The sequence below is a fragment of the Eptesicus fuscus genome, chromosome 4 (genome assembly GCF_027574615.1).
Source record: "Eptesicus fuscus isolate TK198812 chromosome 4, DD_ASM_mEF_20220401, whole genome shotgun sequence".
Classification (NCBI taxonomy): domain Eukaryota; kingdom Metazoa; phylum Chordata; class Mammalia; order Chiroptera; family Vespertilionidae; genus Eptesicus; species Eptesicus fuscus.
This window is the reverse complement of record NC_072476.1, coordinates 6,687,896-6,756,815: the sequence shown is the minus strand read 5'-3', so window position 1 is coordinate 6,756,815 and position 68,920 is coordinate 6,687,896. Positions and strand designations below refer to the sequence as shown.

General features: G+C 53.7%; 2 protein-coding genes and 1 pseudogene across 4 annotated transcripts in view; 2 read left to right on the top strand and 1 right to left on the bottom strand.

The window, feature by feature from the left end:
- Positions 1–29,644, top strand: part of ITGAM (integrin subunit alpha M) — a 44,956-nt gene extending 15,312 nt beyond the window's left edge. The window contains exons 6-30 of one of the 3 annotated variants that reach the window (XM_054714451.1): positions 612–742; positions 1,168–1,313; positions 2,422–2,575; positions 3,810–3,960; positions 7,566–7,639; positions 9,987–10,116; positions 10,347–10,489; positions 17,849–17,989; positions 18,081–18,290; positions 20,706–20,836; positions 20,915–21,078; positions 22,824–22,906; positions 23,017–23,148; positions 23,307–23,380; positions 23,595–23,736; positions 23,835–23,954; positions 24,635–24,714; positions 25,477–25,560; positions 25,891–25,966; positions 26,713–26,820; positions 27,008–27,091; positions 27,213–27,329; positions 27,451–27,552; positions 27,793–27,903; positions 28,572–29,644. In XM_054714451.1, coding sequence (XP_054570426.1) covers positions 612–742; positions 1,168–1,313; positions 2,422–2,575; positions 3,810–3,960; positions 7,566–7,639; positions 9,987–10,116; positions 10,347–10,489; positions 17,849–17,989; positions 18,081–18,290; positions 20,706–20,836; positions 20,915–21,078; positions 22,824–22,906; positions 23,017–23,148; positions 23,307–23,380; positions 23,595–23,736; positions 23,835–23,954; positions 24,635–24,714; positions 25,477–25,560; positions 25,891–25,966; positions 26,713–26,820; positions 27,008–27,091; positions 27,213–27,329; positions 27,451–27,552; positions 27,793–27,903; positions 28,572–28,643 — 2,960 coding nt within the window. In that variant the 3' untranslated portion in view covers positions 28,644–29,644. Of the gene's footprint in view, positions 1–611; positions 743–1,167; positions 1,314–2,421; positions 2,576–3,809; positions 3,961–7,565; positions 7,640–9,986; positions 10,117–10,346; positions 10,490–17,848; positions 17,990–18,080; positions 18,291–20,705; positions 20,837–20,914; positions 21,079–22,751; positions 22,907–23,016; positions 23,149–23,306; positions 23,381–23,594; positions 23,737–23,834; positions 23,955–24,634; positions 24,715–25,476; positions 25,561–25,890; positions 25,967–26,712; positions 26,821–27,007; positions 27,092–27,212; positions 27,330–27,450; positions 27,553–27,792; positions 27,904–28,571 lie in introns of all 3 variants that reach the window. The other 2 variants (XM_008152779.3, XM_054714452.1) reach the window with 2 other exon arrangements.
- On the bottom strand, positions 6,623–7,157 carry LOC114226823 (chromobox protein homolog 3-like; annotated as a pseudogene).
- Positions 29,645–47,134: 17,490 nt separating the features above from the next.
- Positions 47,135–68,540, top strand: ITGAX (integrin subunit alpha X). The gene is made up of 30 exons (XM_054714453.1): positions 47,135–47,239; positions 47,799–47,901; positions 48,739–48,842; positions 49,147–49,217; positions 49,394–49,508; positions 52,013–52,143; positions 52,969–53,114; positions 53,340–53,493; positions 53,817–53,967; positions 54,398–54,471; positions 54,846–54,975; positions 55,094–55,236; positions 55,405–55,545; positions 55,649–55,858; positions 57,757–57,887; positions 58,006–58,163; positions 58,269–58,423; positions 59,125–59,256; positions 59,341–59,414; positions 59,630–59,771; positions 61,706–61,822; positions 61,906–61,985; positions 62,072–62,155; positions 66,136–66,214; positions 66,311–66,418; positions 66,525–66,608; positions 66,814–66,927; positions 67,068–67,169; positions 67,433–67,543; positions 68,359–68,540. Exons 1-30 carry the CDS (start codon positions 47,203–47,205, stop codon positions 68,455–68,457), a joined length of 3,480 nt encoding a protein of 1,159 aa, XP_054570428.1. The 5' UTR covers positions 47,135–47,202; the 3' UTR covers positions 68,458–68,540.
- The last annotated feature ends 380 nt before the right edge of the window (positions 68,541–68,920 follow it).

Here is a 68,920-nt window from a genome sequence, read left to right as displayed (position 1 = left end):
GGTCATCAGAAAAATCACAATTAAGTGTTGAGACTTTGAAAGCCATTTTATGTGTGAAATATAATTTAACAAATTCTTGTGAAAAATTTCATGACCTTTTAAACCACGACAGCAATCTACTAAAAAAAATTCACTCAAATGAGAAATATGCCAAAGAATAAAATAATACTATACATAATTTTTTATTTATTATATTTGTAAATTGTACTTTGAAATTTTAAAAAATGTATTACAATACTATTTTTGAGTTCTATGAAAATTTTTGTTGCTCCATATAGACCAAATTTTTAATCAAGAACTGCACCCCGCGGGCTCCGTCCCCCGGCAATGGTGTCCCGCTTTACCAATGTTAAAATCTGGTCACCTTACCCTACTGGGCAATCAAGCCTACAACCAGGGCATGTGCCCTGATTGGGAATCAAACCAGTGACCTCTTGGTTCATGGGTTGATGCTCAACCAGCGAGCAACACGGGCGGGGCTGTCCATGTTTCTATTTACCTGGGAGATGGGCTGACTGGTTACCTCTGAGCCTCAGGGTTCAGCAGCTAACCTACAGGTAGCACCTGAAGCTGGAGTGCTTAATCACTCCGCACTCTTTCCCGTGGTCCAGAGTGCCCCCAGCAGGAGAGCGACATCGCCTTCTTGATTGATGGCTCTGGCAGCATCAACCAAAATGACTTTCTTCGGATGAAGGATTTCGTCTCAACTGTGATGAATCAGTTCACAAAGTCCAAAACCTTGGTGAGGACCAATGGGGAGGTTAGGGAACAGCCCATGCAAGGCTGCAAGGACACAGCAACCAGGCCACGCTTTCCTCTCCTCCCTCAACTGCAGACTTTGACAAATGGTCAGTCGATCATGGTTTTCTGTCATGAGTCTCCTTCTTGCTCTGTCTGGCTGAAGCCTCAGTATTCCTCCAACTCTCTGTAAAGTGGGCAGCTCTGACTGTTTGATAGGGGTTGGCATGGGAGATGAGACCCCCGTGTCGTCTCTGACTGAGTTCTAGTACTGAGAGCTGATGGCAGGTGTCTTTCCTGGTGGGGCAGAAAGAGGGGGGCAGTGTAGAATTTGGAGACCAGAGTGCTTTAAGATTTCTGCAGGGCTTTCTGGGAGATGGCTGCGGGGGTGGCATCTTCCTCAGTGTAATGCCAGGTCCCTGTCCCCAGTTCTCTCTGATGCAGTACTCTGACGAGTTCCGGACGCATTTCACCTTCCAAGATTTCAAGGCTAACCCAGACCCGAGGCTACTGGTGAGGCCAATCGAACAGCTGAAAGGGTGGACGCACACGGCCACGGGAATCCGCAAAGTGGTGTAAGCTCTTTTTGCTTAGGATGTGAGAAGGGGGTGACCCTTTTAGCTGGGTTTTGAAGGATGAGGGGAGAGGCAGGGAGGGGGTCAAGGGTATTTCTGGTTGAGGGGACAGCATGCTAAGGTGTGGAGGAGAGACTATTCATGACAAAACAAGTTGTGGGTAAAGGTGGGAGTGAAGGGGGAAGTGAGAGGAAGGCTGGAGGGAGGCTGGAGAGATCAGTTGAGGCCAGAGGGGACCCACGGAAGGTTTGAAACAGTGGAGACACGGACCCATCACTATTTGGAACTTTCACTCTGATTTCTGTGAGTGTGAGTGTGTGTGTGTGTATGTGTATGTGTATGTGTATGTGTATGTGTATGTATGTGAGTATGTGTGTGTATGTGTGTAATAGTGTGTATGTGTGAGAGTGTATGTGAATGTGTGTATATGTATGTGGGTGTATGTGAGTGTGTGTGAGAGTGTGTGTATGTGTGTGTGTGTGAGAGTGTGTATGTATGTGTGTGAGTGTGTGAGTGTGTGTGAGTGTGTGTGTGTGAGAGTGTGTGTATGTGTATGTGTGTGTGTGTGAGTGTGTGAGAATGTATGTGTGAGTATGTGTGTGTATGTGAATGTGTGTGTGTGTGTGTGTGAGTGTGTGAGTGTGTGTGTGTGTGTGTGAGTGTGTGTGTGTGTATGTGTGTGTGTGTGAGTGTGTGTGTGTGTGTGTGTGTGTGTGAGTGTGTGTGTGTGAGTGTGTGTGTGTGAGTGTGTGTGTGTGTAGAGGCAAAGGTGGGGGTGGGACAAAAGTGCAGGAGATAAGCTTATTAAATAAGCAATTAAGCTTATTAAATATATATGTGTATATATATACCTTTTAATTTAAAAGGAATAATACTCAGTTAAAAAACTCACCCTCTGCAAAAGCATGGAGAAGCAGTGACGGCGTCTTCCCGCCACTCCTCTCCCCTCTCCTGCTGCCTTCACCCCAGCGTTCGGCTCAGGGGAGCCCCAGCCCGCCCTAGACCGGGTGCAGCTGAGTCTCACCAGCAACTGCTGATGGCTGACCCCTCTCAGCATCCAGCCTATCTCCGCTGCTTGAACTTGACTTTCCCTCCTCTCCCCGCACAGAAGAGAACTGTTTGACAGCAAAAGTGGAGCCCGGAAGAATGCCCTTAAGATCCTCGTTGTCATCACAGACGGAAAGAAGTATGGTGATCCCTTGGGGTACGAGAATGTCATCGCGGAGGCGGACAGGGAGGGCATCATTCGCTACGTCATTGGGGTAGGAAATGTGGCTCCCCGGCTTGATGCCTCTGTGGAGGCTTTCTGCTTAGATACACCCTCCTGCAATGAGCAAATCCTATCTAATAAAAGGGTAATATGCAAATTAACCATCACTCTGTCACAAAGATGGTGGCACCCATAGCCACAAGATGGCGGTGCCCAGTCCTCTCAGTCCCACCAGAGTCCCCCAGTCTGGGGGGGGGGGTGGAGGGGAGGGTGGCCGCTGAGAGCGGGCAGCATGAATGGCCTGGTGGAATGCTTGCTTTGTCACCACGGTGACGAGGCAAGCGTTCCGCGCCTGGCCGCAGATGGGCCTCTGGGCCGCGGAGAGCCTCTGGGCAGCGGGCGCAGAGCGGCCAGGCCCCGCAGAGAGCTATTGGCACACGAATTCGTGCGCAGGGCTACTAGTACGAATAAAATGGAAGTGGCGACAGTCACGGCTAACCCCTATGTGGTGTATCAGTGAACCATCGTCACAACGATGCTGTGTCAGAAACTCACCCAAACCCAGTGGGCTGAGACATGAGGGAGCCTGGGGTCCGCTGGGCAGTTTTTCTGGCCTCAGCCGGGCTCCCTCGCACGCGCAGCCCCGCTGACCATGGATGGGCGCTCTCCTGCGTCCTCTGCTGGACGGGAGCGGCAGGGCAGCAGTAACCAGGCTCTGCTCCACCTCACCCTCCAGTGGCCTGGCCTGGCCTGTCCTCCTGGCGAGGGCAGAGGAACAAAGAGCCAGTGGAGATGTTGCTAGCACTGTTTCAAGCCTCTGTTTGCCTCACACTTGATAACATGCATGTGGCTGACCAAAGAGAAATGAGCAGGCAGGTCACTTGGCCAGGAGCAGGAGGCACAGCAGTGCTTTGGGGAAATGGCTTGGGTTGAGGAATGGGTAAAGGGTCGGGATCACCAGCGTCTTCAAACTACCACAGAGCCTTGTGTGACCGGAAAGGGCGCACGGCGTGGCAAGTGCCAACGCCTTCATAAAAGGAAAAGGCGCCCCTTCCTCGGGGGAAGGCCAGCCCCCACAGGAGGCGGCGCAGCTCACAGACCCAGGCGGGGTTCAGTCCCAGCTGCCCCCCGACATAGAGGACAACCGCTCTCCTCTACTTGGCAGCCTGGCCCGGGGGCCTCTGGAGCTCCCTCTTGCGACACACATGGTTTCAGATGCTTTTCCTGCAGAATGCTCTTTGCCGGAATGTTCTTGGCCTGATCCGGCCTCTGTTCCTTGGTAACAGGTGGGCAGTGCCTTCGACAACAGGAAGTCCCGCGAAGAGCTGGAGACCATCGCGTCCAAGCCGTCTCACGACCACGTGTTCCAGGTGACCAACTTTGAAGCGCTGAAGACCATTCAGAACCAGCTCCAGGAGAAGATCTTTGCGATTGAGGGTGAGCTCAGGTTCCGTGTTTCTGGAACAGCCCCCGAGGCAGCCCTGCGCCCTGAAACACGCATTCCTCTTCAGAAACTAGACCCTCCTAACCTTTGGTATCCTGACCCTCAGCATCAGCTCTCTCCCCGCTTCCTCCATTTCCAGCAACTCTGGCTCCACTTGGTCAGTGCCTTTGGAATAGAAGGATCTAGACTTTTCCCCCCTCTAATTTTGCCACTCTTGGCCACAGGCTGAACATTTGGAGGGTAAGGGAGCCCACCCTCCCACAGTATTTTTCTAAAAATGTGGATATTGCCAACATTTGTCTGTTTGGCTCACTGCTGCTTCCCCAGTGCCTGGTGCATAGAGGGTGCTTGATAAAAGTTTTATGAATAAAAGAATTTAAAGTTGGGGGAAGGTTCACATACAATTTGGATTTATGGCTACTCTTGAAAAGCTGGAATATTATACTCCTACAGGACCACAATCCCACTTGGCAAAAGGTGGCTGGAGCCAAAGAGCCACCATCCCTTTAAAAGGGGCGGGGCATATGCTTTTTCGTTTAACATGGCTCTCACCTGAGCCTCTCTTTGGCCACCAAAGCGCGCGCGCGCGCGTGTGTGTGTGTGTGTGTGTGTGTGTGTGTGTGTGTGTGTGTTTTACAGGAATATAATACTATTTATTGACCACTCTTTACCAGTACTTACAATAAAGTCAACAGCATACAGTTGGGTAACACTGTTTACTACAAAGTGACTGTTTTTCCTGGTTTCTGCTGAACCAGTACCCCAGATGCTGAGACAGAGCTACGTGTAAGGGATGAGTCGGGCTAAAGAGAAAACAGGTGGGTCAAGAGTTTAGATGACAACAGCTTGTTCGCCACCTGTTTCAGCAGGTCCTCAATGGCCAAGGTCTCTAACTACCTGATTAGGTTTCCATGAACAAAGTCTTACATAGTCCCTGAGTCAGGACACTGCAGTCAACATGGCACAGGGATTTCAACTTCAGGTAAAGGCACGGCTCCTGAGGAAGTGGCTTTAAGTAAGCCTGCTGGCCTCATTAACCCACTAGTTTTCCCATTTGGGTGGGAGTTTGTGGGTAGTGATGAAACTTTCCTTTCAGGGGTTTTTCAAATAAACTTGCATTTATGATTGTACATATAGATAGAGATTCTGATATGGCTGCTCTTAAGTGGTCCGATTTAAACTGTTTACATTGTATTTAAACTAGAGGCCCTGTGCACAAAATTCGTACACTCAGGGAAGGGAGTCCTTTAGCCCATCCTGTGCCCTCTCACAGTCCAGGAGTCCTTGGGGGATGTCCAACTGACGGCTTAGGCCCACTACCCGTGCTGCTGCGGAGGCGGGAGAGGCTCCTGCCACCAACGTTGCACTTGTCAGCTGTGAACCCAGCTTCTGGCTGAGCAGCGCTCCCCCTGTGGGAGTGCACTGACCACCAGGGGGCAGCTCCTGCATTGAGCGTCTGCCCCCTGGTGGTCAGCATGCATCATAGCGACCAATCGTTCTGCTGTTTGTTCGATTTGCATATTAGCCTTTTATTATATAGGATTGCCCAGTTAATTACCAATTATCTACTTAATTCTGGAGGGTAAAGCCTCAGGGGAAATTTCAGTGGCTTGGCAGTGATTTATATCTTAGGCAACTCAGAAACACACACTTATCTGTGGCTGTGGATGCTGTGCTTGTTTTGGTGAATGTTTAAGAAAAAGAAAGAAACAAAAAACACTTACATATGTGTTTTATGTATATACACCAAACCACCCAAATAAACAGAAAACCCGCAATGATCCTTAGGTATAAGTGAGTTTAACACAGGTTCTGACTGAATTATGACAGTGGGGATTTCCCCCAACATTTAGAAAAGCTTCTTTAATGCAGAGGGAGAAATACACCATGATATCCAGTGTTCTTTTCTGATAAAGGAAGCGACTACAGAGAGTCTTTGTCCAAAGTGCCTCTGCCACAGATGCAACCGCCCAGCCACTCCCCCAGTGCTCCTTCAAAACAGACATCAAACTTGATTTTCATTAGAATGTAGTTATTTCTTATGCTAACAAATAAAAAACCCAAGACCCAGATTAATCTGTAACTATAACTAACCATGACTAAACTATAGCTATAACTATAACCATAACCATAACTAAACTATAACCATATCCATAACTATAACTATAACTATAACTATAACTATGACTATGACTATGACTATGACTATGACTATGACTATGACTATGACTATGACTATGACTATAACCATAACCATAACCATAACCATACCATAACTAAACTATAACCATACCCATACCCATACCCATACCCATAACTAAACTATAACTATATGCCCTAGCTGGTTTGGTTCACTGGATAGAGCGTCAACCTGGGGACTGACGGGTCCTGGGTTCGATTCCAGTCAAGGGCATGTACCTTGGTTGTGGGCACATCCCCAGTGGGGGCTGTGCAGGAGGCAGCTGATCAATGCTTCTCTCTCATCGATGTTTCTAACTCTCTATCCCTCTCCCTTCCTCTCTGTAAAAAATCAATAAAAATATATTTAAACTATAACTATAACCAGAACCAGAACTAAACCAGAACCAGAACCAGAACCATAACATACCATAACCAAACTATAACTACTATAACTATATATGGAAAGCAATGCAATTATTGGACTTGATCTTTTGGACAAGAATGCCAAGTTAGACTCTCCTCATCTGAAGCAATGACAATTGGAGGACACTTCCTATTTGCCTCTTTTGCCAGCGCCACATCCGCGACGTCTGCATCCTCTGTCTCATGAGAAACATTGACTCCCACCGTCTGCGGCACCGAGTGGTCCTTCAGGATCACACCTCTGCCAGCCACGTGGCTTAGCAGCAGCAGCTCTTCTCATTGATTTACTGTCATCAGAGTCACTGCAGATAAAGATTTTCTTTTTGTACCAACTTTTTCTTTACCAGCTTTTTGAGAATGAAGAAATGCTTCCCTGAGCTCTGGACCTTCCAAACGCCCTTCAGGTTCCCAAGCATCGTCAGCCTATGAGTCCCTCTGGTGCGAGGGAATGACCACTGACCGTTTGTTCAGCGTCAGTCCAGTGCTTTTCCCACTACAAATTCTTCAGGTTCTGCCTCTTCAACTTTTTACTCTTTCATTTTGTTTTGTTCCCATTTTTTTGCAATGTAGTTTTATTGGAGACCATTTTTTTTATTGCAGACTTTGATAGTTATTCTCCACCTCAGAGCTGCTCTGGGCCCTGCCCACCTGCAGTCCAGCCCCATCCTAAGGGAGGGGTGGGGACTGGCTACCACAGCATTTGAATTTCCAGCCCGTGTTCCAGGCTCTTCTGCCTTCTTTTAATATATATATATTGATTGATTGATTGATTTCAAAGAGGAAGGAAGAGGGAGAGATAGGCACATCAATGATGAGACTCATTGATCAGCTGCCTCCTGCACGCCCACTCCTGGGGATTCAACCTGTAACCTGGGCATGTGCTCTGACCAGGAAACGAACAGTGACCTCCTGGTTCGTGTCGATGCTCAACCACGGAGCCACGCCAGCCGGGCTCTTCTGCCTTCTCTAACGTGGGAAGTTCTCCTCCTCACAGGTACTCAGACAGGAAGTACCAGCTCCTTCGAGTATGAGATGTCTCAGGAAGGCTTCAGTGCTTCCATAACCTCCGTAAGTGCCCTCCGTTACATGGTGGGGTGGTAAGAAGAAGGGGGCTTGCCGAAACCGGTTTGGCTCAGTGGATAGAGCGTCAGCCTGCGGACTCAAGGGTCCCAGGTTCGATTCCGGTCAAGGGCATGTACCTTGGTTGCGGGCACATCCCCAGTGGGGGGTGTGCAGGAGGCAGCTGATCGATGTTTCTCTCTCATCGATGTTTCTAACTCTCTATCCCTCTCTCTTCCTCTCTGTAAAAAATCAATAAAATATATTTAAAAAAAAAAAAAAAAAAAGAAGAAGGGGGCGAAGAGGCAAAGGGGTTGGGGGCTCTTCTCCGCGATGGGTATGTTTTGGGAAGCAGCTCTTTGATGACCAGCAGAGGTCCTTTCTCACTTCTTTGTCAACCCTGTTCGGTGTGCAACGAAATGAGTCTGTGTGTGTGTGTGCACTGGGAAACGGAATGACCACCACAGTGAGCCTAGTTAACATCTGTCAGCTCACATAGTTACAATTTTTTTTTCTTGGAATGAGAACTTTCAAGATTTATTCTCTTAGCAACATGCAAATATACAATGCGGTATTATTCTATGGTCGCCATGCTGTACATCACATCCCAGGACTTATTTGTTTTATAACTGGAAGTTTGTACCTTTTGATCACCTTTATCCATTTTGCCCACTCCCCATCCCTTGCCTTTGGCAACCATCAATTTGTTCTCTGTATCTATGAGTAGTTCTTTAGATTCTATATATAAGTGAGATAATATAATGTTTGTCTTTCTCTGTCTTTGTTTACATAATGCCCTCCAGGTCCATCCATGTTGTCGCAAATTACAGGATTTCATTCTTTAAAAAAAATTCTTTTTTTTCTTTATTGATTAAGGTATTACATATGTGTTCTTATCCCCCCCCCCATTTCTCCCCATACCCCACTCATGCCTTCAACCCCTGGTGACTGTGTCCATAGGTTAGGCTTAAATGCATTCATACAAGTCCTTTGATCTCTCCCCCTTCCCCCCACCTTCCCCTACCTTCCCTCTGAGGTTTGATGGTCTGATTGATGCTTCTCTGTCTCTTCCTTCTTTTTTATGGCTGAGAAATATTCCATTGTATCTATCACATTTTCTTTATCATCCGTTCACTGATAGACACTTCGTTTGCTTCTAGGTCTCGGCTGTTGCACATAATGCTGCAGCAAACACGGGGTGCGCTATCTTTTTGAATTAGTGTTTTTGTTTCCTTCAGATAAATACCTAGAGTGAAATTCCTGGTTTGTATAGTAATTCTTTTTTTAATTTTTTGAAAAAATTCCATACTGTTTTTCATTGTGGTTGCACCAATTTACGTTCCCACAACAGTGCACATCCTCACCAACACTTGTGGTTTTTTTTTACCTTTTTGATGACAGCTATTCTCACAGGTGTGAGGTGATATCTCACTGTGGTTTTGATTTTGCTGAGTGATGTTGAGCACTTTTCATGTACCTCTTGGCTATCTGTATGTCTTCTTTGGAAAAATGTCTCTTCAGATCCTCTACTTACTTTTAAATCACTTTTGTTCTCTTGCTATTGAGTTGTATGAGTCTTTATCTATTTTGGATATATTAACCCGTTGTCAGACATGATTGAAATATATATCTTCTCCCAGCCTATTGGTTGCCTTTTTCATTTTATTGATGGTTTCCTTGGTTGTGCACAGCTTTTGATGTAGTCCCACTAGTTTGTTTTTGCTTTTGTTGCCGTTGCTTTTGGTGTCAAATCCAAAAACAACAACAACAACAACAACAAACCATCACTAAGACTGATGTGAAGGAGCTTCCCGCCTCTCTTTACTTCTCGGAGTTTTATGATCTCAGGTCTAATGTTCAAATAGTTAACTCATTTGGAGTTGATTTTTGTGTGTGATGTAAGACAGTGGTCCAGGTTCATTCTTTTGAATGTGGCTGTCCAGTTTCCCCTACCCCATTAGTTGAAGGAACTGTCCTTTCCCCATTGTATGTTCTTGGCTTCTTTGTTGTAAATTAGTTGACCACATATGCATGGACTTATTTCTGGCTCTCTATTCTGTTTCATTGGTCTCTGTGTCTGTTTTTATGTCAATACCATACTTTTTGATTACTATAGCTTTGCAATATAGTTTGAAATCAGGAAGTGTAGTGCCTCTAGCTTTGTTCTTTCTCAAAATTGTTTTAGTTATTTAGGTGTGGTGTGTGTGTGTGTGTGTGTGTGTGTGTGTGTGTGTGTGTGATTCCATACAAATTTTAGGGTTGTTTGTTCTATTTCTATGGAAAATACCATTGCAATTTTGATATGGATTGCACTGACGCTATAGATTGTTCAATCCCGTTCTATTCTCTTTCCCAGAATGGCCCCTTGCTGGGTGCTGTGGGGAGCTTTGACTGGTCTGGTGGAGCCTTTCTGCATATGTCAGAGGATAAAGTCGCCTTCATCAACATGACCAGGATAAATTCAGACATGAACGATGCTTACTTGGGTAAGTGGGGAGGACAGGGTCATGATGTGGTACAACTCAACCTGATGTGGTTGGATCTCTCATAGGCCCTTGGGATAGGTTTAAAGACAGAAATTTCAAATTTTTATTTTAATTATGTTAACAAAGAGAAATACAGTGCGGGGTCTAGTTACCCCAACCTATCAAGTGTGGGCCTGCGAGAGGGGGCAGGGTCTACAAGAAAACACACTTCGCTTGGGTATCACCTTTAGGTTATGCTGCCGAAGTCGTCTCGTGGGGCCAGGTGCAAACCCTGGCCTTGGGGGCTCCTCGATATCAGCACACTGGCCTGGTGGCCATGTTCAGACAGAGCGCTGGTGCCTGGGAGGTCAACGCGATGATCGAGGGCAGCCAGGTGAGTGCAAAGCATGTGGGCCATGAATGTGCACATAGAGGCACCTGGGGACGAAGAGATTCCAGGGTGGCATCGCCAGGTGCCATGTGTGGCAGAGGCTTATAAAGGCACCTCAGAGGGCCTTGGGATGGAGACTCCCAGGATCAGCTTTGCATTTGAGAATACTCTCCCAACAAGCCTACCTAATAATAGACAAATATGCAAATTGACCATACCTCCAACACACCCACAAGCCATGCCCACCATCCAATCAGAGTGAGTATGCAAATTAACCCAACCAAGATGGCTACAGCCACAGAGAGCAAGGTTTCCTAGGTAACAGATGAAGCCAAGCTTTCTGCCTGCCCTTGCCAGGCCTAAGCCTCCACTCAAGCTACAAAGTTTCAATTATAGAAGGTAAACAAATTCAAACAGAATGGCGGCAGAATGGAGCTTGAGAGAGCAGGCCAGGATTGCTCCCGGCAACAGGGGAAGCAAAGCTTTCCACACACCCTGGCCAGGCCCACCCACTTAAGGCAACAAAGTTTCAATTATAACCCCAACAGAAAAGGCTGCCGGCCACGGAGGGAGCCCCAGGCTTGGCTCCGCTCCAGGCTACAAAGTTTCAATTGTAGAAGGAAAATAAATTCCAGATTCCAGGGCCTCTGCTTGGGTTGCCAGGGGGCGTGGCCTGCCTGCAAACCACCACAGGCCCCTCACTCAGGCTGCCCCACGCTCCAAGGGAAACCCCACCTGATCTGGGACACCCTTCAGGGCAAACCAGCTGGCCCCCACCCCTGTACAAGGCCTCTATCCTATTTAATAAAAGAGTACTATGCAGATTGATCATCACTGCAACACACAATATAGCTGCCCCCATGTGGTCAAAGATCCTGCCCTCATGTGGACACAAGATGGCCACCACAAGATGGCCAGCAGGAGAGGGCAGTTGGGAGGCACCCAGCCTGCAAGGGAGGGCAGTTGGAGGTGATCAACCCTGCAGGAGAGGGCAGTTAGGAGTGACCAGGCTGGCAGAGGAGGAAGTTGGGGGCAAACAGGCTGGCAGCAGAGTGGTTAGGGGGTGATCAGGTTGGCAGGCAGAAGCGGTTAGGGGCAATCAGGAAGACAGGCAGGCAAGCAGTTGGGAGCCAGCAGTCCTGTATTGTGAGAGGGATGTCCGACTGCCCGTTTAGGCCCGATCCCACTGGTTGGGATCGGGCCTAAACGGGCAGTCGGACATCCCTCGAGGGGTCCCAGATTGGAGAGGGTACAGGCTGGGCTGAGGGACAACCCCCCTCTGTGCACGAATTTCGTGCACCGGGCCTCTAGTTCATATATAAGAGCCTAAGCGACCTTCCGACCATTTGGCTGTCCAACCTGTACCTATGATGTGCACTGACCACCAGGGGGCAGATGCTCAACACAGGAGCAGAAACCACAGGCATGGAGACATGGAGCAGACTGATGAATCTCAGAGGGAAGGGGGAGGAGGGAGGGGGAGAAGAGATTAACCAAAGACCTTACATGCATACTGGAGGCCCAGTGCACAGATTCATTCATGGTTGGGGCCCCTTGGCCTGGCCTGTGCCCTCTCGCAATCCGGGACCCCTTGGGGGATGTCGGAGAGCTGGTTTCGGCCTGATCCCCGCAGGCCAGGCTGAGGGACCCCACTGGTGCATGAATCCGTGCACTGGGCCTCTAGTAAATAATCACATTGACCTGTACAGAGCTCTCTATGAGTTTTCCTATATATGAGCTGGTATTTGACAGTACATAATCAATATAAGCATATTAGTTATTAAAGCATTGAAATAATTCTATATCTGTCAGTAAATAGCTATTTCCCCACGGTGGCCCCTACCTTGCAAAATGGTCCCTTCCCCAGTACTCCTTTTTTTATTTTTAATCCTCACTCACTAATATTTTCCCATTGATTTTTAGAGAAAGTGGAAGAGAGAGGGAAAGATAGAGAAATATTGATGTGAGAGAAACACATCGATTGGCTGCCTCCTGCACGCGCCCCGACCAGGCCCGGGGCCGGGGTGAAGCCTGCAACCGAGGTCCGTGCCCTTGACCGGAATCACACCCAGGACCCTTGGTCCGCAGGCCAGTGCTCTATCCACTGAGCCACACCAGCTAGGGCCCCAGTACTCTTTGAACTTCCCCAGCAGGGCACCTCAGGGGACCTACTCCAGCTAAGTCCCTGCTCAGAGCCTGAGCAGTCCTAACAGTTCCCTATTCTAAATATTACCCCTGCAAAAGCAGTGTGGTTGCATCTTATGTGGCGTGTGAGGCAAAAATCTTTAGTCAAAACCATCCTTGCAAATTCCTGAAATAGGACTGTATCCATGATCCTATTCCTGCAGTTCTGTGTGTATTCCTTTAATTTTCATCTGTGGTTCTCTTTGGTCTGCAATTAATGCATCACGTGTGGATGAAACCAGTTTGCTCTGTACCAGAACGATTTTGTCATAATTCTTTGTCAATAGCCAAATTCTTCATATGCTCTTTAAAGGTTTTACCGACACATATTGACCATGGGTGGCGCCAGAGCCTGACACACAGAAGGGCTAGGGTAGGGGAGAATGTGTGGGGATTCCAGGAAGTCAAGGGTGGGTGTGTTGCTACTTCTCTCTTGTGTGTGTGTGGTGCAGAATCATGTGGGGAAGGGCCAGCTGGTAAACTTCCCCACCACATGCAAATGTTAAACATGCAAATTACAGCCGAGGGTGAACAATACTTAACTGGAACAGTCAAATGGGAGCAAATGGGAGGGGCACCCACACAAGAGCGTTAGGGAAGGCTTCCCGAAGGCAGTGCGTAAGGGGAAGAACTAGAGACGTGAAGAGTGAGGAAAGAAAACGGTCAGAAGGAGGAAGTGTGAGTTTGGAGTGTGTATGGGGAGGGGCAGGAGGTGGGAGAAAACACTGAGGAGGAGGGGAGGAAACAGATTCATCTCAGGTTTACCCGCTCCCTCCATTTTTACTGCTACTGCCTGGTCCAGGCCATCATCATCTTTTCTGTAGATCCAGCTATAACTGTCCTACTGGTCCCCCAAAGTCCCATGTTGCCTCCCTCTAATCCATTGAGGGAGGGTGAGCTTACTAAGTGAGAAACTATTTATCAGTCTTCAGCTTAAGACCCTTTGTTGACTACAGACCAATATCCAATAAATATTTTTAAATTTTCAACAAAATACAGTTGACTCTTGAACTATATGTGTTTGAACTGCATAGATCTACTTTATCTCCCCCCTCCCGATAAATAGCATATGGGGAAAATTTTTGGAGATTTGTAACAGTTTGAAAAATTCACAAACTGTATAGCCTCAGAATATTGAAAAAACGAAGAAAAAGGTGTGTTATGAATGCATACAATATAAAACATATACATAATATGTATTAATCAACTATTTACGTTATTGGTAAGGCTTTTGGTCGACAGTCAGCTATTAGTAGTTAAGTTTGCTATTAGTAGTTAAGATTTCATTTACATGAGAAGGGATAGGTCAAAACCCTTTCATTGTTCAAGGGTCAACTATATCAGCAAATTGAATTCAGCAACCTCCAAAAAGGGTAATAATACATCATGACCAAGTCTGGTTTACCCCAGGAGTGTAGGGCTTGTTCAACAATGATGCAGAAATGAACAAACTGATTCTAAAGTTCAAATGGAAGTGCAAGGGACCCAGAATAGCCAAAATAATCTTGAAAAAGAAGAACGAAGATCTCACTTTTATGTGGAATCTAATGAACAAAATAGATCCAGAGACATGGAAACGTGCAACAGACTGAAGATCCTCAGAGGGAAGGGGGTGAAGGAGGGAAGAGATCAACCAAGGAACTTATAGGCCCAGTGCATGAAATTCGGGCACTTGGTGGGGGTCCCTCAGCCTGGCCTGCCCCCTCTCGCAGCCCGGGACCCCTTGCTCACTGCTCGGCTCACCGCTCCTTAGCACTGCTGTGGAGGCTGGAGAGGCTACCGCCATTGCTGCTGTACTTGCCAGCTGTGAGCCTGGCTTCCAGAGGAGTGGTGTTCCCCCTGTGGGAGCACACTGACCACCAGGGGGCAGCTCCTGCGTTGAGTGTCTGCCCCCTGGTGGTCAGTGTGCATCATAGTAACTGGTTGTTCTGCCTTTCAGTTGATTTGCATATTAGGCTTTCATTATATAGGATAGGCAAAGTCCATGGACATAGACACTAGGGGGTGAAGACCAGGGTAAGGGATGGAGGTGGGAGGAGGGGTCAGTGGGGAAACAGGGGACATCTGTAACACTTTCAACAATAAAGATAAATTAAAAAATAAAAAGGAGAGAAAGAAGAATGAAATTGGAGGACTCACACTTTCCAATTTCAAAACTTTTTTTAAAAATCCTCACCCAAGGAAATTTTTCTCCATTTACTTTTAGAGAGAGTGGTTGCAGGGCCAGGGATTGAGCCCAAAACCGAGGGCTCATTCTCTCGACCAAAATTGCACCCAAGATCCTTCAGTTCATGGGGATGATGCTCCAACTACTGCTCAGGGAAAAGCGTAACTACTGTTGACTGAAAAATATCAGCTAGGTATTTTGTCATCAAAAAGGACTTATTCCTGAAAAAGGAAGGGCTGCAACCCAGTGCATGCAGACATGGCAAGCCACGTGCACACTCTGGCCTGCGTGCCAAGACCAGGGGTATTTATAGAAGGGAAAGGGAAGTTAAGGGACGGGGAGATCAGAACCTTAGCGCCTTATTATAAATAGTACTTCCAGTAGGGTCCTCCCGATTACATAGAGTGTGATAACTGTCATAAGCCCTAGCTCCTCCCATAGATCCTCCCGACCAATTATATTTGCTTCAAGTTTCAGTTAGTCTTATGCACTACCAGCTACAATAATCAAGACAGTATGGTACTGGCATAAGGATAGACCTATAGATCAGTGGAATAGAACTGAGAGTACAGAATTAAACCCATATGTCTATGGTCAATTAATTTCTGACAAAGATACCAAGTTCATTCAATGGAGAAAATAATTTTTTCAACAAATGATGCTGTGATAAATGGATATCTGCATGAAAGAGAATAAATTTGGATGTCCTACTTCACAATATACAAAAATTAACTCAAAATGGATCAGAGACCTAAAGGTAAGAACTAAAGCTATAAACCTCTTAGAAGGAGCTATAGGTGAATTTTTGCAATCATAGATTTGTCAACGATTTCTTAAATATGATTCCACAAGCATAAGAAACCAAAGAAAAAATAGACAAATTGTAGTTCATCAAATTAAAAACTCTTGAGCATCAATACACTATAAAGAAAATGAAAAGAATGGGAGAAACTATTTATAAATAATATATTTGATAAAGTTCTGGTATTTAGAAAATAGAGAGTGGGGCGAAAATTGGGTTACAGTTGTGAAACACAGAGTTTACTCTTGTATTGTTATTTATTAATTATTGCATTATTTTCCATACAAATAACTGTAAACCTACTTTTGCCCCAACCTGTATAAAGAACCCTTACAACTCAACAATAAAGGACAAATAATCTAATTTTCAAACGGGCAAAGATTTGAATAGACATTTCTCCAGAGAAGGCATCAATCATTGATGTTTCTATCTTTCTCTCTCTTTTCCTCTCTGAAATAAATAAAAATATATTTTTTAAAAAGCTATCATGACAAAAAGGCAATCAATGTAATTCACCATACAAATGGCCAACAGGTACACGAGAAGATGTTCAATATAAACAGTCGTTAGGGAAATGCAAATTAAAAACACAATAGAGATTTCACTAGAATGGCTATTCATTGATTATCATTTTTAATTTTTTAATTATAGTTGACATGCAATATTATATTAGTTTCACATGTGCACCCCAGTGATTAGACATTTTATAACTTAGTGATCATCCTGATAACTCTTGTACCCATCTGACACCATACATAGTTATTAGAATATTATTGACTATATCCCCTATGTTGTACTTTACATCTCCATGACTGTTCTATAACAACCAAATTTTACTTGGCTCATGAATACATACACAAAATGTGGCATATACATACAATGAAATACTATTTAGTCATAGCCCAGCTGGTGTGACTCAGTGGCTGAGCATAGACCTATGAACCAGGAGGTCATGATTCAATTCCCAGTCAGGGCACATGCCCAGATTGCAGGCTCGATCCCCAGTGTGGGGCCTGCAAGAGGCAGCCTATCAATGACTCTTTCATCATTGATGTTTCTATCTCTCTTTCCCTCTCCCTTCCTCTCTGAAATCAATAAAAATATATTTAAAGAACTTTATGCTAAGTGAAAACAGTCAGTTACAAAGAGCCACATACGGTATGATTCCATTCATCTGAAATGTCCATATTAGACAGATCCATAAAGCCAGAAAATACACTAGTAGTTGCCAGGGGAGAGAAGGAGTGGAGGAATCAGGAATGACTGCTAACAGAAATAAGATTTCTTTTCAGGGTGATGGAAATGTTCTGGAATTAGTGGTGATGATTATAGAACATTGTGAATATACTAAAACCCACTAAGTGTTACAGTTAAAAATGGTAAATTTTATGTTTGTAAATTTTATCTCAATTAGTTCAGCCAGTGTTGCTCAGTGGTTGAGCACCTATGAACCAGGAGGTCACGGGTGCATTCCCAGTCAGTGCACGTGACCTGGTTGCAGGCTCAATCCCCAGTCGGGGCATACAGGAGGCAGCCAATCAATGATTCTAATCATTGATGTTTCTATCTTTCTCTCTCTTTTCCTCTCTGAAATAAATAAAAATATATTTTTTAAAAAGCTATCATGACAAAAAGGCAATCAATGTAATTCACCATAACAATAGACTAGAAGAGAAAAAAAAAACATAGTATTAATAGATACAGAATTTTTATTTTACAAAATACATCCTTTCATTATGTTTACTTCTCAGCAAACTAGGAACCAAAGGTAACATCTTCAACCTGAATAAGAGCATTTATACAAAAAAAATTATAGCTGGCATCATATTTAAAAGTAAGAGAACATTTATCTCTTAAAATTGGAAAGCAAGCAAGAATATCCACTTTCACCAGTCTTAGTCAACCTCATACTATAAGGTGTAGCCAGCGCAATAAGGCAAGAAAAAGTCCGGGGGGTGGGAGTGTGTGGGGGAGAAAGCATACAGAGTGGAAAGGGAAAAAATAAGATTGTCTCTATTTGCAGATGACATGATTGTTTGCCAGATTGTTATGCGTTCAGAGATCATCATAATCTGGCCACTCAGTGTAGAGAGTAGAGAGGCGCACATCCTCTCCTAAGCCGTTGGCCAGCCCAGCAGGCACGGTTTCTCTTCACAAGGAGAAACCCCCCACTCTGCTTTAGGTGTGACCCTGGCCTCATCTCTTTCAGATTGGCTCCTACTTCGGGGCCTCCCTCTGCTCCGTGGACGTGAACAGAGATGGCAGCTCCGACCTGGTCCTCATCGGGGCTCCCCATTACTACGAGCCGACCCGGGGGGGCCGGGTGTCTGTGTGCCCCTTGCCCCGGGGGGTGAGTGGCTGAGGAGCCCTGGCTGGGTGGGGCCTGGGTGTGGGGTGGAGGGGTTGCCCGGGGTGGGACTGGCGCTGTTTCTGTTCTGCAGAGGGCCAGGTGGCAGTGCCAGGCCATCCTCCGTGGGGAGCAGGGCCACCCCTGGGGCCGCTTTGGGGCAGCCCTGACCGCGCTGGGGGACGTGAATGGAGACAAGCTGACGGACGTGGCCATCGGAGCCCCGGGGGAGCAGGAGAACCGAGGTGCTGTGTACCTGTTCCATGGGACCTCGGGGCTGGGCATCAGCCCCTCCCACAGCCAGGTGAGGCCCCTCACTGTCTCCATCGTGGCAGTAGACTCTGCAGATGCGTCCCTTTCTTGTTCAGTGTTCCCACAGCTGCCAGATTAGTTCTCCCATTACTCCTTTCAGAACCTTTGAAAACAGTAACGCACTGCACCGAAACCTCCAACTCCTCAGCTCTGGATTCGTTCTCACCCAGCCCCAGGAGGCCACGGGGCACACGCACGCCCTGTGCGGGTGAGGGTGAGGCTTCGAGCATGGATGGCAGGCTGGACTGCGGCCCTGTCTTCCTCTCGGCAGGCAGCTGGCAGTCCTGCTTTAGGCGGAAAGCCGCCCGCTCCGAAGACCTTCCCACTGGCCGCCTCCCAGAACCGCGTCACGCAGGGCCCCTCTCTCAGGAAATTCAGAAAAAAATTCAAATTTACAAGCAAAGTTGAAAGACTTGTACAGTGAACACTCATGTATTTACCCACATTCTACGATGAGCATTTTACTAGACTTGCTTGACCGCATAGCCATTCTCTCTCTAGTCCCTCTCATTTTTCAGTGCATTTCAAAGTAAGTTGCAACATCAGTCCACGTCACCTGTAAACATTTCAGCATGCATATCGTTAACTAGAATTCAACATTTGCTTACTGTTACTCTTAAGATCAAATTTACGAACAGGAAATGTTGCCTCTTTAGCCAGTCAATGACTATTGAGTGCATGCACCTGCTGTAACCCATCCTCCTAAGATGCAGAGCATCATCATCCCCAGAGAGTTCCCTCCTGCCCCTTCCGGTCAGTTTCTGACCCCACCCCCTCTGTTGCCGAGGAAACCACAGTTCTGACTACTGTGGACCACGGGTCCGCTCCGCCCACTAGACTTTCGTAGGCCCCAGTGTCTGCTCAGGCTCTTTACTGCCTGGGGCTAAGCGCCTCCTCAGCCCGTGTCAGGGACCCTCTCTCCACGGTGTGAGCAGCAGGTTATGCCTCTTTTCATTGGCGCCTGTGTAAATGGAGTTTGCAGGCTCTGGTTTGACTTTATTTTTATGACAAAAGCTTTACATGCTTGTACAAATTTATAAATCGAAGGTAAGCAGTGAAACCCCTTACTTCCCTCCCCTTACCTGCACCCTAACTCACCCCACAGAGAAAATCAAGGGAAAGGGGAGGGTACTTTATAGGCTTGCACACGTGCACGCCTACCCCACAGACTTTGGAGTGAAAAACAAATGCAAAAAGGACCACCCTAGCCTGGTGTGGGATGGTTTGCATTTTTACTTGCTTTTCCCTATGACCCGGGCAGGGATGCTCGGTGTTCAGATAGGCCAATAGGCTGTGGATTTCCCAATCTCCACAGGACACACCATTACTAAACAAAACTTCATCCCAACAGAGTACAATACATTTTCCTCAAAAAAAAAAAAAAAAATTTGAGGTATAATGTACATCCAGTAAACTCACAAACCTTAAGTGATGAATTTTTATATGTCTGTGAATCCGAGTAAGCAGCACTTATGTTAAGATATACAAATTTCCAGCAGCCCATGCTTCCTTTCAGTTGACAAAATCACTTAAAAAATTGTGGTAAAATATACATGACATAAAGCTCACCATTTTAACCGTTTTAAAGTGTGTAGATAAAATTTCTTTTTATTTGGCTGTTACTCTTTTAGTGTTATTCTTGCAGATGTACTAGAGAGTCAAATCGCTCTTTTTTAAAAATATGTTTTTATTGATTTCAGAGGGGAAGGGAGAGGGAGAGAGAGATAGAAACATCAATGATGAGAGAGAATCGCTGATCGGCTGCCTCCCGCACATCCTGGCTTGTGCCTTCACAGGGAATCAGACTGTGACCTCCTGGTTCATAGGCTGACGCTCAACCACTGGGACATCTGTGCCAGCCGGCCGGGCTCAAAATCGACTTTAGAGACTGATTATGGGGACAGCAATGTCCACACCTACACTCGATTTCCTCTTTATTCCCCGGTCTCCAGGGAGCCACTGTTACCGAGTCTCTATTCTTCCAACAACATGGTTTTGCTGCTTCTTGATTGTCGTTTTAGCAAGGACTTCCCGCTGTGGGAGGTGAGGTGTGAGCCTTCCAGACCCCCTTGGCCACGCCTTCCACCCCTCCCCCCACCCCTGATATTTACACGACGATTTTGGTTAGATCAGTATTCAGACCAGGTAAATGAGACTCAGCTGACTCAAATAGTATGCTGTGCCACTTCTTTCCTGTAAAACTGTTTGTTTCCTAAAAACCCCAGCTGACTAAAGGAAACTGGGTGCCATCTGAAGACTGTGGTCTGAAGCTGAATGGCTGCCCTAATTCCTTGAGAAATTATGGGAGATGAGACTTGAATGGTGACTTGGGTCACCTGGGGCAACTGACTTACCTGCTTCCCGTTCTCTCCCGCTCCCTTTCTCCCCTGCTCTTTTCTGTCCTCAGCGGATTGCAGGCTCCCAGCTCTCCCCCACGCTCCAGTATTTCGGGCAGTCACTGAGTGGGGGCCAGGACCTCACGATGGACGGCTTGATGGACCTGGCTGTGGGGGCGCAGGGGCAGGCGCTGCTGCTCAGGTGAGACCCTCTTTCAGAGCACACCTGGCTGCCTTCCCTTTGAGGGGCAGCTTAAGGACACGCCTGGTGTCTCTGCAGGTCCCAGCCTGTGCTGAGAGTTGAGGCGACCATGATCTTCACGCCCAGGGAATTGGCGAGGAGTGTGTTTGAGTGTCGGGAAAATGTGGTGAGAGGCCTAACTGCGGGGGAGGTCAGAGTCTGCCTCCGTGTGCAGAAGCGCACCGGGGACCGGCTGAGACCAGGTGAGGCTCAGGGGGAAGTCTCAGCGGGTTGGGTGGCGGGGAGCATTGACAGCTGGCTCAGCCTTCAGTTCAGAGCAAAGTGCTCACTGGCTCCCACAGCCTTCTCCAAGCTCGGCTGGAGCAAGCGGGTGAGTCCCCTGCTGGGTGGGGAGGCCCAGCACACCCTGTGGAAGAAGCGAGCCTCTGGCATTCTCTTACTCTCTCAGTTCTCCTGATAACGCCCCCACCCCCACCTCACCTGTGAATTAACTGGGATCTTTTTTATTTTTTAATGGGGAACTCTTTTAAAGGGGAGTTTGTGTCGATGAAGCTAAACACAAATTCACAAAGCACTCAGACATGCATTTCATCGTAAGGAACTTGACTTTTTTCTACTTTTAAAGAGCGACATTGTGCTGGGGTGAGGGATAGTAGTGGGGGTACTAGAGAGAAATAGGGGGAGTTCATAGAATTACGTTTCTAGCAGGAATCTTACTGGGCTGAGGAGACAGCAGCCAGAGTTTGGGGCAGCCAGCATGGCTAGAAATTGAAAGCAAAGTCTTGGGAGATTAGAGGATTGCAAGAAAGTACCCCCAACTCTACATAGAAATGCCTTTCAAGTCCTTTGTAGGTCAGTACTCCAAGGAACTCAGTTGATGACAGCAACTGGAAGCTAAAGAGCTGAGCAAAAATTCAGCAGCTTCATGCCGCTGGGGAAATGGAGGTTTAGGAGGGGCCTTTGTAAACGAATTGTTCATTCTATTGGAACAATGTCCATTGAGTCCAGCAATCAGGAGAAACAATAGACAATAGAAATAGACCCACAGGTGATTCATAAATTAGAGTCATCGGACAGGAATTCAAAATGATGGAGAACCTCAGGAAAGACTTGAAATTCATAAAATAGAGTCAAATGGAAACTCTAGCCCTGAAAAACATGCTAACTGAAATTAAGAGTTCAATAAATAGATTCAATAGAAGATTAGAAGCAGAACAGAGAATTACTGTAGTGACCTGGAAAGTAAAGCAATTAAAAATATACAGATTAACAGAAAGAGAGAAAAGGATGAAAACTATAGAAAGAAACCATTAGAGATGTATGGGACATGGTGAAAGATCTAATAAACATTGATTGGAATTCCAATAGGGAGGGAAGGAGGAAGGGAGGGAGAGAGGAGAGAGAGAGAGAGAGAGAGAGAGAGAGAGAGAGAATAAGAAAGAAGCAACAGTTAAAAAAAATAGTGAAGAATTTTCTAAAACTGGTGAAGGATATCGATTCTCTATCAAAGTAGGATACATAGAAAGGAAATCACGCCATGGTACATTACACTGGTGTACACAACACTATACATTGTACTAGAGTAAGGCACAAACTGCTGAAGACCAAAGACAAAGAAAAAAGTTAAAAGCCGCCAGGAAAAAACATGTCGTTTTCTAGTAACAGAACAGCTGCCGTGTACTGAGCACCTACTATGTGGCAAGCACTGTGCTACATGCGTTGCAGACACTATCTCACTTCATTTTCACCACTGCGAAGGTACAGCTCTTGTCCTCAATTCAAAAATAAGGGATTGAGACTCAAAGAGGTCAGAGAAGCTGCCCAAAGTCACACAGCTGGGGAGCAGGGAGCTGGGCGCACCTGCCTGTCTGACTCCCGGGCCAGGCTCTCAGCACTGTGGTGCCCTGCCCCTCAGGAGAGATCCAGAGCACTGTCACCTATGACCTGGCTCTAGACTCCACTCGCTCACGTCCTCGGGCCATTTTAGAGGAGACGAAGAACAACACACGCAGACAGACCCGGGTCTTGGGGCTGAGTCAGACGTGTGAGACACTGAAGCTACAGTTACCGGTGAGCAGGACGTAGCCACAGGGCCCTCTAAGCACCGGGGATGGGGGCGGGGGGGGGCGCGGGCAGGGGAAGCTGAGAAGGCAGACCCCACAACCACCACTATCTCTCAGGAATGTGTAGAGGACTCAGTGACCCCCGTTGTCCTGCGCCTCAACTTCTCTCTGGAGGGGCAGCCCTTGACCTCCTACGGGAACCTGCGGCCCGTGCTGGCTGTGGACGCTCCGACTGTCTTCACAGCCTCGGTGAGTCCTGGAGCGGGCTCTGCAGGGCCTGGGAGGGACCAGAGGCCACGATGGTTGCAACTCAACATTTCAACATTTTATTTTATTGTTTCATTTCACCATGAAATCGTTTCACTATTTCCTTTCCTTTCGTTTCATCAGACCCTATTTCTTTGCAGCTTCCCTTTGAGAAGAACTGTGGCAATGACAGTGTCTGCCAGGATGCCCTCAGCGTCAGCTTCAGTTTCAGGAAGTGAGTTTCTCTTCCCCGTTGCTGCCTCCAGGCCTCCGCCGGGACCGGTGCTCGCCTCCCCCGCCCCGGGAGCCGGCACAGCAGCTGCTTTGGACGTGTCTGCGGGCTGCCCACCCGCTGTCTCCTCTCTCCAAGGGCCCACGCCTCTTCCCCCAGACCGACTTCCCACAGGGAGGCCCTCAGCATCTCATGGCCTGGCCTGTTCCCCCCACAGCCTGCACACCCTGGTGGTGGGTGGTCCCCGGAACTTCAACGTGACGGTGACGGTGCGGAACCAGGGCGAGGACTCCTTCAACACTCGGGTCGCCTTCTTCTACCCGCCTGGCTTGTCCTATCGGATGGTGTCAGGGGTCCAGGTAGCCAAATACTTCTCAGGCTCCACCTGGCCTTGCTTTCTGGGTCCCCAGGCCCGTGGCTGACGCCACCACCTCCGTCTGCCTCCCTTGCCTTCCAGTCCCAGCACTCATGGCGATCCTGGCGTGTGAACTGTGATTCGGACCCCTCCACCCAAACCAGCACCTTGCACAGCGGCAGCTGCAGCATAAACCACCCCATCTTCCCAGGCAACTCAGAGGTCAGGCTGCGGACCCCCCTCACCTTTTCTCCTTTGTCTTCTTCTGAATTCCCTTTTTCCCCTCCTCTCCCTCCTCCCCCCCTCCTCTTCCTCCTCCTCCTGCTCTCCTCCCCCCTCTCCTCCTTCTCCTGCTCCTCCTCCCCCTCCTCTCCCTCCTCCCCCCCTCCTCCTCCTCCTCCCTCTTATTCGTATAGCTTCCTTTTTTGAGAAACAGCTTTACTGAGATATAATTAAAATACCACCCCACCCGCCCATTTAAAGCATTCCCATTCGATGGCTCCTAGGTTGTTCACAGACTTGTGCGTCCATCACCACGATCCATTTTAGAATATTTTCTTACCCCAAGAAATGACTCTGCTCCCCTTAGCCATCAGCCCCCGTTCTCCCCATTTCTCCCAGCCCCAGGCAACCACTAGCCCCCTGTCCGCCTCCAGACTCTCCCATCCTGGACATGTCGCACCCGTGCATCCTGTGGCGCGTGGTCCTCTGCGACCAGCTCCTTTCACGCAGCAGCAGGTTTTGAAGGATCATCCCCGTTGCAGAACTTCATTCCTTTCGCCTGCTGAGTGCTGTTCCGTTAGACGGATGCACCACACCTGACTTACTCGTGCTTCCACTAAGGAACATCTGGTTGTTTCTTCCCTCCTATTTTTGTTAGTCTCTTCTTTCTCCAACTCCAGGTCACCTTTAACATCACATTGGACGTGGACTCGGATGCTTCCCTTGGAGACAGACTGCTTCTCAAGGCCAATGTGACCAGGTACTGGCTCTTGCTTCAGCTCATTCATTCAACAAACGCGGAATGAACACCCACCCTGTGCCAGGCGTTGGGCCCAGGGCTGGTGGGACAGGGATGGACGGGACGCTGGCTGCTCTCACAGAGGTTATCACTTAGCGGCAGAGGCAGACGGGGGCGCGGGCGGTTACCATAACTGCAGTGGGCTGTTCTCGGGAGCTTGGTGCTCAGAGAGGAACCCCGGGGAAGACGTGCTGAGGCTGTGAGTGGGCCAAATAAAGGCACAGAATGAGGCGGGTGTGAGGACAGAATGAAGGAGGAGCCGGAGCTGGAAAGATGGGACCGTGTGGGGGCGTGGCCCAGGCACCCCACGGAGGAGGGTTTAAGGAGTGGCTGAGAGGTTGGCATAAACTGAGATAGTGTCCTAAACTGGCTGATGGGTGCTGTCAGGACGTCTGCAGCGTGACCTGGGCGTGACAGGGTCACATTTGCTTGGTAGAAAGACCACCCCCGGGGAGGGCTGGGGCTTGGGGGTGGGAGCTTGGGGGTGGGGGGAGCAGTTTGGAATTCAGGGACCAGTGAGAAGAAGGCAGCACAGACATCCAGGAAGTGGGGGTGGGCCTGGGCGAGGGGGAGGCAGGGGTGGAGAGCAGTGGTGGCTGGGATGCAGAGAGAACTAACTGGGTGGTTGGTTGAGGTGGAGGGGGAGGGGAAGGGGGAGGGGGAGGAGGAGGGGGAGGGGAGGGGAAGGGGGCGGGAGAAGGAAAGCTCTCTGTCTCCCTTCAGTGAGAACAACTCGCCGAGAACCAATCAAACGGAGTTCCAGCTGGCGCTGCCTGTGAAGTACGCGGTCTACATGGTGGTCTCCAGGTGCTGCACCCAGAGCCCCCTCCCGCTGCACAGGGCTGGACGGGCCATGGAGCACCTGTGTGTGTGTGTGTCAGTCTGCACACGTGTGCCTGTGTGCCCTGAGGATAGGCGAGCATGTGTGCATGAGCATGTGTGTGTGCGTGTGCATGTGCGTGCACATGTGCGTGAGGCCCAGCCACACACATCACCCCCTGCACTCCATCCTGCTCACGCCCTCTCAGGCCTGCATTACCCATGTGCCTATTTACCCCTTACACACGTAGTCCGAGACTCCCCTTCCAGAACATTCCTGATGTTTTCTCACCTGCTCCTTCTTCTTTCTACCATCAGCCGTGAGGGCTCCGTCAAATATCTCAGCTTCCCAGCTTCAAAGAAGACCAGCCATGTTATAAACCATCAGTATCAGGTGGGGAGCCGAAGGCCGGGCCGGGGTGCAGAATACTGATGGGAAGCGTGCGTCGGGGGCCTGCTGTGTGCCAGGCTCTGCCCAAGCTCGCTCTCCCTCTACACACACAGGCGTGCACCACGTATGTGCACACAGTCATCCCTCGGTATCCGCGGGACGTTAGTTCCAGGATCCCCCCCTTTACCCAGATCCGTGATGCTCACGCCCCTTGGATAAATGGTGCCGTATTTGCACACAACCCACGCACACCCCGGACTGCTGAGAACTCCGAGCGCAGTGTAGATGCGATGTGAACAGTCGTGTTCTGTATTGCTTAGGGAATAATGACAAGAAAAAGGAGTCGGCACAGGTTAGGCATCCGCCGGAGGCCTAGCTGCATAGCACACACCAGCAACAACGTAGCCTTTTCTCTGAGTATTTTCGACGCCCAGCCCGTGGGTGCAGAGGGGCGGCTGCACACACACGTGCACAATTCACTCCTGTTACCTTCGTAATGACTGCGGCGGAGGCAGGGCCCGCTTACCGATAAGGAACCGGGCTCAGCGGGGTTAACGGCACGCCCCCCGCCACCCCTCTGGCCGTGGGCGGGTGCCCACTCCCTGCCCCCCACAAAGCGCAGGGGGCAGGCGCTTGGCCTCCGCGGGGCTTGGTCCCCGGTGCCCTGGGCGGGGTGGGGGCAGGGGGTGGGGGTGCTGAGTGCAGCGCAGCCAGGCCGGCGCCCTCAGACCCGCCCCCGCCGCTTGCAGTTCACCAACCTGGGGCAGAGGAGCCCCCGCATCGGCGTGGTGCTCTGGATCCCCATCCGGCTGAACGAGGTGCCCGTGTGGGGCGACCCCGACGCCGTCTTCTCCCCGGTAAGCCCAGCGGGGCCTGAGGAGGGGCCCCGCCCGCCCTCCACAGCCCTGGTCTTCCCTAAGATGTTTCCTCTGCTGGGTTTTGGGGCCATTGCTGACCGGCTCTTGGACCTGGGACGTCTCCCCCTCCTTCGGGGTGCACCCAGGAGCCCTCAGTCTCCCTTCACAGCGCCCCCTCTTTCCTCAGAACCTGAACAGGACATGCCGCAGGGAGGAGAGGGTGCCCCCTCGCTCCGGCTTCCTGGCTGAGCTGAGCAAGGCTCCGGTGCTGGTAAGACCGGGTAACCCCAGCTCCGGCCACGCGCGGACTCAGCACCGCCCCCTGCCGGCGGCCGGGCGGCGCGTGGGGCGGGCCCTGGCCCAGCTTCCCCAGAGCCCCTCCGCCCTCCCAGAACTGCTCCGTCGCGGTGTGCCTGCGAGTCCAGTGTGACTTCGCCGAGTCCTTCGGCAGCCGGGAGGAGTTCAGCGTCAACCTCACAGGCAGCCTCTCCTTTGACTGGTACATCCAGGTATGCGGTACATCCAGGTATGCGGTACATCCAGGTATGCGGGCCCGAGGCCCAGCGGGCCGGACAGAGCCTGCCGGCTGCCTGCCGAGGCCCGGGCCCAGCGCTGCCTCTCTCCCCGCAGACTCCGCACAACCACCTGCAGGTTGTGAGCACAGCGGAGATCCTGCTGGACGACCGGAGGTTTGCCCAGCTCCCAGGACAGGAGGCCTTAGTGAGGGCCCAGGTATCTCTGCCTGGGGCACGGAGGGGCTCCCGGAAGAGGGGGGGGGGAGGCTGGATTGTGGGGCTGTCTGGGTCAAGAGGGGGAGACTGAGAGGTGGGGAGGAGGGGGAGTGAGGGCTGGGGTTGGGGGCCCGGGGAGGGGTCAGTTATTAGGTCCAGGGTGCAAGGTCTGCCTGGGGAACCTCCGGAAACCAGAGCCTATCTCCCCTGGCGCGTCCCTCTCTTCCCTTCCCCGCCCCAGACAGAGACCAAGGTGGAGCCCTATGAGGTGCACGACCCGGTCCCGCTCATCGTGGGCAGCTCCGTGGGGGGGCTGGTGCTCCTCGGCCTCATCACCGCCGCAATGTACAAGGTACCCCTGGGCGCCCCTCCCGCCCCTGGGCGCCCTCCGCCTGCCCCTCCCGCCCCCTCGCTGCTTCCTTTCGGGTTGGACAGCCGCAGTGCAGCCGCTGGGTGACCCTTGGCCCGCCCCAGGGCCTCCGCTTCTTCAGCTGTAAAATGGGAACATAAATACCCGTTTGGTGAAGGGAATTGAGTTAATTCGTGCAGAGCACCTGGAGTGCCCGGTGCAGAGTGACCACTACATCAGGAGCAGTTCTCCTCTTCTTCTATTTCATTTTCTTTCTTTCCTGGCCCCAGTCTTTTTAAAAAATATATTTTTATTGATTTCAGTGAGGAAGGGAGAAGGAAAGAGAGATAGAAACACCAATGATGAGAGAGAATCATTGAGCGGCTGCCTCCTGCACGCCCCCTACTGGGGATCGAGCCCACAACCCAGGCATGTGCCCTTGGCCGGAATGGAACCTGGGACCCTTCAGTCCACAGGCTGATGCTCTAGCCACTGAGCCATACCAGCTAGGGCCCCAATATCGATGCCATCTTCCTCCCTGCCCCACTTTTCCCAGGTCCCTTCTGTACTCCGACACATTATCCGGTGCACCTCTTGGCCCCTCTGTCTCCACTCGGGCTCTGCATGGCCCTGGCCTTGGTGGCCTTGACTCCCCTGATCCTGCCCCACAGCTCGGCTTCTTCAAGCGGCAGTACAAGGACATGATGAATGAAGCCGCTCCCGAAGCCGCCCCGCCCCAGTAGCTGCTCCTGCCCGCCGCGTGGCGTCTCCTGCGGCAAGCAGGACTCTGGTTAGACCAACGCACCGGCTGCTAGACAGATACGTCCTCCGTCCGTCCGTCCGTCCGTCCGTCCGTCCACCCGGAGACTGGTGGTGATGTCTCACTCAGAAAAGACCTGCTTCGGTTTCCATTTCCATTCATGTGTGTGTGCGAGTGTGTGCGCGAGTGTGTGGGTTGTGTGTCTCAGATGTCTCGTGCCTGAGGGCCAGAAGCTTTGGCAAACCCTCTCAGGCACCGGGAAAGCTTGGGCTCGCCGTGTGGGTGAAGGCGCCATTCAGCCTTCCTCCAGGACAGAGGTGATGGCAGCTCCTGCGGGAGGACTTGAAGGGAAGGCAACAGATGCCGTCCCTGCTGAAGGAAGTGAGGCCTCCCTTCGTGGGCGAGCACGCACACCTGCAGAAGCTGGACAGCCACGACCCAGGCCGCATGGGGGAGCCACGCTAAGGCCCAGACCTGGTCGGCCAACAGGAGCCTGTCAACCCCTCCACACCAGAGCTAAAAACGTCCAATAGGCAGTGACACACCTCCCTTTACCATTTATTGACTGTTTTAATGTTACTTTCAGTTTTTGAATTGGTAAACCTGTTCATAGTGTAAGTCAAAAGTCTCCCTTCCAGCCTGATCGCCCCGGCCATTTAAGTCACTTCTGAAAGGCAGTCAAGTCCATGTGTTTTTGGGTCTCCTTCCCGAGGACTCTAGGCATATGCAAACACACACACACACACACTTCACACAAATGATAGCACAGGCTATTTACCCTCTTCTGCATCAGGCCTTTTTCATTAATATAGCTCAGCCATTGTTTCATATAAGACATAAAGTACTTTTTCATTCTTTTATACAGCTCACCAGTAGTTCATTGTGTCATGAATCATAATGCACTTGACCAGTCTCCTTTTGATATATTAGTTCCAATCTCTTGTGATTAAAACGATGGTGAGTTAATAAATTGAATATATGTCATTTTTGCATATGTGTAAAGATAATTTGAAGGATATATTCCCAGAGGTTTGCGTTCTCCCCAAAGCAAACCCAAGATAAGAGTTTAAGTGAAGGAATTTCATTTCGGAGTGGAACCAGGAAATACCCACAGAGAACAGAAGGCCTGAGGACTTGCAAAGGGAGCCGCATGGCGATTGGTAGGAAGGGCGGAGACACAGAAAGCACTGGCCCTGCTCCCACGAGTGGCAGCCGAGATCCCAGCGCGACAGCTCAGCTGCAGAGGTTCCCCCTGAGGGGCGCAGGGTCTCACCCCCAGCCAGGCTCCCCAGCCCGGACAGCAGAGCCAGGTGCCCTCTCAGGCACAGGAGTTCATTCATAACATCTGGCTGTGAACATCAGCAGGGATTCTGTCTGCCAGGGAGAGATGGGAGTCTGCTAGAGACACAGGTGTCCTCTTAAAGAGCCAATGCACAAAATCTCATTTGCAGCCCTCCCCCTTCTTTCATGGGCTCTAGGAGGGCATAGCGGACTGGAATCATGTGAGGAGAGACTGGAGTTTGTGGCTCTGGGAGAGAGCTGAAGGGACAGCCGCTGGGAACTCTGTGCAGATACCATCTTTCTTGGGTGGAGCACTCCCCTCCATAAGGCATCGGCATCGGCCTGGGGGAAAGCAATAGGCCCACCCTCTCGCCCCACCCTGCAGAGCTTGCACCCTGTTGAGTAGTCAGCTGCCTGGGCTGGGGTGTGGCGGTCTGGGTAGATGCAGGGGGTATCAGTGCCTGAGTGGTGTGGCTTTGGGTCAGGGGCCATTCTCTCCCCACTTTCCCATGAGCCTGACTGGTGCCTCCCCTTCATGGGAGACCCTTTCGCCCCTCCCTCGAGGCTCCAGGTGGCCCCACCCTCTCAACATCTGGTGGCCCCACTCTGCCACGGTCTGGGCAGAACCTCGGACAGACTGAGTTGTGTGGCTCTAGGACAGGGGCCATCTTTCCCTCCCAAGCCCAACCAGTGCAGGACCCTGACTCACTGAGAGCCCACCTCATGCAACTTAAATACCTTCACGTGGCCAAATCTTGGTCTGTTTGGGCCTGGTAAACTGCTGGCCTCACTCTGACAACTTCCTGAGACCCCGCCACACAACAAAGGTCTGCAGACGCCTGGCGGGGGCAGCTAGACTTGGTGGACCCTGGGGCTTTTGCTGAGTGGCCTCGGACCCAGCACAGGTACAGAGTTTGAACCTGCATCAATCTGATGAAGACCGCTCACCCCTACCTGGTGACTCACTGAGAACCTACCCCATGCAACTGGAATACTGCCAGAGGCTCTCTCAGTGACTGAGCCTAAGAGGCAACCAGCAGGCAGAGGTGGGTCTCAGGGAGACTTGGGACTTTTGCTGAGCTGCCCCACGGCCTGTGCTGGTAAAAGCCGGCCTTGGTGCATAGCTTGGTCCTTCCCTTGCACATTTAGCCTCGGCTGAGGCAGCCAGCAAACTGTGGATTACTTTGTAGCTCCAAACAGGTTGCCCAGGGTCAGTCACAGGCAGCACCTGACATGGGCCTACACCAGAGCGCCTTCCAAAGGCCCCAGAAACAACACACCCAAGTGGCCAGCTTCAGAAAATATCACGGCAGGATCCAGTTAGCTTCACAAACAGCCCATCCAAGGGGAGATCTTGGCTGGCATCAGACCTTGCTCAGGCAAATTCCTCTTCATGTGGTCAGCACCTGCATAGCAGCTCACATATAAGCCAGCCTGAGGGTCGACCCCACACACAAATGGGCCAATAGCAATCAAGACTCACCACAAAACCCACACAACAGACATTCCTGGAGCACCCAGATCAGGTAATCAAGGAGACAGTGCCACTAGGTCTCACAGGACATCTACTACATAAGGACACTCTACCAAGACTGGGAGTCATAGCGGATATAGCTGATAGAAACAAACACAAAGAGGCAGACAAAATGGCGGGGGGGGGGGGGGGTGGGGGTGGGGAGAGATAAAGAAACATGCCCCAAATGAAAGAATATGAGAAATCTCCAGAAAAAGAGCTAAATGAAATGGAGGCAAGCATTTTACCAGATATAGAGTTAAAAATGTTTATAAGGATTCTCAAGGAACTCAGTGAGAACTTCAACAAAGAGATAGCAAGCCCAGTCGGTGTGTCTAAGTGGTTGAGCATTGACCTATAAACTAGTAGGTCACAGTTCGATTCCTGGTCAGGGTACATGCCCGGGTGGTGGGCTCAGTCCTAATGGGGGCATGCAGGAGGTCAACGATCAATGATTCCCCTTCATCATTGATGTTTCTATCTCTCTCTTCTTCTCCCTTCCTCTCTGAAATTAATAAAAAATATTTTTTAGAAAAGAGCAAGTATAAAAAAGGACATAGAAAATGTAAAAAAGAACAAGTCAGAAATGAGAATACAATATTTGAAATGAAGTATACACCAGAAGGAATAAATAGTAAGTTGGATGAGGAAGAGGATAAAATCAGCAATTTGTAAGATAGGGTAGAAAAAAGAAACAAAGAAGAGGAGAAAAAAAAATTATAAAATGAGGATAGTTTAAGGGACCTTGGGGACAACATGAAGCATAACAACATCTGCATCATAGAGGTACCAGAAGGAGAAGAGAGAAGGCAAGGGAGCAATTTGAAGAAATGACTGAAAACTTTCTTAATTTGATGAAAGAAGAAAACCACACAAATTCAGGAAGCACAGATAGTCCTAAACAGGATGAACCCCAAAAGGCCCACACCAATACACATCATAATTAAAATGCCAAAGGTTAAGGACAAATGAAAACGAGAACACAACCCCAAAATCTATGGGACACAACGAAAGCAGTCCTCAGAGGGAAATTCATAGCATCACAGGCCTACCTCAAGAAACAAGAAAAACCTCAAATAAACGTTCTAACTTCACATTTAAAGAAGCTAGAAAAAGAGCAACAAAGCCCAAAGTGAGTAGAAAAAAGGAAATAATAAAGATCAGAGCAGAAATAAATAAAATGGGGTCTAAAAAAAAACAATACGTAAGATCAATAAAACCAAGAGTTGGTTCTTTGAAATTATAAACATAATTGTCAAACCTTTAACCGGACTCATCAAGAAAAAAAAGAGAGTCGCCGAAACCGGTTTGGCTCAGTGGATAGAGCGTCGGTCTGCGGACTGAAAGGTCCCAGGTTCGATTCCGGTCAAGGGCATGTACATTGGTTGCGGGCACGTCCCCAGTGGGGGATGTGCAAGAGGCAGCTGGTCGATGTTTCTCTCTCATCGACGTTTCTAACTCTCTATCTCTCTCCCTTCCTCTCTGTAAAAAATCAATAAAATATATTAAAAGAAAAAAGAAAAAAAGAGAGTGGACCCTAATAAATAAAGTCAGTAATGAAAGAGGAGAAGTAACAAGTGACTCCACAGAAATACAAGGGGTTGTAAGAAAATATTACAAACAACAAATTGGACAATATGGACAAATTCCTAGAAACATACAATGTTCCAAAACTAAGTCAGGAAAAATCAGAAAATCTGAATAGACTAATTACAGCTAAAGAAATTGAAGCAGTAAAAAACAAAACTTTCCCAAAAAACAAAAGTCTTGGACCAGATGACTTTACACATGAATTTTACCAAACACTTAAAGAAGAACTAACACCTATTCTTCTCAAACCATTCCAAAAAATTGGGAACACTTCCAAGCTCATTTTATGAGGCCAGCATTATTCTAATTTTAAAGCCAGATAAAGACACTACAACAAAAATTATAGGTTAATAGCCTTGATGAACATAGATGCTAAAACCTTCAATTAAATATTAGCAAACCTGATCCAGTAATACATATACCACGATCAAGTGGAATTTATTCCGGGGATGCAGGTAGGTACAGTATCCACAAATCAATCAATATGATAAGCCACATAAACAAAATGAAGGATAAAAATCACATGAACATATCAACAGATTCAGAAAAAGCATTTGATAAAAATCCAGCATACACTTATGATAAAAACTCTCAGCAAAGTGGGAATAGAGGGAACATACCTCAATATAATAAAGGCTATATATGACAAATTTACAGCCAAAATCATACTCAATGGGCCAAAACGAATAATGTTTATCTTAAGATTAGGAGCAAGACAGGGATGTCCATTTTCATGACTCAATATTATTCAACACTAGAGGCCCGGGGCAAGAATTCATGCATTGGTGGGGTCTGGCTGCCCCCCCCCCCCGCGATGGGGGCTGATTGGCTCCCCCAGATTGGGGGGGAGAAGATGTGGAGGTTGCCCAGCTGGCCCAGCCCCTTATTGGGGTGAGGGGGGCAGACCAGGGGTGGGCCTGGCCAGGGAGGAGCCATGGGCAGTTGGCTGGCCAGCCCCGCCCCCGATCCAGCTGGGGTTGGCCAAGGGGAGGGGCCGTCCCCCCACCACCACCACCACCATTGGGCCGGTTGGCCAGCCACAGTGTGTATCATAGCAACTGGTTGTTCTGGTCATTCCAGCATTCCGGTCGCTTGGCTTTTATATAGATAGATAGTACTGGAAGTCCTAGCCACAGCAATCACACAAAAAGCAGGAAAAAAGGCATCAAAATTGAAAAGGAAGAAGTAAAATTGTCATTTGCAGATGGCATAACACGGTATATAGAAAACCCTAAATATTCCACCAAAAAACTACTAGAACTAATAAATGAAGTCAGTAAAGTAGTAGGATACAAAATAAATATCCAGGAACAGTGCATTTAACAAATATATATATATACATACATACACACACACACACTAGAGGCCCAGTGCACGAAATTTGTGCATGGAGGGAGGGGTTGTTCCTCAGCCCAGCCTGCACCCTCTCCAATCTGGGACCCCTCGAGGGATGTCCGACTGCCCGTTTAGGCCCGATCCGGTATCGGGCCTAAACGGGCAGTCGGACATCCCTCTCACAATCCAGGACTGCTGGCTCCCAACTGCTCGCCTTCCTGCCTTCCTGATTGCCTCTAAATTGCTTCTGCCTGCCCTAACCGGTTTGGCTCAGTGGATAGAGCATCGGCCTGTGGATTAAAGGGTCCCAGGTTCGATTCCGGTCAAGGGCATGTACCTTGGTTGTGGGCACATCCCCAGCAAGAGGTGTGCAGGAAGCAGCTGATTGATGTTTCTCTCTCATTGATGTTTCTGACTCTCTGTCCCTCTCCCTTCCTCACTGTAAAAAGTCAATAAAATATATTAAAAAAATAAAATAAAATAAATCGCTTCTGCCTGCCAGCCTGATCACCCCCTAACCACTCCCATGCCAGCCTGATTGATGTCTAACTGCTCCCCTGCCAGCCTGTTTGCCCCCAACTTCCCTCCTCTGCCGGCCTGGTCACCCCTAACTGCCATCCCCTGCAGGGTTGATTGCCTCTCAACTGCCCTCCCTTGCAGGCCTGGTGCTTCCCAACTGCCCTCCCCTGCTGGCCATCTTGTGGTGGCCATCTTGTGTCCACATGGGGGCAGGGGGCCAGCTGGTTTGCCCTGAAGGGTGTCCTGGATCAGGGTGGGGCTCCCTTGGGGCATGGAGCGGCCTAGGCGAGGGGCCTGTGGTGGTTTGCAGGCCAGCCACACCCCTGGCAACCCAAGCAGAGGCCCTGGTATCTGGAATTTATTTACCTTCTACAATTGAAACTTAGTAGCCTGGAGCGAAGCCAAGCCTCCTGCTCGATCCGTGGCTGCCGCCATTTCTGTTTGGATTTGTTTACCTTCTATAATTGAAACTTTGCATCCTTGAGTGGAGGCCTGGGCCCGGCCAGAGTGTGTGGAAAGCTTGGCTTCTTCTGTTGCTGGGGAAATCCAAGCCTCCCTTCTGGTAGCCATCTTGGCTGAGGTTAATTTGCATACTCACCCTGATTGGCTGGTGGGCATGGCCTATGTAGCGGAGTGATGATTAATTTGCATATTACTCTTTTATTAGAGAGAATATATATTTATTTATTTATTTATTTCAGAGAGGAAGAGAGAGGGAGAGAGAGGTAGAAACATTAATGATGAGAGAGAATCATTGATTGGCTGCCTCCTGCATACCCCTAACTCGGGATTGAGCCCACAACCTGGGCATGTGCCCTGATTAGGAATTGAACTGTGACTTCCTGATTCATAGGTTGATGCTCAACCACTGAGCCACACCAGCCAGACAGATTATTAGTTTTCCCTAACAGTTAGTTATTGGTGTATAAAAAATGGAACTGGCTCAGTTAAGCGTCAACTTATGAACCAAGAGGTCATGGTTCGAAACTGGTCAGGGCACATGCCCAGGTTGCTGGCTTGATCCCAAATGGGGGATGTGCAGGAGGCAGCCGATCAATGCTTCTCTCTCATCATTGTTGCTGTGGTACATCTACACAATGAAATACTAAAAAGGTAGAAATCTTACCTTTTGTGATACCATGAATGGACCTGGAGGGTATTATGCTCAGTGAAATAAGCCAGTTAGAGAAAGACAAGTACCATATGATTTCACTTATATGTGAAACCAATGAACAAAATAAACTAACAAAATAGAAACAGACTCATAGATACAGAGAACAGATTGACAGCTGTCAGAGGAACGGGGTTTGGGAGCTGGGTAAAAGGTGAAGGGATTAAGCAAAAACAATACAAACAAACAAAAAAACCACCCAACATTCACACTAAAAACAACTCATAGACACAGACAACTGGATGGTGATTACAGAGGGAAAGGGTGGTGGGGGAGGTAGAAGAGGATGAAGAGGGGATAGATGGTGATGGGAGGAGACTTGACTTGGGGTGGTGAACACACATAAAATACACAGACGATGCATTATAGAATTGTACACTGAAACCTATATAATTTTATTAACCAATGTCACCCCAATAAATCCAATAAAAATAAAAGAAGAAATACCACTAAGGGAGGGATGTGGACTGGGACGAGAAGGCAGCCAGTAAAGGTGGGTAATCAAACGCAGCACCACGGTGAGCCCCTGGACCGTAACCTCACTGTGAGCCCCGGGAGAGCAGACCGTGCCCCTGTACCGGGTCCACCGAGGAGAGAGGGACAGGGGTATGTAAACGCCAATGCCACACCGTCACTGGCAGCGCCGCTCTAGGGGGGAGGGGGTGGGCGTGCCTTCCCTGGGGCCTCTGGCCGGCCTTGAACGTGGGCCGAGTGGGTGCTGGGGCCAAGGATAGGGTGCAGGGTGTTCCGGTGGGAAGTCTGACAGGTGAGGCTAGCCCCTGGCGAGGCCACAGGGATCCAGGCAGGGCACCAACAGCACCTGCTACCAAGGGTGCTTGCAGCTTACGTTTGGATAACTGCTCCTAGGTAACCCTCCCTCCTCCGGAGCACCCCCAGTGCCCAAACCCCGCATTGGTGCCCGTGCAGTGCCGTGACTCTGGCCTGGGCATGCACCCTGTCTGATTCTCACACCAGGATGTTAGTGGCCTCCACTTGCTATTTAGTAGCATCTGCATTTCACTCATGAGCAGACGGAGGCTGAGGGGGCATACCAATTGCCTGAGGTCACGCAGGGAACAGGGACTGGAGCTGGGATCAAACCCGGCTCTGTCTGGCTCCAAAGCTTTGCCCTCTTACTGTCCTGATGGCCTCGGAGGAACGGCCCGTCCTGCCCGCAGCAGGCACGAGGGAGGCGTGGGAGAGAGGCTGACTTTTAGCTGGTTCGCTGACATACAGGAAAACCATGGCTTAAATGAACGTCAGTTCCAGTTGGGATAGGAAGCAGGAATGGCTAAATTCTGCCCAGAGCAGGGCGGGACCCCTGGCTCAAGCCAGAGGGCAGCACAGCGCGGCCGGGGTCGTGGGCAGGGCTCTGTAAGCCAGTGAGGAGTTTCTGATTTATTCGAAGCACTGGATGTCACTAGAGGGTGACGACTGAGAGCAGGGCCCTCCGGACACTTGGCTGTGCCACACACGTGTTGCCTTTCCATGGTTCTACACCATTTCTTCTCCTGACTGCAAACTCATTAAGAACGTTTTTCTTCTCTCTAAGGTGAAAGCTAAAGGGGCTCTGTATCTCCGGCAGCCTCACTGACCCAGAGGAGAAGGCGACCGAGTGTGCAGCCCCGGGGCCCGGGTGGGCAGCCGAGCTGCGGCTCAGAGCCACAGGGGCACCTTTGCATTGGAAGCTCGCGCTGAGTGCAGCCAGACGGGTTAGAAAGGAGATCCCTTTAGTGACAAATTACCCGAGATGGCCACACAGGCACTAACAAGGCCACAAATCCCTGCTGATGAGCAGCCAAACCCAGGACAAGCGGCCTGGTTTTACGTTGTGGGGTCTCTTGCTTCAGAAAGAATAAATCCCTTCAGTGTCCAGTCTCATTTTCTTACTTAAAATAGGGTTCTCATCCCGGCCACCGCGGCAGGTTGTTATAGCTGTGACCCAGGGAATCGCGCCTCCCTGCACCCCGCCCCTTTGCCCGGTGACCTTGTGACTTCTCTCCTCAAGTGGTGGCCCTGTCTCTGCACCTGGACTGTGGTGCGCTCCTGGCTGCCCTGACCCATAGGACGCGGTAGGAGGGACGACCTGAGGCCCAGACCCTCGGAAGCACTGCAGCCTCACAGCCCTGAGCCGCCCCGCAGAGCCCGTCCAGCCCCGCGAAGTCCCACCTTTTTCATCTCACGCACACGGAAACGGGTCACTGAAATCCTGCGGCACCCCAAAAATAAATTCTTTGCCGATGTGACAAAAAATGGGTATGACTTTGATTCATTCACACCGGATGGATGGCTATGGTTGTGTTGGCTCTTGTCGCTTTTTCCGTTTGACAATCCGAGGGAAAAGGAGGCAGGTAGCGCCTGTTTGCAGCATCCTTGCAGCACACCTTTTGGAAATCGCTGACTTTGCGGCCACAGGGCGGCCGAGGCCCCGGGTAGGCATGAGGTCCTGCTGGACGTTCCAGCCCAGGCCAACCCAGCAGAGAACTGCCAGGCTGTCACCTCACAGAACTGTGAGAAATAGAAATTGAGAGACCATTTGCAGTGATTTGTTATGCTGCAATGGATAACTCACAGTGAAAGAGGACATTTCCCAGCTTCCCTTGCAGCTAAGGAGGGCCAGGTGGCCAGGCTCCGGTTCTAGGAGGGGAGCAGGGCTGGTGAACAACTTCAGAGTCGGGTCCTTTGAGAGAAGGCGTGTCCTCCTCTTCCCCTTGCCCTCTTGGCAGCAGCTGGAGCACCAACGCCGTGGGCACCGCTGCGGACCTTGCAGCCGGGCGAGCGCGAGCCCAGGAACGCCTGCCCGAGAGACAGGAGCAGCTGCCGCTCCGGAGAGCCGCTCCACCTTCACAGCCACGTCGGGGACCGGAGTGAGCGCCGACCTTGGCTAAGACGTTGGTGCTCCAAGCCCCTGGTCCAGCAGCTGCCCCGCATTGTAGCGAGTGCCGCTGCCTCCCAAACGCCTGTTTGCCCACTTGGCTCACGAAGCTAAACCCGTGGCAAAGCCTGGAGGCTTCTTGCTGGTCTTGCTACCCCAACTCCTAGCACTTCAGTCTCCCCTTCTTATCATTACCCTCCACCTGGCTGGCCCCGAGATGGAGGGGCCAGGAGTGTCCCCCTTCATCCATCCTGGGGTGGTCACAGGGTTCAGTTATGTTCTCCATCAGCAAGACCAGCCTGGTGTCCCACTTGGTCCAGTCTTCAAGGATTTCCCTCAGCCTCTGAGAGCACGTGGGGAGGGCCCTACCCTCCCTTCCTTCCCTCCTGGGGGCAAAATGACCCGAGAAGAGAACAGCCCTGCGTCTCCTGCAGATGCCTAAGGAGAGGGCTGCGTTCCCGCCCTCTCGCCCGAGAGATGACCCAGAGGGTGTGTCCTCAGGGCGTGGCTTCCCTTCCCCAGGGAAAGCTCAGGCTTTGGGTTATTTTCTGAAAACCTTAGTTCTTTTTTTTAAATATATATTTTATTGATTTTTTACAGAGAGGAAGGGAGAGGGATAGAGAGTTAGAAACATCGATGAGAGAGAAACATCGATCAGCTGCCTCCTGCACACCTCCCACTGGGGATGTGCCCGCAACCAAGGTACATGCCCTTGACCGGAATCGAACCTGGGACCTTCCAGTCCCAAGGCTGACACTCTATCCACTCAGCCAAACCAGTTCAGGCTGAAAACCTTAGTTCTTAACCACCTACCGCTTAGAAAAGAGATCCCGCACTGGCAACCTTCGAGCCAGCTCCAGCCTGCAGGTTTTACTGGTTTTGTTTCTCTGATTTTGATTAGTTGCTGACATTGCAACATGGAGAGATTTCTGAGAGAAATCCGGATTGATGGTGCCTCTGGAAAAAATGGGAGAGTTTGGCGGCGTGAGGCTCGGCGGGGAGAGCCACCCAGGCAGGACGTGGCTCTCCAGCTGGCTCCACACCGCACCTGCCTGGGAGCTGCCTGGGAGCCGGCGCCGTCACGTGTAAGGTGACCGCTGAGGCCCTGCGCGGTCTGGCCCCTGCTACCTCTGCTCTTCACTTCCGCTCCCGTCCTTCCCTCTCACCCTCGGCTTTCTCAAATGCACCATATTTAGGGGAACTAATCAGGCTCCTTTGAAAGCAAAAGGAAGTGTGATTGGTAATCACAGTGGATTGTCAGGCCTGAACACGGCGTGTTGGGGACAGATCGGAACGTATCTCTGGTCCCCACATTCCTCTCCCTTCCCAGCCTTTTGCCCACGCTGTTCCCTCTGCCCAGAACTTCCTCTCCTCCTTCACCCGAATCCTGTCTCAGCTGGGGGTCGCTGCCTCCAGACTGTAGCTAGGAGAAGCTCCAGGTGCCACCACAGTAACTGTATTTCCGCCCCGACGACTGTACATTCCTGCAGGGCAGAAACCCCTAGGACAGCATCTGCAACACGGAACAAAGCCGCAGCTGAATCTATGAGTTGAGTCGATGAATGAATGAATGAATGAATGGGTAGCTTCCTGTTCTCTTTGTGTTCTCTACCAGAAGACAGGGCTCTCAAACATCTGTTTCCTTACAGCCCAACACACTCCTTCCGGGCCACAGAGGATCTGACTGTGCGTGCCTGCCTCACAGTTTCTAAATCCTGAGACTGAATATGCACAGTGTGATGGGCAGACCACGCATGAAAAAGGAAGTGTCTCCCTGGCCGGTGTGGCCGGTGTGGTTGGGCATTGTTCTGTGCACCGAAAGGGTGTTGGTTCGATTCCCAGCCAGGGCACATGCCCGGGTTGTGGGCTCGATCCCCCGTAGGGGGCGTGCAGGAGGCAGCTGCTCCATGTTTCACTCTCACGTCTAAAGGTTTCCCATCCTCTGCCTGCCGTCGAGTCTCTGCCGAAACCAAGTGCAGGTGCTGACTCCCTGCTGGAGCAAGCTCTGCTTCAGCAGCCTCGGCCTGCTCTCATGGGGCGGTCATCGCGCATGTTCACACGTCTCTGATTCAGCCACTGGGATAGAATTCTATAGACAGGGCTACATTCTTTCCATTTTCTCTGTGGGCATTCTCATTTTGACACAGACCTGAAAGAGCAACCGCTGAAATGGGTCCCCTTTTCTGCCTCCTGCCCCTGCTGCCCATGAATCACAGTTCTGGGCCCCTCGGCAGGCTGGGCTGAAGAAACACGAATTGAATGCCTTGGCTGCGGGTCCTGCCAGGTACACATTTGCCTGCTGAGAAGAATCCTGCTACCGAGGAGCCGGGCGAAGCTATGGAAGCTGAGCAGGAGGACCCAGCCTTGCCCCTCCTCCCCGAACCCTCCCTCGCTTAATTCCCACTGGCACCCCTCCCCCGCCCTCCGGGCACAGCTCCCTCTCCTGGAGTAGCCCCGCGTTCTTCCTGAGACCCTGGGTGTCTGCTCTGAGCTCCCACGCCACCTTCCTAGGACCCCTTGCCACCACCACCCCCCAAAAGAGATTAAGATGCAACCATGTAGCCACTAGATGCTGCCTGCGCCCCGCCCAGCTCCCTCTCCTGGAGTAGCCCCACGTGTTAAGGCGCGGGCAGCATTCTGCGTTGTGTTGGCTGTTGAAGGCCCACAACTGCCCCCTTTTCTGGAGAACCATCCGTGCTGAACCGGAGCAGCCTCTATCTCGGGGTGTGTGGGGGGGGGCGGGGGATGAAGGGGGGGTGGAGTGGCCAGTGGTCAATGACTGACCAGCACAGCAAGTACTCCGCGGGCCCCTGCCTCGGGGAGGTGGGACCCATTCGTGTGTGGCTCCTGCTCCAGAGCTGCCCCTGGGCCGAGGCCGGTGCCCACCCCGCTCGGTATCACTTCCCTTCGTTCCCTGCTCTGTCCCACATCCCCATCCCCTTCTCCTCACAGCCTCCTTCAACACACTGCCAGCACCCGCCCTCAGCCTCAGCCCCTGCTTCTAGACAGCCAGACCCAAGGCGACCCCATCCTCACGAGCTCTGGCCGTTTTGTTTTCCTTATAACCCGGGTCTGACGCCGCGGTGGAGCGTCTGTGTTTTGTCCTGGCTGCGATGCTTGGCCCGGGTAAGTAGGTACTCGGTGGCTACCTGCTAACGGACAAGTGAGCCAAGTCCACCCGCCGTAGTACAAGGCATTGTTCCCCTTTACATGTTTCCTTAAGGGCCCGGCAGCGTGGACCAACGCTAGGTCTCTACAGACTTGGAAAGGGGAAGTGGGTGTCTGTGTGGCGGGAGAGGGTGCCTGCGGGGAGTGCAGCAGCCCCTGGTCAAGAAGGCGATGGCAGCTTCCAGATTCTCCCACGGGGCTCAGACACAGCTGCCTGCCTCAGCGCACCGGGCGCCCAGGAGGGCAGCTTTGGGGGTGAAAGGGGCCCTGGTAATCCTTAGGCTGGGACAACACTTGTCAACCAGGCCCGCAGTTACCCTGTGCTTAAGGCGCCGTCAAGGTCGAGGGAACCACTTTTTGAAAATGATACAATATTTGATCTCCAGAGAAATATCAGATCGTCACTGGAAGGAAAACGAGATCGGTGAGGCCCTCACGTGCACTCACTCTCTCACGTGGGCTGGCTTTCCTTCTGAATGGGGAGCGGGGCGGGCAGCAAGCGCCACCTGGGAGCCAGGGCGCCTCCACCTGCAGCCACGACTGTGGCTCCCCCCCACCCCCCCACACCTCCCCCGACTCCGCCAGGCTGGCGCGGTCCTGGCTTTCAGTCCCCACCAGGTCTCAGGGAACCCTCCGCCTGCCCAGGGAGGTGCATGTGGTTCTCATTTTGCAGGAGAGGATGCCGATGACTCGTGAGGGTGCGTGGACTTGCGCAAGGTCAGGCAGACTCCGTGGCGGGGGCTCCAGCCTGGGTCTGCCTGCTCAGCTCTGTGGGCTGCACCGAAGGCTGGGGGCTGAGGCGGCGCCTGGGGCCTTCAGATGGGACACCCGGCGGGAGGTAAGGCCTGTCACCAACACCCAGGCCCACCGCCCTAACTCTGCCCTCCTTGTTTCTCCTCTCTCTCTCTCTCTCTCTCTCTCTCTCTCTCTCTCTCCTCCCTCCCCCCGCCCCACAGTGACATGTCTCCACTTCCCCTTCTCTCCTGCCTCTGCTTTGTAGAATTTACATACATGTGAAGTGCGTGTTGTCATTCTGGCTTCGTCACTGGCCAGCTGCGGGGGTTGGAGCAAGAACACCCTGTGGCTAGCTCGGGGCTTTAGCTGACGCGTGTCTGTGAGCCGCTGGGTTCCTTCCTCCCGCCTCACTCGCCCCCCACGTCTACCACGTCCGCATTCGCTCTGCTCCCTAACGCCCTTCACTTGACTTACTTTTAAAATTCCTGTTTTATCTTAAATTTGCCCAATTCAGGTTAGTTTGCCTCCTAGAAAGGCTGCTCCCGCCTTGCTCTGAGGCAGCATTCTGATTTGTGATTTGTGCAATGGCTGAGCAGGCCTCAGGGCGTCTGGGCTGACCACTTGGTCCACTCGCTTCAAATCTGTGCAACTCCCCTTCCACCTGTCCACCTACCTTCTCACTCACCCATCCACTGCCCTACCCACCCACTGCCCTTCCACCCACCCAGCCAGCCGTCCTTCCACCCATCCACCTACCTTCTTACTCACCCATCCACTGCCCTTCCACCCACCCACCCACTGCCCTACCCACCCACCCACCCACTGCCCTTCCACCCACCCACCCACCCACCCAGCCGTCCTTACACCCACCCACCCACCCCAGCCGTCCTTACACCCACCCACCTAGCCATCCTTACACCGATCCACAACCCACCCACCCATCCACTTGTTCACACACTATCTCATCTGCCCTCCCATTGCACATCCATCCACATGCCCAACAGACATGCATGACCCAGTCGTGTCCGCTCCAGGTCTAATGGCCATCCTTGGAGAGACAAGGATAAATGAGTATCTGCTCGCAATGAACTGTCATGCGAGGATGTCACCTTTTATTTGTCACTGAGGGAGGCTGATGGTCGGCTCCCTCCTCGCCCTCAGCGGTTAACAACGGCAGCGGCCCGCAGCAGCGGTGCAGAGGGAGGCGTAGGGTCATCAGCAGTGTGGTTAGCACTCCCCTGCCTTGAAACCTGCACTAGCTGGGCAACCTGAGGCACACGGCTCGCCTCTCTGCGCCTTAATTCTGTGTCTGTAAGACGGGGATAGTAGCAGCCCCCGCCCGCCCCAAAGGGCTATTGTGAGGATTCAAGGCGCCATCAGACATGAAGTGACAGTGATGCACACCTGGTGTCGGCACAGCTCCCCTGACCTGCCAGCACCCTGTTACTGCCCCGGGCCTGCTTCTCCCTCCCATGTCCCAAGCTTCCCAACCGACTGGAACCCTACAGCTCCCAGACCATGCACAGGGCAGGCTTCCCGCGGGGACCCAGGCGTGCAGGGAGAGCCAGATGCGTTTGGAAGGGCCTCTTCCTGAGCCCCTACACGCACGCGTGGGTGTTTCCACACCGTGGAATTAAATACGTTCTGTTTTGAGAGAATTTGGAGGTGAGGTGGGGAACTGTCCGTCAGAGACAGAGAAGTGAGACAGATTGCATGTAGCAAGAGGAGGGTTCGGGCCCCGTGGGTGGTGTGGGTGGAAATGGACTAAGAAATCCCAGGCTTGCTGCATACAGATTTCTGTCCTCTTCCCCCCATGGAAAAGACACGCCCCAGGAGACAGACTCCAAATTCTTCAGTTCCACTTCGCTCTGGCCCGCCTGACCTGAATTCAATCAGCTTCTGTCCTAGTTTCCTCACCACCCTTCCCCCGACCCGCCTCCACCTCCAATATGTGGCAGATCAGGTGCAGCCCCCCGCCCCCACCCGCTGGAATGGTCTTCAGGCAGCACCTCGGGCAGAAACGTATTAAGTCAGGGAACCAGATGGACAGAGCCCAGGAGGTGGAGAATGTTAGAATAATGTAACCCCTCTAAGGTATGAAATAATTATTGTGTGAAATGTTTGCTGTATGGAAACCCCAATACTCTGTAATTTCCAAAATTAATGAACACCCCACTATCTTGATGTGAAAGCCCTGAGCCCTTAAAGTGTAAACGCCCTGCTCCCAGCATAAGGCACACCGTCTGGCCCACACGGACGAGGACACAGTTGTTTACCGCGGTCTATATAACCCCGGGACCTTCTTCAGTTGAGGTTTCCTGCCCGATAAGAGGAGGACTTCACGTTGCTCCGTGAGACAAGCCCCTGACTGCTCTGCTGTGTGAGCCTGAATCAACTGCAGCCGCCTGCCTGCCTCTGTTTTCCTCGTCTGTCCTTCAGTGTGCATCGCCGGGGGGCCTTTGCTGGAGCCTAGGACCCACTAGGAGTAGGTAAATAAACCCTGTGTGATTGCACACTCATTCTGTCTGTGTGTCATGTGTTCCGGTTCGGCTCAGCTGTCTAGACATTGAAGTACCAGGGGATAGGCCGTTATTGCTGACTCCTGGTCACCTGAGTTTGTCCCACTAAGTCTAGACAGATAATCAATTAACTGGGGCATAATTAGGACAGATAATTTGGGTCCTGCCCCTTCCTTGCGTATATCATCCCCGCTCAGCTGCCTCCCGAAGCCCTTCAGCCCCTCTTACCTACCGCACCCATCACCACAGCGTAGCCACGGTAACAGCCGGGGAGTAAAGCTCTCACACTCTGACCCCAGCGCCCAGCAGCAATAGACGGGGCATACTGTTATTGTCACCCCGATTTTGCAGACGACGAAACAGAGGCGTAGAGAGGTTGAAAGAACCCAAACTCCTAACCACTACGTTTTGGTTTTCTCAAAACCAAAGTTGGGCCCGGCCGGCGTGACTCAGGGGTTGAGCATCCGACCTATGAACCAGGAGGTCACGGTTCGGCTCCTGGTCAGGGCACATGCCCAGGTTGTGAGCTTGATCCACTGGGGCATACAGGAGGCAGCCGATCAATGATTCTCTCTCATCATTCATGTTTCTATCTCTCTCTCCCTCTCCCTTCCTCTCTGAAATCAATAAAAATATATTTACAAAACAAAACAAAACAAACTTGGCCTGGCCCACCGCCCCTCCCTCCTCCTGTGCTCTCTTGTTCAGGGGCCAGCACCACAGTCCTCCACTCTGACCAGCCACCTTCCAGCCCATCCCCACGGCCACGAGCTCATTCCACAGGCCCCATCCTCTCCCTTCGGACTGACCTGCCTCCAGCTCTTTCCCAGTGAAACCACGCCTCATCAGCCCCTCTCTCTAGCTTCCTAAAATATGAGTGTGAAGATCAGTGCTTCCCTCCACCCCGACCTGAAATCACATGCCTTAGGGGGCTTTCTGGGCTGGGCCTGCTTCCCCTGCGCTCCTCCCCCACAGCCCTGACTTCATCCCTGTTACTTCCCACCACCTACTCACTCTGGTTTCCACCACCCATTTCCCCAAGCCCCCGCTGCCTCAAGCCTCTTCCACATTTGGCCACCCCTTCCTAAACACGCTCCGCTCCCCGGCAGTCAGGGGCCCTCAATACTCAGCTCAAAGGGGACCACCTCCAGGAGGCCCTCCCTAACTGCCCCTCCCGGCCCAGGAAGGTGCTCTGTGGTTCCTGGGTTTCCCCTCAGAGCAAAGTCTTGCTGTTTACACATTTGCCTTCTCCACTGACCCCAGGGCTGGGGCCTTGCGGTTGGTGTTTCCTCACTCTGCTCACTGAGGGCATGTGTGATCAGCCTCACCCAGGGCTCGCTGAGTAAACGAGTGAAGACCCACTCTGCTCCTCGGGCCGGATGCCTGACTCCTTGGCCCAGAGGTTTCCAGGCCAGAAGTGGAGGGTTCCCTCAGCATCTCCGTTAGGGCCCTAACCCCACCCTGACATCTGTCCCTTCCCTCTCCTCAGGCGAACTGAAGTTTCAAGGTCAAGGGGAACCTTCAGCCAGAACCAGGGAAATTGGGAGAGGCGGGGCGGGGCGGGGCAGGGGATTGGCATCCACACAAGTCTAGATCGGCCGAGGCCGGAGAAGCGAGAAAGACTCCTGGTGGGAGTGTGTAGGCTGCCGCGGCCCCCGTCTCTGCTTATTTTTGTCACACTCCCCACCCTCCCCTTCTGAGTCATTCTGACAACTTCCCTCTCTAGCTCCGGCCTCTTGACCACCCCTCTGCTCACTTGCTCTCTTGGCATCTTGGAGCCTCCAGCGGCTCCCCAGTGGCTCAGGAGCTTGGGAGCCCAGGCCTGACCTTCCAGTCATGACCAGGACCAGGACATCCCTTCTCCTGCTGATGGGTAAGCTGGGGACCCGAGGAAGGGGGCGAGGAGGATGGGGTCCAGGGAGGGAGAGAACTGGGAATGCATGCGTTCTGGACTCACACGTCAGGACAGGGACCTAGGGTCCGCGGAGTTTGTGGAGAGAGAGGAGATTGAAGAACCAGTCTGGGGGAGGGTCAGACATGCCGGGAGGGAGGCCAGTTGCCCGGACAATCCAGGGATCCCTCAGGTAGGCAGAACTAGCTCACTGTGTGCTCTGTCCACAGTGCCGCTTTGGCCCCAACTTTTCCTGGATTCCCCCACTTAGGAGTCCCCAGGGCGGGGGTGGGGAAGGCGCACCTTTAGGATGGGGGGTGTAGTTTGGCCTAAACAGAGAGTTGAAACTTGCCAGCCTGCCACTGGGTGAGGCGCCGTCTCTGGGCCGTCTGAAGGAGAGCAGCGAGGCGGGGGAGGCCCCAGCCTGGGAGGCCAGAAGACCAGGAGGCACGGGCCGCTGGGCCCAGTGAGGGGTCAGGCCCGGGGAGATGAAGCAGAGGAAGAACCTTTGCAAAGCTTCTCTCCGCACCCTCTTCCCCAGGCATGGCTTCCTCTCTCTGCTTCAACTTGGACACAGACAGGCCGACCATCTTCCCCATGCACAGCGCCGGGTTTGGACACACTGTGGTCCAGTACGACCGCTGGTGAGTCCGGGCGGTGACTGGCCTTGGGCTCTCGTCAGCTCCTCTCCCTGCACGGCGTTCTGCTCCCCCCCACCACGCCCTTTGTTCACAAGCTCTCCTTCCTCTCCGAGGGGCCATTCCCCCAGGGACACGCAGAGCTGAACTGAAAGCCATGCTGTCTGGCCATCTGGATGGTCCGAGCTAGCTAACATTTATTGAGCACTTACTGGGCACCAGGCACTGGGCCACGCACCCTTTATGTGGGTATGGATTTAGTCCTCAATTCAATCGTTATTGAGCACCTACTGTGTGTCTCAGGAGCCAGTCATACACCAGAGAACAAAACAGACAGAAATCCCTCCCGTGCAGAACTTAAGTTGTTATTAATCTCCTCTTGACAGATGAGGAAACTGAGGCACAGAGCGCTGAAGCAAACCTGCTGGAGTGGCAGTCTGGCCTTAGCGTCCACGCTACTGTCATCTTATTTTATGTTAGTTTCGTGTGTCCATCACAGTGCTTAGACAATTATATAATTCATGAAGTGATCCCCCTGAGAATTCTAGGGCCCACCTGGCACGGGACCTACTTATCACACAAATATTGCCCACATTCCCTGTGCTGTGCTGCCCATCCCCGTGACTATTCTGCGACTTCCCCTTCCCTTCACCTCTTCCACCCAGTCCCCTCGCCCCTCCCATCTGGCAACCCTCAGTTTGCCCACTGTATCCGAGTCTGTTTCGTTTGTGTGTGTGTTGTTCTTTAGATTCTACATGTTCTAGGAAGTGAAATCGCACGGTGTTTGATTTCTCCGTCTGCTGTGTCCACACTCCGAACTGCAGTGTTCTTTGTCTCCCCCAGGGTGGTGGTGGGGGCCCCCCAGGAGGTAAAGGCTGTCAACCAGACGGGCGGCCTCTACCGGTGTGACTACAGCACGGCCACCTGTGAGCCCATCCAGCTGCAGGGTGAGTCCCTGCCCCTCCCTGGGACCCAGGTCCAGCTGCCCATGCTCCATGGGGTCTGTGGGGAGCACAGTGGGCTCATGTTCTAGCTTCAGCTCAGTCTGAAAACCCTCGCCATCAGACATGCTTCCTGACCCCGAAGGCCTCCCTACCCGTTGCCCCCCTGCACCCCCCAGAGCTCCATCAAGAGCTGGGAGCCCCCTTCCTGTGTCAGACCTCCTTGTCTCCCAGGGATGAGGTGACCTCTGCCCAGACTGTACATAGCTTCTCTGTCCTGAGGGTGACCATCACCTACCTGTCCCCTCAGTCCCCCCAGAAGCTGTGAACATGTCCCTGGGCCTATCCCTGACAGCGGCCACCACACCCTCTCGGCTGCTGGTGAGTCGCCCTGGGTCACAGGAGCATCCTGAGGAAGGGGTGGGGACCTGGGACTGCAGGAGCTGGGGCTCTTGTGGAGGGTGGAGGTGCTGGGATGGGAGGGTGGAGGTGCTGGGATGGGACAGAGGCAGGGGACAGAGGCAGGAGCTGCCCGCCCACCACCCCTCTGTCCCTAGGCCTGTGGCCCCACTGTGCACCATGCATGCAATGAGAACATGCACTTGAATGGGTTCTGCTTCCTGTGGGCCTCCCCTTCCTGGCAGGCCCGGAGGCTTCCAGCTGACCTGCAGGGTGAGTGTCTGGGCCACTGGGTCTTTCGAGGAGCCCACACACATCTGACTGGAGGCGTAGTGGGGCCAGAGACACTCTACCAAAGAGATCAAAAGGAGGGAACTGGCCCGGCTGGTGTGGCTCAGTGGTTGAGCATTGACCCATGAACCAAGAGGTCACAGTTCGATTCCTGATCAGGGCACATGCCTGGGTTGTGGGCTCGATCTGCAGTAGGGGGCATGCATGAGGCAGCTGATCAATGATTCTCATCATTGATGTTTCTATTTCTCTCTCCCTCTCAGTTCCTCTCTCTGAAGTCAATAAAAACGTTAAAAAAAAGAGAGGGATCTGGAAAAAGGTTTACTGGGTTGTGTAGTGGGTCAAACATGGCGGGGGAGTCACTGCCCGCTTTCACGGCCTGCCCTGTGACTGCCCCGCTGCAGGGCCGTCCCTGTGGCCTTACCCTCTCTGAGCCCTCATGTCTTCATCTGTCAGATGGGTATAGTAACACACCCAGGACAGAGCCACCCCACGGCCAGGGTTTGGCACAACGCCTGGCATGTGCTGAGGGCTCAATGATTGCCAACTGCTATTGTTTTTAGAGAAAAGGGGGTTTATTTTCCCCCAGTGCACACTGGGATATACACTGAGTGGCCAGATTATTGTGATCTCTGAACGCATAATAATCTGCCACTCAGTGTATATCCTATATAATAAAAGGCTAACATGCAAGTTGTCCCCTCAACCAGGAGTTTGATCAGCAGGTAGGCCTGCCAACTGCCCATGTCCCCTCCCCCTGGCCAGGCTGGCCTGACCCCACCCATGCACAAATTCATGCACCGGGCCTCTAATATATATATATATCCTCTAATATATATATATATATATATCTATATATATATATATATATCTCCTCTAATATATATATAGAGATATATATCTATATATATATATATATCCTCTAATATATATATATATATATCCTCTAGTATATATATATATATATATATATATATATATATATATATATATATATACTGAGTGGCCAGATTATTATGTGTTCAGAGGTCATAATAATCTGACCACTCAGTGTATATGACCAATTGGTTTGTGCAGCTGGCCAAGAAAAGGTGATGAGGGCAGTCTGAATGTGTCCGTGCGTGATGTGTCTGTTTGTGTGTATGATGTGTGTATGGTGTGTGTAGTGTATGATGCCTGTGTATTTGTGTGGGTTTGATTTGTGTGTATTTGTGTGTGTTATGATGTGTATATGTGTGTGTGATGTGTGTATGTTTGCATTTGTGTGAGAGTGTATGATGTATGTATAGGTGTATGATGTGTATTTGTGTGTGTATGATGTGTATGTATTTGTGTATGAGTGTATGATATGTGTGTATGTGTGTCTTTGTGTGTGTATGATGTGTGTGTGCGCTCGCGCACAGGTTGAGGCACAGGGTCTGGCTTCCTGGTGCTGGTGGGAATGGAAAATAAGGAAGTGGGACAGTGAGTTCTTCACACCCAGCCCACAGCAGCCCAAGGCCGCGCCCCGCTGTCACTCTCACACTCAGGCCCTTGGGGAGGCAGGCATGGGCCATTGAATGCAGTGCCCCTTGCAGCACCTCTGGCTCTAACTTGACCCACAGGCACTGGGCTCCCCGGGGAACATCCAGGACGCCACTCTCTCGGGTGGGAGGCCACTGAGGCAGAAAGGGGAGCTGAGAGCTGGGCAGCCTTCTCTCCTGTGTTCACCCAGGAGGGGAGTGGTGTCCTGCATTTAAGCTGAGAACAGAATAGGGCCAGTGTGCGGCTGTTGCCAGGGGTGGCATTACAAATATTTAAAAGCCCTGGCCTGGTGGTTAGAGCATCAGCCCATGCACCAAAGGGTCTTGGGTTTGATTCCCGGTTAAGGGCACGTACCTGGGTTGCAGGTTCGATCCCCAGCCATGGTCAGGGCATGTGTGGGAGGCAACCAATCGATGTGTCTCTCTCACATTGATGTCTCCCTCCCTCCCTCCCTCCCTCCCACTCTAAAAATCAATGGAAAAGTATCATCGGGTGAGGATTAACAACAACAACAAATTGAAAAACTTAACAAAAATACAGTTCAGCTCTGAACAGTGAGGAGAGACCTGGCCAGGGACTGGAGCAGAGTGGAGATGCTGTGGGGAGGGGCGTGGAGGGCCCGGGGTTCGGCCGCTGAGGTAGAAGAGGGGAGCAGCTTCTCACCATCTGCATTGGAGGACCTTTCACGTTTTTACCAACCAGGCTGGCTGCGCAGGTGTGAGCAGCCGAATCATAGGTGCAGCCTCTTAGAGACTCTAGGAGACTTCGGGCCCTGTTCTGGGCAGGGGGCAGGGGGCAGGGGGCGGGGGGCAGGGGGCAGGGGGCAGGGGGCAGGGGCCAGGGGGCAGGGGGCGGGGGGCAGGGGGCAGGGGGCAGGGGGGCGGGGGGGGGGTGAGTTCTTGTTACCAGGAGGGTCTGGGCTCTGGGGCGCCTGCAGAGGACCCTGCCACCTCCTTCCTCAGAGTGCCCGAGGCAGGAGCAGGACATCGTCTTCCTGATCGACGGCTCAGGCAGCATCGGATCCAGGGATTTTGCCAAAATGCTGAGCTTCGTGAAGGCTGTGATGAGCCAGTTCCAGAGACCCAGGGCCCAGGTGCACCCGTGGGGCAGGGCAGGCGCTGGGCAGGCCTACAGGAGGGCGCTGGGCTCTGGGGAGGGCGCTGGGGCTCTGGGGAGGGTGCTGGGGCTCTGGGGAGGGCGCTGGGGCTCTGGGGGAGGGCGCTGGGGCTCTGGGGGAGGGCGCTGGGGAGGGAACTGGGGCTCTGGGGAGGGCGCTGGGGCTCTGGGGGAGAGCGCTGGGGCTCTGGGGAGGGCGCTGGGGAGGGAACTGGGGCTCTGGGGAGGGCGCTGGGGCTCTGGGGGAGGGCGCTGGGGCTCTGGGGAGGGCGCTGGGCTCTGGGGGAGGGCGCTGGGGCTCTGGGGAGGGCGCTGGGCCTCTGGGGGAGGGTGCTGGGCTCTGGGGGAGGGCGCTGGGCTTGGGGGAGGGCGCTGGGGCTCTGGGGAGGGTGCTGGGGCTCTGGGGGAGGGCGCTGGGGCTCTGGGGAGGGCGCTGGGCTTGGGGGAGGGCGCTGGGGCTCTGGGGAGGGCGCTGGGGCTCTGGGGAGGGCGCTGGGCTCTGGGGGAGGGCGCTGGGGCTCTGGGGAGGGCGCTGGGGCTCTGGGGGAGGGCGCTGGGGCTCTGGGGAGGGCGCTGGGCTTGGGGGAGGGCGCTGGGGCTCTGGGGAGGGCGCTGGGCTTGGGGGAGGGCGCTGGGGCTCTGGGGGAGGGCGCTGGGGCAGGACGCTGGGGCTCGGGGGAGGGCGCTGGGGCTCTGGGGGAGGGCGCTGGGGCAGGACGCTGGGGCTCGGGGGAGGGCGCTGGGGCTCTGGGGAGGGTACTGGGGCTTTGGGAGGCGGTGCCAGCCCCAGGGCTTCTCCCAGTTCTCCCTGATGCAGTTCTCCCACACCTTCCGGGTTCACTTCACGTTCAAGGACTTCACGCAGAGCTCAGACCCATGGCGGCTGCTGGACTCCGTGCGCCAGCTGGGAGGGTACACGCACACGGCCACAGCTATCCTGAAGGTCATGTGAGTGCTGACTCTCCAGGCCCCCCAGGCGGCTGCCCTTTCCCCAGGCCTCCTCGGGCTCCGTGACAAAGGGGCCGATGGAACTGAGATTCTGCCCGATCTCCTCACCAAGGGGGTGGGTGCCCTGGGCCGCACGCATCAGGCCTCCCAGAGGAAGTCCCTCCTCATGGCCACTGAGGCAGAGGGCTCTGTCCAGGCGCCTCCGGACCCTCTTCTTTCCCACAGAAAAGAGCTGTTCAGTGTCCACAGTGGGGCCCGAGCGGATGCCTCCAAGATCCTCATCGTCATCACCGACGGGGACAAAACAGGCGACAGCCTGGAATACTGGGAAGTCATCCCCATGGCCGAGGCCAAGGGCATCATCCGCTATGCGGTCGGGGTAGGATGTGGGATGCCTGCCTGCTGCTTCCTCTTTGGGGACATCCCCTTCAGGGACAGAAACCCCAGCTCTCGGCTTCCACTGCCCTCGGGGATGAGGCCTGTGTTAGCCTGGGGACCTGACCCTCTGCTAACCTCCATGTGTGTGTGTGTGTGTGTGTGTGTGTGTGTGTGTTGAGGGGGGGCTGGGGGGGCTGGGGGGAGAGCAGAGTGGTGAGGGAGGGGGATGACACTGACCCCGGTTTCTGGAGGACATGGCAGCAGAGTGTGGCAGGTGCCCTGGGCTTGCCGTCTTTTCACTGAGTCGGTTTCCTGTGGGGACAGGTGGGGTCGGCTTTTCAGGACACGCGCTCCGTGACAGAACTGATCGCCATCGCGTCCGCGCCCTCGCAGGAGCACATATTCCGAGTGGACAACTTCGATGCTCTGAGGGACATTCAGAAGCAGCTGAAAGAGAAGATCTTTGCCATTGAGGGTGAGGCAGAGGTGGAACGCGCTCCGACACCTCATTCAGCGGTGCCTTCCCTCTGGGCGGCATCTCTGCCATCAGACCCTGTCACAGCGGGGGTGTCCTGCCCTGGCTGGTTTGGCTCAGTGGATAGAGCGTCGGCCTGCAGACCGAAGGGTCCGGGTTCGATTCTGGTCAAGGGCATGTACCTTGGTTGCCGGTTCCTCCCTTGCTGGGGCCCTGGTTGGGGCGTGTGCAAGAGTCAACCAATCAATGTGTTTCTCTCATATTGATGTTTCTCTCTGTCTCTCCCTCTCTCTTCCTCTCTCTCTGAAAACCAATGGAAAAACATCCTTGGGTGAGGATTAAAAAAAAAAGCTGAGGTGTCCTCAGACCTGGCAAAGCCTGCCCCACCCCCACCCCCCTGCCCTGAACCCGAGTGCCATGCCTCCCCCAGGTACACACACCGTGAGCAGCAGCTCCTTCGAGTTGGAGATGTCCCAGGAGGGCTTCAGCGCGGTGCTCACGCCTGTGAGTGGGCCCTTCTGGCCACTGCTGTGGGGTGAGGGGCACAGGGAGGAGGCAGGTGAGGTGGGTGTGGGGTGAGGGGGGCAGGGAGGAGGCAGGTGAGGTGGGTGTGGGGTGAGGGGGGCAGGGAGGAGGCAGGTGGGGTGGGTGTGGGGTGAGGGGGGCAGGGAGGAGGCAGGTGGGGTGGGTGTGGGGTGAGGGGGCAGGGAGGAGGCAGGTGGGGTGGGTGTGGGGTGAGGGGGCAGGGAGGAGGCAGGTGGGGTGGGTGTGGGGTGAGGGGGGCAGGGAGGAGGCAGGTGAGGTTAGGTGTCAGGGGTGGGCTGCTGTGGAGTTGCTCTCTCCTCGCTCCCGGCTCAGCCCCAGGACCTTTCTCCCAGGACGGACCCGTTCTGGGCGCTGTGGGGAGCTTCAGCTGGTCTGGAGGTGCCTTCCTGTACCCCCAAAATATGAAACCCACCTTCATCAACATGTTTCAGGAGAATATGGACATGGCGGACTCCTACCTGGGTGAGAAGAGGCTTTGGCTGTGAGGACAGGCGGGAGATGAGCTTCCTGGGGGGCAGGGGCCGGGGCGGGGGGTGAGGGGGGCAGGAGGCGGCCTTTGTGCTGAGGCCCAACCCCTCAGGTTACTCCACGGAGCTGGCCCTTTGGAAGGGGGTGCAGAGCCTGGTCCTGGGGGCCCCCCGCCATCAGCACACCGGGAAGGCCGTCATCTTCACCCAGGCGGCCGGGCAGTGGAGGCCGAAGGCTGAAGTCCCAGGGACCCAGGTTGGGTGTGGAGGACCCTGAGGGGGGCGGGGTCTCCAGGGAGGAGGGAGCAGATGAAGGGGTTCAGGACTCGTGGGGGGAGGTCCTGGTGCCCAGGGAGAGGCGGGACCTGCCTAGAGGGTGCCCTGTGCCAGGGCAGACAGGGTGACTTGAGCCTCTGCCCTCCAGATTGGCTCCTACTTCGGGGCCTCCCTCTGTTCCGTGGACGTGGACAGAGATGGCAACTCCGACCTGGTCCTCATCGGGGCTCCCCATTACTACGAGCCGACCCGGGGGGGCCGGGTGTCTGTGTGCCCCTTGCCCCGGGGGGTGAGTGGCTGAGGAGACCTGGCTGGGTGGGGCGGAGGGGTTGCCCGGGGTGTGGGGTGGTGGGGTTGCCCGGGGTGGGACTGGCGCTGTTTCTGTTCTGCAGAGGGCCAGGTGGCAGTGCCAGGCCATCCTCCGTGGGGAGCAGGGCCACCCCTGGGGCCGCTTTGGGGCAGCCCTGACCGCGCTGGGGGACGTGAATGGGGACAAGCTGACGGACGTGGCCATCGGGGCCCCGGGGGAGCAGGAGAACCGGGGTGCTGTGTACCTGTTCCATGGGACCTCGGGGCTGGGCGTCAGCCCCTCCCACAGCCAGGTGAGGCCCGTTGCAGATCCTGTCACTCCGACTGCCTTCCCCTTGCTCCTCCCTGTCTCCCACGCTGCCACCTGGAAAAGTCTGTCTCCACCTCCGGCCTCCTCTGCCCACCACGGGCTTCTCTGTGCAGCGAACAAACTCTGTGGCTTGAGAAACGGAAGCGTTCGATGGAGACTTTGTACTTGGGTGGGGTCTCCGTCCAGGACTTTTAATCCCCCAGCGGCCCGTGCCCGGCGCCAGCCAGCGGTGTCAGAGATGGAGTCTGCTGCCACCGGTAATCCTGCAAATGCCCACCTAGACAGGAGCCCCCACCCAGTGGGGCAGGGCTCCCTCGGAGCGGGGCTGCTTCCCCGGCAAAGCCAAGGAAGTCCCAAATAAAAACAGGCGAAGGGCTGAGGAGACACTTCGCCAAAGATGATCTACAAAGGACCAGCTGGCAGCGTCAGTCATCAGCTAATTAAAGCCACAGCGAGACACCAGTTCACACCCGCCGGGTCGGGGTGGGGGGCTAGAATGGAGAGAGGCTACAGCAAGTGTGGGCGGGATGCCCTCGCAAGCCTCGAAGGGGGAAGAAGGGGTATGGGACCCGGTGCAGCTGCCTTGGACCACAGCCGGGCAGGTCCTGAGAGCTGAGGCAGGAGGCATTGTACGACCCAGCGACTCTGCCCAAGAGAACTGCGATCATGTTTACTCAGAACGGTACAGCAAATGTTCCCATAGCGTTACCACAATAACCCAAGGCGGAACAGCCCCGTGCCCATCCGCGAGCGAGCAGACACACAAAGGTGCTGTGGCCCCGCAGCGGACAGTATTCCGCCGTAAACGGGCGAGGGGCTGGCACATCTACAGCATCGATGGCCTTGAAAGCATGATGCTGAGAGAGAGGAGCCCGCACAGAGGCCACCTGGATCTGGTTCCATTTGTATTAGCTCCAGAACCGGGGTCCACAAAGGTAGAACGTAGGCTACTGGTCGTCAGGGGCTGGGGCGGGATATGAGGGACGTCGGGGTGACTGCTCAGGTGTATGGCTTCTTTTTGGGGTGATGAAAATGTTCTAAAATCGATTCGTTGGTGGTCGCCTAACTGTGGACATCCTGGAAACATGGAGCTGTGTACTTTAAACGGGTGAACTGCACGGTGTGGGAATTGTGTCTCAGGGCCGTGGCCGTGGCCGCCAGCCTTCCCAGGCCGCTGCCGTGAGGATTGCATGAGTCAGTACATAGGCGGCACGTAGCAAGTCTATGGTGACACATGCATATGTGCCTGGCACATAGTAGGTGTTACCTTATAATCAATTACTGTCGGTACAGCTTAACCACTGAAGGGCTTCAAAGAGCTTGGAACTTTAAGAAGAGGGCATGCCCTAACTCAGTGGTTGGCATTCGCGGCTCACGAGCCACATGCGGCTCACGAGCCGTGGTTTGCCGCTCTGTTGACTAATGAGTTTGCCGACCACTGCCCTGACTGGTTTGGCTCAGTGGATTGAGGGGTGGCCTGTGGACTGAAGGGTCCCAAGTTCGATTCCAGTCAGGGGCATGTACCTTGGTTGCGGTCACATCCCCAGTAGGAGGAGTGCAGGAGGCTGATCGATGTTTCTCTCTCATCGATGTTTCTGACTCTCTGTCCCTCTCTCTTCCTCTCTCTAAAAAATCAATAAAATATATTAAAAAAAAAAAAAAAAAGGGCGAGAGGCTTTGCTGAGAACCGTGCGGCCCCGAATCTCCTTTCTTTGCTCTAGTCATCATGGCCACTCACCTCCTTTGTAGGCCCTTCATGGTGACATCTTTTCACTCCTCACCCCTTCTGTCCCTGTCGTTCCTACCTCCCCGTTCCTCCTGTTGCTGATTTCCAACTCTTTTTTCTCCCCCCCAAACTGGCTTGCCCGTCCCTCTCACCAGAGGATCGAAGGCTCCCAGCTCTCCCCCAGGCTCCAGCACTTCGGGCAGTCGCTGAGCGGGGGTCAGGACCTCACCCTGGACGGCCTTGTGGACCTGGCCGTGGGGGCCCAGGGGCACGCACTGCTGCTCAGGTGAGAACAGCCTTCCCCTGTCACTCCCCCGGTGGTCCCTAGGTCTACCCAGCTCAGCTGTCTCCTCACCCACCCCCGGTTGCCCTCCTGGGACCAAGGGCTGGCATTGTGCCCACAGGACCAGACCTGTGCTCAGGGTGTGGGTGGACATCCGCATAACACCCACCGAGATCGCGAGGTCTGTGTTCGAGTGCCGGGAGCACGCAGCCTCCATCCGGGACCTGGCTGATGCCCAAGTCTGCCTTCGTGTCCACGAAAGCCCCAGGACGCGGCTGGGTGAGTCCTCTCTGGCCCAGGACTCCCGTCTCCTGCCTTGCCCCGTGCCCACCTGGGGAGTTCCTGGTTCTCTCAGCCCTCCCCACCCTCTACTTCCCCCGATAGGTAACCTCCAAAGTGATGTGACCTTTGACCTGACCCTTGACCCCGGCCGCCTGAGTCCCCGTGCCATCTTCAAGGAGACCAACACTCGGCATCTGACTCGTGTCAGGCTTCTGGATCTGAGACAGCACTGCGAGGAAGTGAAGCTGCTGCTCCCGGTGAGGGTCTCGGCGTGCTGGGGACGGCAGTGGCCGGGCAGGGAAAGAACCAGTGTGCTCTGGTCCTGGCGCTAGCTCAGCCCAGCACGTCGCCTCGCATGCAGGAGGAGCTTAACATTTCTTAGCCAGATAAGTGAGCGGGTCCGTGGCTCGGTGAATGAATGAATGGAGGGGTGGGCTGCAGCTGCCAGGAATCACACAGCTGCATGGCAGAGACGCGCACGGCTGCTTCAGAGAACTAGAGCGGGGGGGGGGCTGGGATTCTTGCCTCAAGCAGTTCCTCTGAGACAGACCCTGTCCTCGGTGCTAGGGACACCACAGGGGACAAAACAGTCCACGCCCAGAGGGCAGGCCGGGGAGAGAGGAAACATAATCCGGTTCCTAGGTAACAGGGGTCAGGTAGTGATGAATGCTGTGAAGAAGGATGAAGCCAGGGAGACAGCAGAGGGTCCTGAGGCCTCTCCGAGCAGGGAGGTTGCGAAGACCCTGAGCAGGCTGAGCTGTGGGAGGCTGGGGGAAGGGAGAGCAAGGCAGAGGGCAAGCCCAGCAGAGGATTCTCAAGGTGGAATCTTAGCAATGAGCGTTTCCCCAGCTCAGGTAGGCATCACTGTTACCCCATTTCACAGATGAGGAGACGGGCACAGCTAGTGACTGAGGGTGCTGTCCTGAGCCTCCTGCTCTCCTCAATGTCCGCCTTGTAGGCTTGCGTGGAGGACTCGATGATCCCCATCACCCTGAGTCTCAATTTCTCCCTGGTGGGCAAGCCCATCCCTACCCTTGGAAACCTCCAGCCCATGCTGGCTCCGGACACCCCCAGATACCTCACAGCCTCCGTGAGTCTCGGGTTGGGATCTTCAGGGGGCAGTGGGGTGTGGCCTCCAGGCCTTGGAGAAACCCCGCGTTGCCTTCCCTCTCAGCTCCCCTTTGAGAAGAACTGTGGAGACGACCATGTCTGCCAGGACGACCTTGGCATCGCCATTGACGCCTCTGGGTGAGCTTCCACCTCCTTAGACCTGCCCTGGTCCCCCAGCCCCTCTCGTGGGACCTAGAGCTGCTGTCTGGCTCTCCCTAACATCTCCACCCTGTGCTCAGAAACCAGACATCCCAGGCCCCGGGGCCCCCCACCTCTCCACTCTGTGTTTCGTCCCCACACCATTTCTAGCCCTGGTCATAGGCTCATCTCCTGCCCTCCACCCCAACCCCCAGCTTGGAGACCCTGGTGGTGGGGAGCAACCTGGAGCTGAACATGGGAGTGAAAGTGTGGAATGCTGGGGAGGACTCCTACGGGACCACTGTCACCTTCTCCTACCCGCCAGGGCTGTCTTACCGGCGTGTGGCAGTGAGCCAGGTATTAATCCCTCGGGGAGGCAAGCTAATGGCTGGGCATCAGCAGAGACTCCTGTTCAACGCTCAGGCTGGGGCCGCCATTGCTCAGCGGCCTCTCATAAACCCAGAATCTGGGCTGATCCTGGTCGGAGAGACACGGCTGTGCCATCTGGGGCTTGCTCATGTTGTGCGCAACTCCGGGCACCACGTTCTAAGAACACTGACTATTAGGAATGAGTGCCCAGCAGGCTGCTAATGTGGAGAGAGGGGGGACTCTGCCCTCAACTTTTTTGTAGTCCACATATTTTGTAGTATCATATCAATATTCTTCTTTTAAAGGAGAACCTACCTCGACCTTCAAATATTTGAAACACTGCCTTGTAGAAGCAGGGGTTAAATTTATTGGTTACTCTAGATCAGGTCTTGGCCTGCTTTTTCTCTGAAGAGCTAGAAAGTAAATATTTCAGCTTTGTGGGCCATAGCGCGTCTGTCACATCTACTGAGCTCTGCTGCTGTAGAGTGAAAGCAGCCATTGACAAGACGTGAGCGCCAACAGAACTTCCCCTGTAAACAGTGGTGTTGGGCTATTGTTTGGCGATACCAGCTCTGGAAGACAGAGCTAGGACCAAAGTGAAACAGATTTTCAACAAAAATTGTACAAAAAATGTTAAGCATTTATAAAAGTAGAGAGAAGATCAACAAACCTCTCAAAAACGTTATCACCCAGATTCAACCATTATCAACATTTTGCTGTATTTATTTCATCTGGCTCCCCCCTCTGTTTGCTGAAATATTTTAAGAGAAGTCCCAGACATCATGTCACTCCTCTCTCTTTCCCCCTTAGTTCTGGACTGTCCCCACATCCCACATGACCCAGTACCATTATCGCATCCAGTGAAGCAAAGGATTCGTAATAAAATTTCCTTAGTCTCAAAAATATCTTTTTATTTATACCTGATTTATTGGAGCCAGCATCTAACCTGGGCCTATACATTACATTTGGTTGGTTGGCCTCTTGTGTCTCTCTTAGGCATGCATTCCCAATGTGGTCACCTTTTGGTTAACGTTCAAAGGGACGCGCTAGAAATGGCAAGACCCAGCTGCGCCGGGGTGAGAGCCCCAGCACTGGAAGTACTTCTAGACACACCAACCAAATGCACCACGTGGGCCTCTGTTGGGTATTTATTTTTAAAATGAGCTGTAAAATAGCATCTTTGGCGACAACCGAGGACAGTGGTTGGCAAACTGCGGCTCGCGAGCCACATGCGGCTCTTTGGCCCCTTGAGTTTTTAGCAAAGGCCAGCTTAGGAGTACCCTAATTAAGTTAACAACAATGTACCTACCCATATAGTTTAAGTTTAAAAAATTTGGCTCTCAAAAGAAATTTCAATCGTTGTACTGTTGATATTTGGCTCTGTGGACTAATGAGTTTGCCGACCACTGACCTAGGAAGACGGCACATGCCCCGGATACTGGCTGACGTTAAGGAGTGGTTGCTTATGTTGCCGGGCGTGAGTTGTTGAGTCTTGCGGTCGGTGGTATATATTGAGGAATTTCTGGATGAAACAATGTGATATTCAGAATGTGTTTTAAATTACTCAGAAAAAAAGGTGGAGACGCAGCTGAATAAAACAAAAGTAGGAAAATGTTGCCCATTTAAGCAGAGTGATGGGTATATGGGGCTTGATTTATTTAGTCTCTCTACTTTTGAGCATGTTTGACAATTTCCATAACAGAAAGCCTGTTAAAAATAACAATAAATAAAAGGGGGAAAACTTTAATAAATCTGAGATTTCTACATTAGGGAGAAATTTGACCAGACAGATAGTGTCTAAAGATTAAAAAACAACAACACTACATAATCTTAGGGTGGATTCCAGGAAACTGTCACTCCATCATGGCGTCTCTTTGGGACACTAACAAACGCTCACCTGCCATCTCCCTGCCCTTGCTCAGAGCCGGCCGCAGTCGCGCTCCCTGCGCCTGGCCTGTGACAGCGCCCCAGCCGGGAGCCGGGACTCCTGGAGCACCAGCTGCAGCCTCAAACACATCATCTTCCGCGAGGGCGCCCAGGTCAGCTGTCTCCCACTTCCCTGCCCCGCCCAGGCTCAGGGCCCGTGACCTCCGCCGCCAACCCCACGCCCGCCTCTCCTCAGGTCACCTTCGTGGCCACCTTTGACGTCTCCCCCAAGGCCATGCTGGGAGACCGCCTGCTTCTGACGGCCAATGTGAGCAGGTGAGCAGGGCCAGGCACAGGTCCGAACGCCCTCGCGCCCCGCCTCCCCGTCAGGAGCTCCTCCAATGCTCCTCCTCTTCTTCCAGCGAGAACAACTCCCCCCGGACCAGCAGGACCACCTCCCAGCTGGCGCTCCCGGTGAAGTACGCCGTCTACACCGTGATCAGCAGGTGCCACACCAGGACCTGAGCTGGGTCCTTCCCATCGCTCTGACGGGGCTGGGGGTTCTCAGTCCCTGCGGCCCCCAACACCTGGGATACTGAGGTCCTACCACGCCCCGTCCAGTCCTTAGATGACAACTGCTAGCAGCACTTGCTAATCACCCCCTGAGTGTTTACTGTGGGCTAGCTCTGACAACAGGAAGTGGCGTTATCACTACACGCTACATTTAACAGAGGCTATAGTTCTCAGAGGCTTTCTCCGAAGCCCCAGGATTGTCCTGGATTCCGTAAGAGATGGGAGAGACGTCTCTGTCTTCCAGGTTCTCACCGCCCCACTGGGGGCGAGGTTACCCTGATCTAGAGCAGAGTCTTACCCAGGGCCTCTCTGTGGTTCCGGAGCCTGAGGCTTTGTGAGCTTCCAGGAGGGGGTGGGCTCCTGTCAGGGGAGGCCTCAGCTCAGCACTGCAGGTCCTGTGGCACTGGCCGTGGCCCTTGGCATTTGGGTGGACAGTTCTTCATTGCCAGGAACAAAGGGCTTTTAGAACCACTCCTCCTCCCTTCCCCAGGCCCCTTGGGAAGGATAGGGAGAGACACTCTGCCTGTTCCGGGGGTGAGGGGGTGGGGGTCAGGGAAAAGCCGCAGATGCTGCCCCAGGAGGGGTGGATGCTGAGGGGTAGGTGCTGCCCCAGGAGGGGTGAATGCTGAGGGGTAGACTGCCCCAGGAGGGGTGGATGCTGAGGGGTAGGTGCGGCCCAGGAGGGGTGGATGATGAGGGGTAGACTGCCCCAGGAGGGGTGGATGCTGAGGGGTAGGTGCGGCCCAGGAGGGGTGGATGATGAGGGGTAGGTACTGCCCCAGGAGGGGTGGATGCTGAGGGGTAGGTGCTGCCCCAGGAGGGGTGGATGCTGAGGGGTAGGTGCGGCCCAGGAGGGGTGGATGATGAGGGGTAGGTACTGCCCCAGGAGGGGTGGATGATGAGGGGTAGGTGCGGCCCAGGAGGGGTGGATGATGAGGGGTAGGTGCTGCCCCAGGAGGGGTGGATGATGAGGGGTAGACTGCCCCAGGAGGGGTGGATGCTGAGGGGTAGACTGCCCCAGGAGGGGTGGATGATGAGGGGTCGACTGCCCCAGGAGGGGTGGATGATGAGGGGTAGACTGCCCCAGGAGGGGTGGATGATGAGGGGTAGACTGCCCCAGGAGGGGTGGATGCTGAGGGGTAGACTGCCCCAGGAGGGGTGGATGCTGAGGGGTAGACTGCCCCAGGAGGGGTGGATGATGAGGGGTAGACTGCCCCAGGAGGGGTGGATGCTGAGGGGTAGGTGCTGCCCCAGGAGGGGTGGATGCTGAGGGGTAGACTGCCCCAGGAGGGGTGGATGATGAGGGGTAGACTGCCCCAGGAGGGGTGGATGCTGAGGGGTAGGTGCGGCCCAGGAGGGGTGGATGCTGAGGGGTAGACTGCCCCAGGAGGGGTGGATGATGAGGGGTAGACTGCCCCAGGAGGGGTGGATGCTGAGGGGTAGGTGCTGCCCCAGGAGGGGTGGATGATGAGGGGTAGGTGCTGCCCCAGGAGGGGTGGATGATGAGGGGTAGACTGCCCCAGGAGGGGTGGATGATGAGGGGTAGACTGCCCCAGGAGGGGTGGATGATGAGGGGTAGACTGCCCCAGGAGGGGTGGATGCTGAGGGGTAGACTGCCCCAGGAGGGGTGGATGATGAGGGGTAGGTGCTGCCCCAGGAGGGGTGGATGATGAGGGGTAGACTGCCCCAGGAGGGGTGGATGATGAGGGGTAGACTGCCCCAGGAGGGGTGGATGATGAGGGGTAGGTGCTGCCCCAGGAGGGGTGGATGATGAGGGGTAGACTGCCCCAGGAGGGGTGGATGATGAGGGGTAGGTGCTGCCCCAGGAGGGGTGGATGATGAGGGGTAGGTGCTGCCCCAGGAGGGGTGGATGATGAGGGGTAGGTGCTGCCCCAGGAGGGGTGGATGATGAGGGGTAGGTGCTGCCCCAGGAGGGGTGGATAATGAGGGGTAGACTGCCCCAGGAGGGGTGGATGCTGAGGGGTAGACTGCCCAAGGAGGGGTGGATGATGAGGGGTAGACTGCCCCAGGAGGGGTGGATGATGAGGGGTAGACTGCCCCAGGAGGGGTGGATGATGAGGGGTAGACTGCCCCAGGAGGGGTGGATGCTGAGGGGTAGACTGCCCCAGGAGGGGTGGATGCTGAGGGGTAGACTGCCCCAGGAGGGGTGGATGATGAGGGGTAGACTGCCCCAGGAGGGGTGGATGCTGAGGGGTAGGTGCTGCCCCAGGAGGGGTGGATGCTGAGGGGTAGACTGCCCCAGGAGGGGTGGATGATGAGGGGTAGACTGCCCCAGGAGGGGTGGATGCTGAGGGGTAGGTGCGGCCCAGGAGGGGTGGATGCTGAGGGGTAGACTGCCCCAGGAGGGGTGGATGATGAGGGGTAGACTGCCCCAGGAGGGGTGGATGCTGAGGGGTAGGTGCTGCCCCAGGAGGGGTGGATGATGAGGGGTAGGTGCTGCCCCAGGAGGGGTGGATGATGAGGGGTAGACTGCCCCAGGAGGGGTGGATGATGAGGGGTAGACTGCCCCAGGAGGGGTGGATGATGAGGGGTAGACTGCCCCAGGAGGGGTGGATGCTGAGGGGTAGACTGCCCCAGGAGGGGTGGATGATGAGGGGTAGGTGCTGCCCCAGGAGGGGTGGATGATGAGGGGTAGACTGCCCCAGGAGGGGTGGATGATGAGGGGTAGACTGCCCCAGGAGGGGTGGATGATGAGGGGTAGGTGCTGCCCCAGGAGGGGTGGATGATGAGGGGTAGACTGCCCCAGGAGGGGTGGATGATGAGGGGTAGGTGCTGCCCCAGGAGGGGTGGATGATGAGGGGTAGACTGCCCCAGGAGGGGTGGATGATGAGGGGTAGACTGCCCCAGGAGGGGTGGATGCTGAGGGGTAGGTGCTGCCCCAGGAGGGGTGGATGCTGAGGGGTAGACTGCCCCAGGAGGGGTGGATGATGAGGGGTAGGTGCTGCCCCAGGAGGGGTGGATGATGAGGGGTAGACTGCCCCAGGAGGGGTGGATGCTGAGGGGTAGGTGCTGCCCCAGGAGGGGTGGATGATGAGGGGTAGACTGCCCCAGGAGGGGTGGATGATGAGGGGTAGACTGCCCCAGGAGGGGTGGATGCTGAGGGGTAGGTGCTGCCCCAGGAGGGGTGGATGATGAGGGGTAGACTGCCCCAGGAGGGGTGGATGCTGAGGGGTAGACTGCCCCAGGAGGGGTGTATGCTGAGGGGTAGACTGCCCCAGGAGGGGTGGATGATGAGGGGTAGACTGCCCCAGGAGGGGTGGATGCTGAGGGGTAGACTGCCCCAGGAGGGGTGGATGCTGAGGGGTAGACTGCCCCAGGAGGGGTGGATGATGAGGGGTAGGTGCTGGCTTTCATTTTAAATCCATTTTCCTAAGAATTTTTGATGTTGAACATTTTTCATACATTTGACTTCAACAAAGCTTTATTGAGCCTCTATTGTGTGATCATCACCACACATGGACCCTGCCCCTCGGGATGTATGCGCTTGTGATATGGGACAGGCCGTGGGGCTTAGGCTGGGTGCACCGCCCTGCTACGTCCACCCGCGTGCCTCGTCGGCTGGCCTCCTCCTGCCCAGAGCCCCACACTCTCCCCCGCACCTCACGCCGGGCTCCCGGCAGCCGGCAGTGCGGGCTCTGAGCTTGTCTGGGAGCGTGTGCTGGGCTGGCACAGGCAGGCACAGCGGTGTGACCTCTGCAGAGCCTCTGTCCCTCTAACGGCCCCCCTGCCCGGCCCCCTGGGCAGTGTCCTCTGCGGGCAGCTTCTGCGAGCACCCAGCCGGACGCCCAGCCCCGGTCCCTAACCTTCCCACTCCTCAGGTCAGCCGCACCCCTCACCCCGGACAGCCAAGGCCCCGGGGAACTTAACCCCCCCATGCCTCTTCTCTCCCCAGCCACGAGGACTCCACCAAGTACCTCAACTTCTCGGCCTCCGAGGAGGAGGGGAGCAGCGGGGCCCAGCTCCGATACCAGGTGAGGACGGCGGCTCCGGCCGGGGCTGCGGCCACAGCCAGGGAGCAGGGCGGGCTGTGGGTTTGGCACGCTTCGCCCTCGCTGCCCTCTGTGCAGGTGAACAACCTGGGGCAGAGGGACCTGCCGGTCAGCATCCTCCTCTCGGTGCCTGTGGAGCTGAGCCAGGTGGCTGTGTGGACAGAGCTGGAGCTCCTCCACCCCCAGGTGCGCGGGACGGTGTGTGGCTCCCGACTCGGGCCTCGGCCTGGGTTCCCGTGTCCCTCCCGATCCCCAAGGTCCCCGCCGAGACGCCTGTCCTGTGTCTTCCTAGAACCCGCAGATGCGCTGCTCTTCAGAGAGAACGGTGCCCACCGAGTCCAACCCCCAGGCCCACATCCAGAAGAACTCCGTGCTGGTGAGGGGGACGGGCTGCCCCCCACTTTCAGCCACGCATCAGAGGGGCTGAATTCAGGAGTCCGTGTGACGTGCAGAGGGATGTCTGCTGCGCGGCATTCCTGAATTCGGATGTGGCTGCTCCCTTAAATCAGACACTTGAATGCTATCTTCTGCCTTCACACACACACCCCGCCCCCCTGGGCTGACCTACTTCCTGTCCCTAGGACTGCTTGGCTGCCGCCTGCCGGAGGTTCCGCTGTGACGTCCCCTCCTTCGGCATCCAGGAGGAACTTGACTTCATCCTGAAGGGCAACCTCAGCTTCGGCTGGGTCAGCCAGGTGTGTGGGCCCAGCGGCAGAGCCCCTGCCCCAGCCCCGGGCGGTCCCTGAATGTCTGTGCCGGCCTCCGGGGAGCGAGGGCATCTCCCTGGCGCCCAGCTTTCCCCAGAGCCAGCTGCCAGCTCCCCTGCCCTCTGCAGACGCAGCAGAAGAAGGTGTCGGTCGTGAGCGTGGCGGAAATCACGTTCGACAGATCCGTGTACGCCCAGCTCCCGGGCCAGGAGGCATTTCTGAGAGCCCAGGTAGCGACCGTGTGGGAGGCAGCAGCCAGGTGGTGAGAGGCTCTGATGCTGAATCCGTGTGCCGGTGGGGGCTCACGGCCTGGAGGGAGGCGGGGGGTGAAGATCCCGGGGTGGGACAGATGTCCCTAACCCCAGAGGGCTTCTGTAGCTCAGCCCAGGAGTCTGGCCTGAGGAGGCAGGGGAGGAGGTTAGGGGAGGAGAGCCTGGGAGGAGCCGGGGCAGCCAGAGGCCCGATGCTGTCTGACCGGGTCACCTCCTTCCAGGCGGAGGTGGTGCTGGAGAAGCAGGAGGTCCACAACCCCGTGCCCCTCGTTGTGGGCAGCTCTGTGGGAGGACTGGTGCTGCTGGCTCTCATCACGTTCACACTGTACAAGGTGCGTGCTCGCCTCCTGACCCCCAGCACGTGCTCCCACTCTTCACAGCATAAGACAGCGCTCACCTTGGAGGCGGGCACACGTTCTCGCTCAGTCACTGCGTGCGAGAGAGCCTCTTCCACCTCTGACATCAGCCGTCCCCACTGTCCTCCATGTGTGTGCCTCCTCCCTGTTCTCAGGCCTCCTTTAGTCTCTCCCCTTTCCTTCCCACTCGTCTCTGCCTTTGTACGTGTTTCCCTTGACAGCAAATCTATATATATAAAAGCCTAAGCGACCGAACAACCGGTCGCTATGACGCACACTGACCACCAGGGGGCAGACGCTCAATGCGGGAGCTGCCCCCTGGTGGTCAGTGCGCTCACACAGCGGGAGCGCCGCTCAGCTGACAGATGGGCGACAGACGCAGGGCTCAAGGCTGTGCAAGCCTGTGGCAGGCACAGTGGGGCCAGGATGAGCGGGAGCCGCAAGCAGGAGTGGTAGGCGGAGTTGGACTGCCGGTTTTGGCCTGATCCCCGCAGGCCATGCACCGGGCCTCTAGTTATAACATGGAAAGCACTGCCCTGGGTTTGATGTGGACACCACCATGGATTCTCGCTGTGACTAGGCAAGTGCCAGGTCCACGCTGGGTCTTGTTTCACGCTGTAAAGGTAATTACCAGCTCACAGAACTGTGGTCCAGTCTAACTGTCACAGTGTTGCCACGGCACTGCTTGGACATCACAGGGGCCCCTGAATGGTGGTCCCTCCCCTTCCCCATCACCTCTTTCCCCCTCTCCCACTGGACGCCCTGACCTTCCTCTCCCTCCTCCCCTGCAGGTCGGCTTCTTTAAACGTCAGTACAAAGAGATGATGGCGGAAGCAAATGGACAAGCTGCCCCAGGAAATGGGCCATTGGACCCCCAAGGTGGCCAATAAGAAACTCCCTCCTGATGAACAAAAATCGATACAGAGGCAGAGAAGCATCGAACAGACTGTCGAACAACAGTGGGAAGGCTGGGGAGGGTGGGGGGAGGTAAGAGATCAACTGAAGGACTTATATGCATGCATATAAGCACAACCAATGGACACAAGACACAAGGGGGGTGAGGGCGTGTGCCGGCAGGTAGGGGAGGCTGAGGGAAGGTCAATGGGGGGAGGGGGCGGGGGGAAGGAAACATATGTACTACTGTTTGTAATACTTTAAACAATATATATTTATTATATATATATATTAAAAAGAAAGAAACTCCCTCCTGTTCTCTTTTGGACTTGCTCCGCCCTGAGAGGTTTCCTGGCCCTTTTACTCTCGCCCGCCCCACCCCGCCAGCCATGAGGGGAACAAATGTCCCACAGGAGGAGGCTGGCCTCAGGCGGCTTCTCTCTTTGGGAGGATGAAGTT

Bases quoted from the DNA above. Each gene is read 5' to 3' on its own strand.
- ITGAX (XM_054714453.1), top strand. From the start codon at position 47,203: ATGACCAGGACCAGGACATCCCTTCTCCTGCTGATGG. The intron at 59,415-59,629 runs GTGAGCTTCCAC...CCCAACCCCCAG, and splicing joins ATCGCCATTGACGCCTCTGG to CTTGGAGACCCTGGTGGTGG. The intron at 59,772-61,705 runs GTATTAATCCCT...GCCCTTGCTCAG, and splicing joins GGCGTGTGGCAGTGAGCCAG to AGCCGGCCGCAGTCGCGCTC.